The sequence below is a fragment of the Marmota flaviventris genome, chromosome 4, assembly GCF_047511675.1.
Source record: "Marmota flaviventris isolate mMarFla1 chromosome 4, mMarFla1.hap1, whole genome shotgun sequence".
Taxonomy (NCBI): Eukaryota; Metazoa; Chordata; class Mammalia; order Rodentia; family Sciuridae; genus Marmota; species Marmota flaviventris.
In genome coordinates, this window is record NC_092501.1 from 74319695 (window position 1) to 74390838 (window position 71144).

The following is a 71144-nucleotide window of genomic DNA, read 5'->3' on the forward strand; positions in this document are numbered from 1 at the left end:
TTCCCAGAGTCCCCACAGAAATGCCCTTGGCCATGGCTCAGTGTTGCCTTTGCATAAAGACGTAGTGGACCCATCTGTTCTTGGAGGGGGAAGACCAGCTTCCAGCCCCTTCCTCAGAAAGAAGAGGTGTTCCCTCCAGCCAAGTATCTGTCACCTATGATTCTCAAACCCTCACAGTGAATGGTTTAATATCTGACTATACAGAGTGAGTTCCCTTTCCCTATATTCAGAGAACAGCAGCTATGAACTTGGTTCTGTCTGAGCAGTGTGAACAATGCCTGCTGGGGAAAGCCATTCTGAAGGTGGGCGTTACTGTCCACCTGCCACACGAGACCTTTGCGCACGTGGTCTCCATCCCTCAGAGCCTGGCAAGATGGGGAGACTGTTGTTCTCATTTGACAATGGAGGGAATTAAGTCTCTGGGCATTTAAATCACTTGGCCACGTTCAGTGTGGCTGCCTGACCCTACTGTCAGAGAATTTTGTCTGCAGAAAAATCCACTGAGGGGAACTGGAAGAGAACTCAGATCTGGCACTGAGGTCACTGAGTGAGATCAGACAGGTGGCTAGCATTCAGAAGGTAGACTGCAGGTCCCCAGAAACCCTAGGAGTCTTTGGGCTGCGAGTTGCCAAGAGAAACTGGAAGGTAGGCATCAGGGGAAGCCACAGGGATCTACAGACCAGTGGCTTAAGTTTAAATGTTAGAAGCCAGTGGCCAAATCTCCCCCATCATCCAATAGGAGCTCTTCCTCCTAAAACCAGGGTCTCAAGGACTCCTCTCCTTTGGGTTGCTTGTGTTCTCAAATAGCTAAGCAAGGTCAAATGCCTGCCCCACCTTAGCCCACCTGTGGCAACCCAAAGCCAGTTGCAGACAGCTTTCACAGTGGCACAGAGAAGGGACTCTTGTAGTATCCCTGGGTCAGAGTGGATGGAGCGCTTAGAATGACACAGAGCTCACCAGGATTGGGGAGGGGGCTTTTCTAGGAACTCTACAGGAGGGCACAACAGCATAGTAGGGGGTGGGCTCTGCCTGCTCCTTGTACTTTAGATGTTTTACTTTCCCATTCTGCGTCCTCTGCCATTTAGACTTCCAACTAAAAAAATTGATCTGATTTACAGAAGCTGAGAGTAGAATGATGATTCCTAGACATAGAGGAGGGTGGGAGAAGGAAAGAGCAGAGGCGGGTCACCAGGTACAGGGTTATGGTCAGACAGAGGGGTGAGTTCTGGTGTCCTGTTGCACAGGAAGATGACTGGAGTCCATAGCACTGCGTGGTTTACTTCAAATCTAGAAGAGGGGATTTGGAATGTTTGTACCGCAAAGGCGTGATAGGTGCTGGAGGTGTTAGATCTGCTAATTACCCTATTTGATCATCACATAGTGTATACGTGTATTGAAACATCACATTGCATCTCATAGTAAGTACAATTATTATCTGTAACTTAAAGAATTTTAAGGTGCCTCTCACACCTCCTGTACAGTCACAGCCCTGCAGGACAATCGTAACCTCACCTCCCTGTCTGGCTCTCTGTCAGCTGTCCCCTCAGGCCCCAGAGGCCAGAGGAGAGCCTTGTATTGGGCTCCTTCAGAATCCCTGAAGGGGAATCTTCCAAATAAAGAAGCCCAGACACTTAAAGGTATCATGCTTGAGCCATGGAGGTCATTTCTGAAATTAATGTCAATCTGATTTTCTTTTTCTTTTCATCCACCCCCTCTCCTTATCTACCTCCCTTTTTGGTACTGGGGGTTAAACCCAGGGACATTTTACCACTAAGCTACATCCTGTCCTTTTTATTTTTTTTTTTATTTTGAGATAGGGTTTCACTAAGTTGCCAAAGCTGGCCTCAAATTTTTGATCCTCTTGCCTCAGCCTCCCACATTGCTGGGATTATAGGTATGCACTGCCATGCCTGGACAGAATGGTTTGCTTAAAAAAACTCTCTTGAAAACAAACAAAAAAGAGTAAGGTGCAGTGGCACATGCCTATAATCCCAGGAACTCTTTTGAGAGGCTGAGGCAGGAGAATTACGAGTTCAAGGCCAGCCTTGGCAGGTTAGAGAAACCCTATTTCAAAATAAATACAAATTTTAAAAGACTGGGGATGAGCTCAGTAGTAGAGCAACCCCCCTAGGTTCAATCCCCAGTACCACAAAAATATGTTTTTAAATAAAAAGTTTTAAACAAAAGATAAATAATAAAATAATAACAACAATAGAAAAACCTAAAGCAACTCTCTTTGGCCTCCACCTATTGGCACCAATCACACACTGGGCCTGTTTAGTGTGAAGCAGGGGTGAAACAAATAGAAAAAAAAAAACTGCAAAAGGCATGACCTTAGGAAGTGAACCTGTCCTCCACATGTCCACTCTGCCTGCTCAGGGCCACATGGTTTGCTCACTTTGAACCGTCCCTGATGCTGCCTGAAAAGCTGAAGAGTCACAAGTCACAGGGTCAAGGGAGACAAATTTTTTTTCTTTCTGAATAGCTGGATAAGATTTTTTGAATGCAACAGAAGGTTTCTCCCAGGGAGTGAAAGGAGAAATGTGTTTGGGACATAGGTCACTGTATTTTATGAACTTGGGGTGTGGTGTGTGGTGTGTGTGTGTGTGTGTGTGTGTGTGTGTGTGTGTAGAGGGTAGAGCAGGCCTTGCAGGACTGTATGGCTTAATGGAGATGCTGTGAATGCCAAGGTCTGATACTTTAAATCTGAAAACAAAGCCCCCTGTCCCTCCCCCAAAGAAAAGAGGTAATAACCCAGAGCTAGCCTCTGCCTTCATGCTTCATTTGGGTACACTGCATGTAACTGAGTGACTCATTATTTCATTGGGCAGAAACATTACCTGGGCACGCTACGTCCTGCTGGGGAGGGACACATGAGCAGTAAGCTTCTGAGGACTATGGAAGGAAGACCTTGATGGGGATCTCCTACCTCCAGGCCACCTTCAAGCCAGTCTGGTTTCCCTTCCCAGTGCACAGACCAGAGGGCACCTTGATGAATAGTGATGATTCCCATGCATAACGAGGGACCCTTTCTTGCTAACACTGCAGCCTTGTGTGATGCCTCTAGGTGACCTGTGGGTTGGGTCCTGAGGAGAGGGGAGCTACAGAAAGCTGGAGTGAGGGATGGGAGCAGGGATTTGGCAGGGTCTAGCAGCCTCAGAAGGCTGGGCTCAAGGAGCTGAAACCGAGTGGCAGGAGTCAAGGCTGGTGCCCCTGGCTGGGCCTCATGGCTTTTTCCTTTGTTGCCAATGACTTGCCGTCAGCTGGCTGCAGTGAACTGCAGAGGTCTCTCATGTCGGTAAGGCTTGCTCCCACAGCTTTTGCAAACTCTGTAGAAGAGGTTTCCTTGCAGTTGTGAAAACTGGAGATGCAGAAGAGGATGGTCTCAGGCTGAGGGTTGTAGCAGGCACCGTAGCCATTGGGGACCACAGGACCATAGCAGCAAAACATTTCCATGGTTGTGGGCACCTGAAGAAGAGATCAGGTCAGCAGCAGCTTGTTCTGAAATGCAACCTGTGAACCTGCTAGAATGTGGGGCGTTCCAATATCCCGGGGCCTCTGCTGAGTATTTGCGTCCATATTTTCCACTCCTGGGGTTTGACTGAATTAACCAAATCAACTGATTGCTTCAGCATGGGTGGACACAGCCAGAGTCATAAAAACAAATGCATCTAACTGCATGATTTCAGAGGGAGAGGGACCCCAAGCCCACTCCCCAGTGTACAATCTGCTCTACTTGTGGAATTGGAAGCTCCCAGGGTGACCTGGTGCTGGGGCTTGGGCTGAGTCTCTTCTTCACCTGGGGGCCATTTGAGGCACAGTGGCAATCAGGGTAATTTACTAAATGGCACCCTGGTGGCACCCAACTGTTAGATGGCTTCCCACAGGGAGTAATTTATGAACTGGAGGAAATCTGGCCCATCTTCTCTGTTGATTTCCCCCAATCCTTAATTACTGTCAGTATTGCCTGGCTGGTCTGATTTTTCTCTCCACAGCCTGGCCATGCACAATTACCCAGGATCGGGCTTTTAAAAGGTTGCCATCAGCTGGAGTTTTAGTTTTGTGCCTGATATGTTTTAAAGTCAGAGTGCTAAGATTTTGTAATCTGGATCATAAACACAGTAAGTGTGTTTCAGAAGGCATTCAAGTCATGAATGCTACTTTCCAGTGGGAAAAACAACCATCAAAAAACCCACACCCTAATTAATTAATTAAATTAGCTGTCCCTAGGTGTGGGACAGGGTTTGTTTTTAAACCTAACAGGTTTCTGGTGCTGAGTTCTGGTGCTATGTTCTCTGCCCTTCTTTAGTGATACTGGCCATTTTAATGGGGCAGAACAAACCATTAGTCTTACTAATAGAGTCACCGCATTGTCAGATAAATTTGCCGTGCAATAGCCGAAGGCCATAAAGCCATTCCAAAGCACTTTTTGCCCATGGATGGTTTCCTGAAGAATTTATGTTGTTATGTTCTGTCCTCGTTTATTCATGTCGGCAAGCTCACTGCCGTAATGACAAAATCAAATTACTGAGTGGGCTTTTATCCTCAAACACAGCTTTATCAGCCCCTTTTATTGCCCATGTCCAGCCGTTCACAGATGAGGTGGAGTTTTAGTAAATTGACGAGTGTGGGGGTATTCCTCCCCTCGACTGCTGCCTCCCGCTAATGGATTTCATTCTGTCTCTGTGACAGTGGTCCTCCAACAGAAGGGGCCTGTCTGTAGCACGGATTAGAAAATATTGGGCTGGCCATTCACCTTCTGCTATTGGTGGCATGACCCTTTATAATAATGCCTGTGACTTGTGTGGAGGGCCCATTTAAGCCTGTTGGGCTTCAAAGTCTTTGGTCCCCATGGTGGGACACTACCTCTCAGGTTGAAGGCAGTGCCGCATAATGGTTAGAGTACCGGCATGGGTCTGTGTCTACCTTGGCTAAAATGGAGTCTGTGGTTATTCTCATTTAGGAGATGGCAAACCAGTACTCTGAACTTTTAGATTATTTTGCCAAAGGTGACATAACTTGTAAGAAGCAGAGACAGGCAGAGGAGGGAGGGATGGAGAGAATGGTTAATGGGTATGGGGTGAGGGGGTGGTTAGATAGGAGTAATCAGTTCTAATGTTCTATGGCACAGTAGGGTAGATGGTTGACAACAATTAATGAAATATTTCAAAATGGATAGTAAAGAAGGTTTTCAATGTTCCCAACACAAAGAAATGATAAATGTCTGAGGTGATAGATATGTTAATTATCCTGATCTGACCATTACACATTGTATATAAGTACTGCAATATCACACTGTACCCTGTAAATATGCATAACTACTATGTGTCAATTAAAATTTTAAAAAAATTTTGAAAGAGGCAGAGGTAGAGTCAGAACTTGCCTGACTCCAGCCAGTGGGCTCTCAACTACTGAGCCCTCTAGAAAGCTCACTGCTTACACTCTGGGTTCTCTTGAGTCATGACTGTGCATACAGGGGCTGTACCTGGCTAGTGGAGAGGACAAATCGGTTGCTCATCAGATATGTCTCATCTGTAAACATCTCAGGTGGCTCCTTGTACAGATCCCGGGCCAGCTCCCGCAGTGCTAGCAGGTGGTTGTCGATGGCCATTCCTGTTATGGCCTGGGTGGTTGGGGACAAAGAACAAGAGATGGGACATGGGCTCCTCTATGCATCCTTTTCCCTTCCTCTCTACTCCACAACACTAATGGTGACTCCAACAGTCATGGCTCATGCTTACCCAGTGCTTGCTGCAGCCAAAGTATATGAGTGGCCACTTAGTATCACCACTTTACCTCTGCCCCTTGGGCCCGGTGCATTTCTGCAGGTACAGGATGAGTCCAGAGCAGGTTGGACTGTACCCTGAGGATGTCTGAGTTAAAGGTCATCAAGCATCCACTATACACCCACATCCACATGGTGCTCTAATGGAGGAGTGAGGTTAACCTGGCCAACCCAAGTACCAACCTGCTCAGACCTGGGAGGGAGTTTGGGGAGAAGGTTGTGTGCTGGGTCCAGGGACTGCTGAGCCCCATTCAAGCATTGGGAAGGGTGTCTCTGATTGTCGTGGTGGGGGGACTCTCTGATCACAATCAATGCTTCATCCTTTAGCAGGAGACTAAGGAAGGCAGGCCAGAGAGCAAAAGGTCTGTTGCTGAAATCTTCGCCACTTTGTGGGCCCCAGATCAATTCACTTTATCTAGATTCGTAATCTAAGAAATCATTTTGAGTCAGGAGCTAGATAACTTAGCAGAGGCTCTGCTGACATTTTCAAGGGAAAGAGCTACTTGAATAATGAGATATTTTCTCTTTTAAAAAAAAAAAATTACAAAGATAAACTCTTATCAAATCATAGGCTATAGAGCTAGGGCTTCAGAATTTTAATGCAGGAGGGACTCAGAGGGATGGTGTGTCTGGAAGTGGGACCAGGGCACTAGTTCTGGCCTTACTTTATTTGCATACTGTTGTTATTATTATTATTATTATTATTATTATTATTATTATTTATTATTATTACATGTTTATCTGGGGGCAATTGGGGGACTGTGGAGACTTGCAAGGAGGGCTATCCCATCCCTATAGCAGTAAACTTCAGATTAACTTCAGGGTAAATGTAAATTTGGGGGTTTCATAGTTCATAAATTGGCCATTTCCTGCTATAGCCTGTCACAGGGGGAAAACTTCCTTCCCTGTAAACTTTGCTTAGGTTTACAAAGCACGTTTTTGGGATTTGACAGCTGTTCTCTTTCAGTTGAGAATGAATGCATAAAGATGATGCATAAGGTCTTTTGCTAAATCTTGGCCACTTTGTGGGCTCCAGATCAATTCACTTAATCTAGATTCATAATCTTCAGAGGCCCAAGGCTCTCTAAAGGCACCTAGTTAACAGTCTGAAAAGACAAGGTATACAACCAGCTCACTTTATATGTTTTATTTATTTATTTATTTACTTGTTTGTTTGTTTTGCAGTGCTGGGGATTAAACCCAGGACCTCATGCATGCTAGGCAAGCACTCTACCACTGAGCGACACCCCCATTCCCCCATCTCACCTTAGATGTGCTCCATTAGGACAGACAGGAAGAGCTATGAGCCTGTCCATAAAGGAGATGGCTCTTTTCATTTCTCAGGCTACCTCTATTTAAGCTCTGATTTGTGTTGGTCCAAAAAAGCAGCCGCTTTCTAGAGCAGCTGATCCACCTCTGTTTCACCAACTCTGTATCAACTGCAGCAAGAGCTGAGTTAACAGGATGTTTAGATTAGAGCCATGAATAGTTATGACTAAAACGACTCATTTAGGGAAACTTTCAGTGCCCACCATATGCCTGGTACTGCGAGGTACTGAGCAACAATGGAGAACAGAGGAGTCAAAGTCGGAGCCCTCATAGAGCTTATGGTGTAGTGGGGGTTGGGGGACAGGGAGCCACCAACCAACAAAAAACATATCATCATAAATGAGGAAAGAGATGGGAAGGAAAAGTATAAGGTGATAAAAGAGTTCATGAGAGGGCACCTAAACCACATTGTCTCTGTTATCCAGTCTCAGGTATTCAGTTATAGCAGTTAACACTAACAAATCAACAGCCCTCTTCTTTTCAACCCCCATATCCACCCTGTTTTGGTGAGTGTCCACAATGCCTGAGACACCCCAAGGCTCTGCAGTGCAGTTAATTGGGGACCCTGGCTTCTCTTGCTGTTTGCTAAGTCAGTTGCTAGCTATTCTATTTCTAGCTTGGACACTATGATGTCACCTTCTTTCCCATTCTCTTTGCCCTACTGTATTTATGGGTCAAAAAATTCCTGTCTTTTTAGAGAGTTTCAGAGTGAGTGCCTTAAACCCTTGTGTTCAGTTTGGCATGTTAAATCAAAAGTTTGCGTGGTCTTCTTTAACCCCTCCCCACGTTGCCCAATGGAAGCCCTTAATCAATTCTCCTTCGGTGTCATAGAGCTTCCTAATCAGCATTTCTGCTGGTTGGCACACCACCTACCAATCCCACTGGTCCTTTGTATACTCCATACTGGGGTAAGCTTTTAACAGGAAATCCAGCATCTCCTGCTCCTCTGTCCTTTGTCAGCTGTACACACAGAGCTGCTTTTAATCAAATGTATCTTATTCTCTCAAGACTCTTTGCCTTTGCACCTGATGTTCCCTTCTTGGGTTATCCTCTCCTCTCTTCATCCTTCAAGTCTCATGTGAAGCGCCACTTCTTCTGGAAAGTCTTTTTTGGATTTTCCAAGCAGAGGAAAGAGCTTCCTTCTCCATGTTTGCTATTTCCTCCTGAGTGCTCTTTTCACAAGGGATTGGACTTGACTTTGAACAGCCTCTCCTCCAACTATATACTAAGCTCCCCAAGGATAGGGTTTATAGGCTTCAGTTTTGTTTTGTTTTTTTAGTACCTAACACTTCTCCTGGCCTATAGCAGGAAAATACAACAACAACAAAATATCCACTGAATACAGAATATAAACTTGCTGTAATTTGAATCTGAAATGTCTCTCAAAGGCTTGTGTTAAAGGCTTAGTCCATAGGTTGGCACTATTGGATGGTGGAAATTTTAAGAGGTGGGCTTCATGGGAGGTCTTCTGGTCACTGAGGAAGGGGTGTGTGCCCTTACCAGGGATAGTGAGAACCCAACCCCTCCTCCTCCTCCTCTTTCTCTTTTGCATTCCACCATGAGGTGAATGGCTTTGCCCCACTATGGGCTCCCATCATGATGTGCTGTCACCAAAGGCCTGAAAGTCATGGGGCCAACTGACCATGGACTGAAACCTCTGAAACTGTGAGCCTAAGCAAATATTTTCTCTTCCTATGTTTATAATCTTGGGCATTTTGTTATAATAATGGAAAGCTGACTAGCAGAGTATTTAATTTTTCCCCTACAGAACAAACATAACTCTTCAGATAAAAGGGACATAGCAACTGAGAAGAAGTTGCTAAAAATCCAGAGCCAGGTACGGTGGTACACACCTGTAATCCCAGTGACTCAGGAGGCTGAGGCAGGAGGATCACAAGTTCAAAGCCAGCCTCAGCAAAAGCGAAGTGCTAAGCAACTCAGTGAGACCCTGTCTCTAAATAAAATACAAAATAGGGCTGGGGATATAGCTCAATGGTCAAGTGCCCCTGCATTCAATCCCCAGTACACCCCCCCCAAAAAAAAACCCCTCAGAAATGTATTATAGTTGCTTTCAAATATATAGAGTAAAATTTGATCAAAACTTTTCATATTATCCTTCAAAGACTGTATTGGAATGATTTTCTATCAATATATTGATTATCAGCCCAAGCAGATGCTTATTCTCTATTGTTTGCATGCAAGTGATGTCTTTGCAGTGCCAGAAAATAAATTATTTCCCTAAACCAGGGAAAAGGCCCCCTTACAGTTTTTTTTAATATTAATTTTTTAGTTATAGGTGGACAAAATATCTTTATTTTATTTTTATGTGGTGCTGAGGATTGAACCCAGTGCCTCATGCATGGTAGGCGAGCACTTTACCTCTGAGCCACAACCCCCACCCTTCCCTTACAGTTGGAATTCATGATTAATTTTCAGTGCGGGTAGCATAAATAAACACATGGAAATTAAAAGCAAAAATCAAACCTAGGTGGGAATAAATACTGCCTCCCTCGCAAATGCAAGTACAATTGTGAAAGGTACACAAGCTGCTTCCATTTGTCAGCCCAGAACCCCGTTCCCTCACATTTGACCTCTTTTGTATAAACTGTAAAGTTCTATGTATATTATATGTTATTATTAACATTACGGTTGTTTCAAAGGACTCCTAATACTCTTATAAAATCTGAGGAAAATAAGGAACAGGGTGCTCTCTATGTTCTAAAAACAAGAAAAGAAGACTCTGAGAGGGAGGTGGCCAAACCACTGGCAGTTGGAGATGCTGTTCTCACCCAGGGTCTTGTGCCACAGCCCCAATCCTGGCAAGCTCTGGCTCTGGGCACAGACTGTGGTCACGAGGAGGCACAACATCACTCACCATGACTGTGTACTCAGTCTGGGCTCGAATGGCATCCTTTAAAAGCAGCAGTTTCTCGGAAGCCTGTCAACAGAGCAGAGGGTCAGCACACAAGGCTTTAAGGAGCTGATGTCCAGGAGCCCAGCGGATGGACAGCTCACAGTGGCCTCAATGTCTCCTTGTATCTCCTTAGGATGGTATGGGACTTACTGGAATGGCAGCCTTGTGGTCAGTCATGGCTCTCACAAAAGTCAATGCCTGTGGGGTGGCAGATCTGATGTTGTCCACTCGCCCCTCCCGGAATCGGCGAATGGATGCACTCTCATAAGTGGGCACCAGTCTCTGGTGGAGCCTGCAGAAGATAAAGGATGAATGGCAAATGGTAATTTATTCTCAAGGAATCATAAACACTGAAAGAAAAATAGCCTTGGCAGGCTTTATTTTTACAGTCCTGACTTGACTTGGCATAGTATTTCATTTTAATGTTAATAGAATTCTAGAGGAGAATTCCCGAAGATGAATGCTAGGGGGTCTCTAATAGGAAGAGCTGTGTACATTTTTATACATTGGAAATGCTGTGTTGATATAAAATAAGAGATGACTGGTTGCTTTTAAAAGAATTCCCAATCTGTTGGAAAACCTGGAATTTCTAGTGAGACCTGATGAGTGAGTGATTAATAGCACAGAATGGAATAATTGCACCATTAATCATTTACACCCAGGAGGGAATCCTATTTTATTTAAAACAATTCAGCCATGGCCTCTGCATTAAGGCAGGGAGGGGTTTTAGTGATGTTGAGTGTAAACTGCTGCCCAGGTCACCCTTTCATGGCTGTGCCTCTCCTTTCTTCACAAAGCAGACCTGAAAGAGGTCGTTCACTTGACCCGCGTAGGAAGGTGTGTCTGGCATCTGTATGGATTATTTTGACAACCTGGTTATCCCAGCAGAGCTCATGATAGTGGCCAGAATAACAGTAGCTACTCCCCACGACAATCAAGGGACCCTTCTTTCCTTGTGTGTGAGAACCAGGTAAGGATCCTCAGGTTTGCAGCTTGGCTGGCACACCCCCTTTCCTACCAGTCAATAAAATCCTTAGTGTTGAGGGTGAGAGAGCAAAAAAGATACAGAGCTCAGAAAGGGATAGGGATCACCCAGAGTCACACAGCAAGTCATGCCCCTGTATCTTAGCCCTCCTGCACTGGGTGGACTTTTGAGGGGACAATGAGGTATGACAGAACTGGGTGGCAAGGGAGAGCCCAAGGTGGCTACTTCAGGTAAGAGAGTCCAGACAGACCTCTGAGGGCTGACACTTGGGCTGGAGGTGACTGGGGTGGGAGGGCAGAGGCATAGGCAGGGCAAAGTTCTAGAACTAGAAGAGAGCTTGCAGGAGGGTCTGAAGCATGGTGGGAAGCCACCAGGAAGTTTCAAGGGGGTAAGGGATGAAGTCTGGTTTGCAGATTTCATAGTTCATATTTCATGAAGCGGGGGTTACAGGGGACAAGAGGGGGAACAGAGAGCCCTAGGGAGTGTGCTGCAGTGGGTTAAGCCAGGGATAAAATTAGCTTGGGAGGGGCTGATGGCAGTGGCAGTGGAGGGCAGAGAATGGGCTTGAGAGACATTTGGAGAACTGACATGGAGAAGTGGCAGGGTGGGGGGTGGGGGTGAGAGAAAAGGTAGAATCAAGAATTAGTTCCAAATCCTTGACAGGACCAACTAGGGGACTGTTGGTCCCATTTCTTTATCAAGGTTGGGGAACTGGGGAGGAGCAGATTGCCCCCACAGGAACTCAGGTGGGCTGGGTAAAGTTGAGATGCAGAGCAGCATCCATAACTTTGTGGTCCTCCTCACCTGCCTGGCTCTCCTTAGCTCTGCATGCCAGGCCCTTTGAGCTCTGTGCCATGGCTCAGGCAGTTCCCCGACTGAGACACCCTTCTTTTTCTTTCTTGAGGTTGGATTTTTACTCAAAACCCAGTTCAGTGGCACTTCTTCTATGCAGCTTGCTTTGGTCATCCCCAGCCCACTGGGCCCCCAGAAATCCAGCTCTCCCTCTAGACTCCAGAAGCACCTTGTCCATCAACTCACTCGGACTCAGGTCCATCTCATCTTTGCTCACCTGTAGAAGGCCAGCTGTAGGGCCACCTGGATGAAGGCATCAGGGCTGCATTTCTGCTTCTTAATGAATGTTTTCCCATAGTTGTCAAACTTATAGACAACGAAGTCAAGATTCTTTACTATTCTGTAGGAAAGAAAAGATACTTTTATTGCATGTTAAAATAAAATGCATATACCACAGAGCCCACCCAAGTTTCTCACTCCTGGCTCACATCTTAGTCCTCCAGAAGATGAGGACACAGTCCCTGTCCACCAGGAATATGCTGGGGTGTCAGAGACATGCCTTGACCTATATAAGTGTGCAGGACCAGGGCTGTCCTGGGCAGATGAGCTCAGCTGGACAGGGGGTGGTTCTGCTCTGGCAGGGACATGGTCCTAGCTGCATAACAAGGCAGGGAGAAGCATGGGGAATTAGCGATATTTGCATAGGCAGGGCCAGCACTGCCCACAAACCAAATCCTAGCAGCCTGCTGCCCACAAAGTAGGCCTACAGAGGCCATTCATTTGACCCAAGTAAGAAGGTGTGGCTAACATCACTGTGGACTCATCTCTGGCTACCCTAGCAGAGCTCATTTCTTAACTGGCTGCCAGCAGCGTGACCTCACCAAGACTCATCCTCAGTGTCCTGTAGGGAAGAAGGTCCTGCAGCCTGCCTGACTGCTTGTCACAGTCACCTTAGTAAGGGTTACTCATCTGGAGCTTTAACAGTGGCTGAAAACCTGGTTTATCCATGATATGCCCGGATCTTTATCAGAGTAATAGGAAACTTCCCTAAGTCTACATGAGAATCTTAAGCTCCAGCCACCCTTAAATAAACCAGTCTCCTCTTTCAGACTGCCCAAAGGAGCAAGGTCCACACCTTCTACCCCTATTCTTGCCTGAGCACAAAGTGCTGGGAATGCCGCTCAACCCCTGCTCAAACCCTCCCTTGGGCCTTAGTGTGCTCTCTTGGGCCTCCTTGAATTATCCCTGCCTCACAGGAGCTCAGCTCTCAAGGGGCTCCATCAGGTGCTGGGGACACAAACAGACTTAGAGGGGACCCAGTTTCCTCAGTATTTGCCCCTCAGCCTGGCCTTTGACAAACTCTTTGGACAGACTGAGCTCTGTCACCATAGCCACTTGGAAACCTCCTCCCCAGGGCTCTGCCCATTCAAACCTCATCCCCCTTCCAGGGGCTGCTCAGGACCCCCAGGGATCCTCCTGATTCCCCACCCACAGACCTTACCTTGGTCTCCAGAAAGAGGAGCCAGGGGCCTTGCGAGCACATGGGCCTGCTTGGGGACCTGAAAGTGAGCAGGCTCCTTCTTCCCCCAGGACTCATAGGCCCACCAACTTATTCCTCTGGCAGCCCACTTATCCCCCGAAACCACCCTGTGAAATTGAGATGTCAGGATCATTCTATAGAAATCCTGAGACCTCTGCTCTGCCCTGCTAAAGCTAAGCAGCCTCCACAGCAGCTCTCAGTAAAACAATCATCTCCATCTTTGGGCCTCCCAGCCTGACCACACCCTGTCCTTATCATCTGTGCTATCCCCACAGTCTCCTTCCTGGCTCCTGCAAGTTTCTCCACACAAGTTCCTCCAGGGGCTTATCACCTCCAGCAGGGCAAGCTCCAGAGCCCATAATATGAGGACAGTGCAGTTCTCCACAGTATGGCCCCACTTTCCCTTCTGTGCCCTAATTCTGGCCATTCTGCCTTTGCTGATCTCCAGACCAGCCTGGATATTTAAGAACTGGTACAAGCTTGAACAGTCTTCCTTTCTACCTCTTCCCCATCTACCTGCCCCTGGAACTCCTATTCATCCTTGAAGGCCCACTTCTGCAAAGCCCTTGCTCACTGTCCAGGCACCGTTCAATTTCTATCTCTCTGTGGGTTCAGGTCTATATGCCTCTCTTTCATCTGGGCACTTATCTTCCTACTTCACACATTTGGTCCTGGAATCTGCTTCCTCCACTAAAATTATGGAGGATAGGCTTCATGGCACATTAATTTCTGTGTTCCCAGAGCATTGCCACAGTTCTGGCTCAAACTAGAGCTTTGCACATGTTTGATGAATAAGTGAGTTGATGAATGAATTCCTACATTCATACTCACTTACTGAATGAAGAAATGAACAACTACAGTTGTCCAGATATGGTTGCCAGTCCCCAGCTCCCACCACACATTACAACTGTCCTTGGCCAAAGCCCACCCAGAAGGGCTCACAGCTGTCCCTGGCCCTCCTTCTTGGCTCCCTCCTGCCTGGGTCCCGTTAGGGCCTGAACCACCCTCTCCCCTCAGGGAGAAAGGCCCCCCTTGTCAAGTTGCAGTGTAAACTCAAGCAAATTGAATAGCTTGGATTCAAATGACCTATTCAAACCAGTTGTTTATTACTCTCCCAAAGCAGGGGATGATTTCCTGGCCTTGACTCTGCTCAGTCAGGTGAAACCTGCAGAAAAAAATAGCTCCACGTTTGCATTTTATGGAAATGACAGATACTTCAGCAAGGTTATTTCCTGAGAGTTATAACTCCCTTTTAGTTTGACTACATTTCCATGAGGGGTGGGGGTGGGGTGGGCCCTGGAGGGGAGGCCGAGTTGCTGGGGTCTTTGGAAACTTCCAGGGTGCATCAGCAGCTGGGGGAGGGGCAACTCCAGGCAGCCCCTGGAGGATGACCCTGGAGGAGACTTTGAGTTTCTCTTACCGTTGAAGTTTTTCAGCCGAGGAGGCTAGGTGGCCTTGAATTTCTGGAGAACATTTCCACCTCAGCCTCCTGGGAGCTGGGAGCTCACTGACAGAGTCTGCTCGGACCAGCTTCTTGCTGTTCTTCATCCTGTGAGCACAAAGGGACCACTTCCTGAGGCTTGGAGGGCTGCAGGACAGCATTGTTCCTCTGCCACTGCAATCATCTTAACTATTGGTTGGTGCAGCCTTGGAGTTTCAGAGGGTATAAGCTGCCCCGAACTGATAGGTAACAGATAGCTATGAGTGGTGGGAGCTTGAAGTTAAGGGGATAATCTAATAAACTGGGCCTACTGTGCTGACCCCCATATGCTTTCTGTTAAAAACCAATTTACCTGCAGCCTGCCAGTCTTAAGTCAGAAGCATGTTACATTCCCCAGCAAACAACCTGTTATCTGCAAAAGAAATGCAGGCCCAAAAAGCCAATAAGAGGAACACAAGTTATCTTAGAGGGGGGAATTTTGTGACCCTTAAATAGGGAACTCAGGGAGATAAGGATAATTCTCCCAACCATAAAATCTATAAGAACAAGTTCTAATTAGAACCAGTCAACGTGGACCAAAGCAACCTAGAGTTGCCCTGGACTGTTAACCATGCTCAGTGGGGACTTGGAAGTTTGAGGCAATCCTGCTGTCAGTCAAAAGTCAAGGGATAGACCTGGGTAGGACTTTCTAGAAACATCTCTGGGACCCCCATTAAAACTGAAGGGCAAGAGTGGGTATGAACTTCCTTCTCATCTCTGAGAGGACCCACTCTTTCCCTTGAGAGTGTCCCCTTTTCTTTTTTCCTAATCTTTCTAATAAACTCATGTCTACTACATTAAGTGTCATGTCTGAAATTTTTCTGGTATGATTGCAACAATTCATGAGAGAAGACTGCTATGGCTGCCTTGGCTCCTTGGTTCTGTGGCAGGTCCTCGCTCTGTAACAAACAGATGAATAAACTGAGGCTCAGAGAGACCACCAAAATTTGTAAGAGGCAGAGCATGATTCTATTCAGTTCTGCCTGACTACAAAACACATTATTTTTATTTTTTTCCTGTCGGTCATGTTATACCAATAAGATTTACATAAGACTTGGAGAGAAATATAGGAGCAAGCTGTTGTTCTATTTTCAAGGATTGGTTTGGGTTTTAGTGATCCCAAAGAGTTCTGTGAAAGAGATTGAGAATTTAGAACCAGGGAGAAGGTGCTAGAAGAAAATGATCAAAACTAAAAGGAAGAAAAAATGCAGTGTGTTGAAGGAATAGAGAAGCAGAGTTCAGAGGCTGGGGAAGACCCAGGCTGGGGAGGGAATAGTTGTCACTCAGAGACCTCCCTCTGTGTGGGTCAGTAGTTGGCCCAGTCCTGACTCAGGACAAACAGCAGGTATTGGTCTGAGCTTCCTGGACTAAAGCAGATGTTCCTGACAATTCTTTGCCCACCTCTCCCTGCTGGCCCTACATCTCTTGTCCAGTTTACAACTTCCATCTGGCCCACATTTAAGCTGCTTTCCCCCCCAAACATCTTTTACTAAGCCATTTTCCAGATGGACACAGAGCCCCTCTCTGGTGCCACCCCAGTTTTTCCTGGCCTGGTGTGGCAGCTCTGGGTGATCTTCCTGTGTTCTGCCCCTGGACTCACATGTGTTTGAGCAGATGCTCTGTGCACTGCACCAGAACGATGCCATCAAATGGGGAGTGTTCACACACCACGCCACAGGTGCCATCTCGGCCCACCACAAACTGCAACAGGGAAGAGAGAGGTGAGCCTCTGGGAGTCAGCCTTTCACACCAGCCCCTTGGCTCCAGGTCAGGTTCCCCTGGCGTCTTGGGGTGCCTCTCCTCCAAGGTACTTTATTTCCTAAAGAGAATGTTGCATGTGATTGCAGTGGCCTGAGCCACTGCATGTGAGTCTCAGACAGCTCTACACTGGGCGACCTCTTTACCATAAAAGCTAAGTGCAAAGGAGACCCCCATGTTCCCTGAATGAGGCAGTCCAGGGGTTCCTAGTGAGCACACGTGGAGCTCCTTCTCTGCCTCGTTTCCCCTTCGTTGCACACGTCACAGACACCATCTTTACTGTGATCATTTGCCTGATGAACCCTGTTTGTTTTGGCCACCACTGATTTTATTCCCAGGATCTAGACCCGTGTTCACTCCAGAATAGGTGCTGGATTATTGCAATGAACAAATGAATGAAGATGATGATCTGATCTGGATAGTAAGCAAATTCCTAGGGAGAAATAAAATACCCCTTGACAGGGGTGAAGGCAAGGTATACTGAGGATGCTCTGCTCCTCGCTGCCAGGAACCCGGTTCTCAGTTCTGCTGCTGCCAGGGGAGTGGGGAGAGCTTCAGCAAGATGCTTTGGATCTTTGGACTTCAGATTGCTTCACTTAATATAGGCCCAGCTCAGCCCAGCTCGGCTCAGCTCCCAGGATTAAGATGAGATTAGAGAAAAGGAGTAGGATCCATAGACACCATAAAGATTACTTGACTTTTTTTTAATGACTTTACAAAACTATATTTATCTTACTTGTGAAAGGACCATAATCAGTGCAAAAGGTATAGGAGGAGATGATAAGAGAGATAAAATTTGGTTCTTAAAATTTAACTCAAAGTGGGTCTGGCATGTGGTTCATCACACCGAGGAGACACAAGTCCTTCATCCTTAATGGAACAAACAAACAAATAAAAGCTCACTGGGTGCCAAAGTGCACACCTATAATCTCAGCAGCTCAGAAAGCTGAAGCAGGAGGACTGCAAATTCAAAGCCAGCCTCAGCAACTTCGTGAGATCCTTTCTCAAAATTAAATACATAAAAAGGGCTGGGGTATGTGGTTCAGTGGTTAAATGCCTGGGTTCAATCCCTGTTACAGGAAGGAAGGAAGGAAGGAAGGAAGGAAGGAAGGAAGGAAGGAAGGAAGGGAGGGAGGGAGGGAGGAAGGAAAGAAGGAAGGAAGGAAGGAAGGAAGGAAGGAAGGAAGGAAGGAAGGAAAGAAGAAAGGAAGGAAGGAAGGAAGCCAACAAGCTCTTGAAATCTCTTTCAGGGAACCAGAACATATCACACACACCCCAGGGCTTCTTTCCAGTCTTTCCTATTGAATGCCACATACTGGAATCTTTACTACTATTCTACAAATGAAAAGAAAATTAACTAACTTCCCACAGAACTTCTCTCAAAAGACATCCCTTGCTGACTTTTCTCTTTCTTTCTCCTACCACTCCCTGCCTTTCTGTGCCGAGACTCATCCTTCATCTTCTCAAATTCAGATTGATGGAGCTTCTCTGGACTTCCTGGCTCATCTGATAAGCTGTCCTGCCTATGAAAGCCACCTGGAGGCCAGCACAGACTCTCCACATTAATGCCTTCTGTCCCTGCCACTCAAAGGAAGGGAGGAAAACAGTATCTTTTAAAAACTGCTCATTGCTGGGTGAGGTGGAACATGCCTGCAATGCTCAAGAGGATTATGAGTTCGAGACCAGCCTCAGCAAGATAGCGAGATTCTATCTCAAAATAAAAAAGGGCTGGGGATGTAGCTCAGCGGTAAAATGCCCCTGCTGGGTTCAATCCCCAGAACTGAAACAAAACAAAACAAAAAAGATGCTCCCAAGGCTTATTATGTTCCTCATCCTGGGCATCCATTATATCATTTCATTCTACAGCTGCTCCATGAAAGATCACAAGCAGTTAGCTACACTGTGACAGCTAAAACAGCCAGCACACTGGCAGGAGAACCCATCAGAAACAACAGAATTGACAACGCAAACCAACAAAAAGGATAACACAGGGACAGAGATTGAAAAATGAGGTGTTCCTAAGAAGTGCTCACCAAATTGAGCCATGCCAAGCCGAAGAGGAGCCATGGTTTGCCTGCTTTTTAAAATGGTTTACTGAGTATAGTAGCTTTAAAACTGCACATGAGCAGATCTGGGAATGGTAAGTTGAGGGAAGAAAAGATGGAGAACAGGAATGAATGGCCTAAGTTCCACTTCTTCCTCACCTGCCTGGGGGTTTTCCTCTAGGTGGAAGTACATATTGTGTTCTAGGATGATGTCATGTGAATGAGAAAACATGAATTATTTGGTTTCATTTGAGGACTTTTCTTCTGCATGGATGCTAGGCTGCCCCATTTCTCAAGGATTAAGGAAGGTATGTTGAAACCAGGTGGTAGCCATTAGGAAAAGCTGACATGATTCTCGATCAATGTGCTGGGGATTTATTTGGTAGAAATGTGGCAGTCTCCCATCGCTTTTATGTTCCCACCTTACAGTGTATGATGGGGGTGGGGGATGAGACCCAGGTGTGACCCAGATCTTCCTGGCACAAGCTGCAGGAGGCTGGGATTTTCAGCTGGGCTCAGTTACTTACTCCTGGAGAGCTCCGGCCAATCCAGAGGTGACAGCAATAGCACATCTCAGGACCCTTCAGCTGCCCCACCCCCACCAAATCCAGCACCCTGGGTACAGAAGCCAGTGGATGCATGTGCTGGCTGACAGTGCTGGACTTGGCTCTGCAGAAGGGGACACTTACCTGCAGGGACTTGTCATACCAGCGGTTTGCCCCATTCTTGCTGCAGCCTCCTCCATGAAGGAGCTGGAGTGCCCTGTTGGTGTCACTGAGTTCCCCACCACCTGGGGCATCCAGGCACACCAGGCAGATGCAGCGCTCGATCATGTCCAGCGAGTCCCGGTTGGTGGAGTCTGTAGGACAGGCAAACATGGCCTCAGCACCTGCCCCAGGCCTGGGGTCCCCCTTCCAGAGCCCACACACTGAGGGCAGCCTTGAAAACCTTAGGAGGGCAGTGAAGTCAGCTAGACTGTCCTGAACCTTTATCCTACCCTAGTGGTCTCTGCAAGAGTCCTGGCCTTCAGCTGTGGCCAGTTCTACCTCCAGTGTGTGCACCATTGGTCCTCCCTATTAGGGTAAAAAGAGATATACTTGGACCCTCAGTTCAGCCCCCGTTGCAGAGGGACCCTAATTCATCCTCCACTTGGGCACCCTTGAGCCATACCTATGCATAGGCATGTTTATTTGTCTTGAAATATGATTTTCAAACATTTAAATTAGTGGTTGAAGTTTTAAAATTAGGCAATAATTTCATGCAAAAATCTGAAGGAAAGGTTCTGCTTGCCCCTCTCTCCAGTTCATGGTTTGGAGTCAGAATCATAGACAGAAGGGCCAGGCTGCCCCTGAACCTGCATCTGGATGATCATCTGGGGCCATTTCAGGCATGTGGAACTAACTCATCAAGACAAATAAACTAAAAGCCACTAGGTGTGCAGGAAACATGTCACTTGGGAGCCCCAAGCCTGGCCTACAGCTTGCTTTAAAAAATTATCAGGCTGCTGGGCATTATCCTACAAGAAGGGCTTTTTGAAAGCCATGCAGGCCCCCAAATAGTACTCCCCCCCACCACCACAGTGGCACTGGAGGAACTTAGACAAGGATGGCTCCTCTGGAGGGGGAGTTAAGCACTGGGGTCTTGACTTCTCCACAGAGGATACTGAGCACAAGGTTATTCCTGGAAAGTGGAGTCAGGCCAGCCAGAGGGGCTACCCTGTGATTCTTCCACCAAACATAGGTTTTTTTGTTGTTGTTGTTTTGTTTTGTTTTTTTAAATCTCCTGATGGGGCCTGATTACAGATGCCAGTGGCTGCTGCTGCTGGAAGTGTTTGCCCTTCTTCCAAACTGAAGTCTCTTTTGTGTTGGTGCCGTGCTTTCTCCACCATCCCATACTGAGTGAGTGTGGGAACAGACAACCTATCTTTTGGTTGAAAGTCCACCAAAATTTTTAAAGTCCACTAAAATCAAAGTTTAATATTAAGTTCAAAATTCTAAGGAGCCACATCAAGACCCACAGGACAGGGCTGCACATCTCCCAAGATCCTGAGCTTGGGGCTAGATATAGTGATAAGATCTGGTGCAGGGAAACTAGCCTCCCTCAGCCCCAGGGAAGGGCTGGGAGTGCTCTATGCATGGGAAGACAAAGTGCATGGTATTGGGAAACAAATGGCCATTGTGTGGCAGAGATTCCTAGCTGCATGCCAGGCCTCCTTTCTCCCCTTATTCATAGGACCCCTGGTACTTAGCTTGGCACAGAAATTACCAGTTAAAGCTACATTTCCCAGTCTCCTTTACAACTAGGAGCTACCAAGTGTCTAAATTCTGCCAACAAGATCTAGAAATACAATATTACAGCTTCTAGGAAATCTCCTTAAAGGTAACTAGCCCACACTCTCTGCCCTTCTCCCTACTTTCCTCCCTCCTGCTGCTTGGAACGCACATGTAGTGGCTGGAGCTGTCACCTCCATTTTACCTTCTTCAAGCATGTGGTGTACACCTCCCCTCAACCCCCAATGTGGTTGCTCGATCCTAATTTCTTGTGATGGGTCTTCTCAATAGCTGCTGGATATGTGGCCACCTGTGCTGGTTCCTGCTCTGCCCAGGTGATTTCTTCAGGTTCATGAGAGGTGTCCACAGATGTCCTTGAATGAAAGGTGTCACCAGTCCCCACTTATTCCTTTACTCTATTTGCAAATCTTTGGGGAATGAGATGTACCCCACAGCAGGCCTTCCACTTTGGGGAGCCAACCCATCTTTGGGACATCCATTCCTGCTTCCTGTCTCCCTTGTCCCATTATACTCCTGCATTGACCTCATGGTCAACCACCTGTACCCCCTGGTCACCTGTGTACATTCCATTTCCTCACCAGGGCCCTTCTCCTATTCTGCCTATCAAATCCTGCTGGTTAATCTCTTTTGAGCTCCCTGATCCCCTAGCAGTGCTGGCCCTATCCTCAAGGACTCCTGACACCCAGAATACAACTGGCTCTGCAGCCAGCTCAGTACAGACATGAAGGCCTCACTTTACCAGCCAGGATGGACTCCCACAGTACCTGAGTCCAGGGCTGGACCAGCTCTCTCTATGCCCACTGCCTCCTACTGTATGGCATGTGACCCTGCCAGACCCACAGCCCCACACTTCAGGCAGTCACTGCTGTCCAGCACATGCAGCCCCCTGAGCACTGATCTGATGCCGTTCCCATGTCTGTGAGCTCACCAAGGACAAGACCTGGACCTCTATACAAGGTTGGCACAGGAAAGTGTCCATGGTTCGTAATGGACTTCAGTGTGCTTCTGTTGGTCTGGCCTGGGTGGGGCTGAGATGTGTGAACTCAGCACAGAGAAGGGCCTGGAGGAGCTCTGCTAGCTAATGAGAAAGGTCCATGGTTCTTCAAGAACAGGAAAACACTATATTTGGGGCATCAAACATCAGGGATGGTGGGGGAGTGCAGGCTGGGGGTGAGGCTGAAAACAAGGTAGGGATTCCCTTTCCTCTGCAAAGTTCCTCTGCCCCCTGCCCCCTCCCCTCCAGTAGGCATCTCTGCAGATGGCCATGGTGCTCAGTCAGTCCTGCACCAAGCTCTGTGCCGGGCATCCCCTTGGGCTTGCAGACTAGCCTGTGCCTTCACAGTATGGTAAGGTCTTGGACAGGCCTCAGTCAGATTCAGATATGCAGAGAGGAAGACAGTGATGTGTCAAGAAGGAGAAAACAGTATGGGGAAAGGCTTGGGGGACTGGGAGCAGACCCTTGGCTTGCAGGTAGAGCTTGGCCTCCAGCTTATGGATGGAGGCTGGAGGATTTAGAGGTGACTGGAAAAACAATGATGTGAGGCTATTAGCCAACCTGTTTGAGCACCTATGATGTGTCAGTACCAACCTAAGCATGCATGTTGGTGAATATGCAGTAGACATCATTGTCATGTCTCATCTGCAAGTGAGAAACAGAGAAACCAAATATCTTGACCTTAGGCAATTTCCAAGGCCTCACTTGTAAATGGGGGATGATAATAATCATCCAGTAAGAGGGAGGAGTAGGTTTGATCCCAGGCATTGAACTCCAATGCTTGTGTTGGGAGCAGATCATCAAGGGCTATGAATGTTAGGCTCAGCAACAACAGGGAGTCACCAAAGAAGATTGGACCAAGGTTAAAATGGTCAGAGTAGAGTCAAAAATGCCTGGCAGCATAGGAAGGGTGTGGACCTGGAGGCCAGGCAGGGACCATGGGCAACTCAAAAGCTGCACACCTTAGCCCTGTTGGCTATGCCTTGCTGAGCTCCAAGAGCCTGCTGGGTATCTGGCCTCACCAAGATTTCTTGGAAACAGCCCTAAGATCAGTGTGGGGTGGACAAGCTGCAGCTTCCTAGAAAGCCCACAGCAAGCCTGACCTGCTAGGAGGCTGGAGGAACCTGATACAACCCTGGAAAGGAAAGGAAAGACTTTCTGGGCATCACAAGGCTGGCAGCAAGAAAGGACTGTCCTCTGGGCATCAGTGCCCCAGCCTCCTCCAGGCAGGAGAAAAGGATGCCTGAGGAGTGGCTGAGGTCTTGCCATCTCCTGCAGGCTGTGCAGGGCCCAGCAGCTCAGTGCTGCTCAACAGAAGCCAGGTCCTGGCTCATTAGACAGAGTGAAATGGGAGCAGGACAGAGCTGAGAAACCAGGTGGCCTTGCAAATGAACTCCCTGCATACAAGTGCTGATCGTTCAAATGCTGACAAGTTTATCGTGTAAGGCAGAAAATGAACTACACCCAAACCCATCCACCATGACTCTGGCCCAAATGTAATGGAAACACAGGGCGGTGGGATGAAGGCACACGGCAGGAGCTGTTTGTCTTGTGGCATCCTCATGGAGCATATCGGGGCTCACTTAATGTGGTAAATCAATCTTCTTCAAGGAGGCCCTGCTTAATAGTGAGGTATGTGAGTTGAGTAAAAAGAGGAGCTTGCCCTGACACCCATACTCAGGGCATTGACAGCTTCGATGGTGCGGAAATTCCAGAGACTAAAAGGCCTTGGGAACCCCTGAGGCTTCTGTTAGAGGTCGAAAGCTTTAAGACTGACTCAGGTGAGCAAAGATAACAGGCACATCTAGTATCTCTGTCTTTGGAGGGCTGCATGACTCTGTGTTGCTGCTCTTTAACATGCACATCTGTGCATGAGCACATAAGGACATACATAGTCCTCTCTAGGACACTTGTCATCCTTGATCTGTTACCAGGGAAATGGGCACAGTTCAGATTTCTACTATGCTGACTGTCCGCCATCACACAGGGAGATGGAGGTACTGACATCCTCTTCAAAAGCATAAAGCTTCTAATCCCTTGGCAACTCCATCTGAACAGCTTTCTTCCCCTGGTGAAGGAATTGTATCACCTTTGGGGAAGTAAATCTACCATCACAAGTCCCATATTCTTCCCTGCTCCATGGCCTGGAGGGTGATTTTTATGTTCCCAATAATCCCCAGAGACTGAGAGTCCAACAAAATTATTTCTTGCTCATTGCAAATGGTTCTTGCAAATTAGAACTGCATTGACTTAAGTTACAAAAGCACCCTTTAAAAAGTTCAAGGCAGCAGGTCTTTGGCTTCCAGGAAGATGGAGTAGGCTTTTCTCTATTCCTCCCACTGTAAACCCTGGATGTTACACTTTTTAAAAAATATTTTTTTAGTTGTAGTTGGATACAATACCTTTATTTTATGTATTTTTATATGGTGCTGATGATTGAACCCAGCATCTCACATGTGCTAGGTGAGAGTACTCTACCGCTGAGCCACAACCCCAGCCCCCCCTGGATGTTACATTTAAAACAAACATGAATCTGGAAGTCAGAGGAAGGAAAACAGACCAGCCTGGGACCTCAGGACCAAAACAATATGGAGACAGTTCTGTGGGTGTAATGGACTGAATTGTGTCTTCTGCAAATTCATATATTGAATCCCAGACCTCTAATGTGAGTGCATTTTGAGGTAGGACCTTTACAGTGGTAATTCAAGTTAAATGAGATCATAAGGGTGGAGCTCTAATCCACTAGGACTGGTGTCTATAAGAAGAAGGAAAGACCAAAGATGTGTGCACAGAGAAGGGCCATGTGAAGAGATTGAGAGAAGACAGCAAGCTAAGGACAGAGGCCTCAGGAGACTCCACCACTGCCAATACCTTGATCTTCAACCTCCAACCTCTAGAACTATAAGAAATGCATCTTTATTGTTGTTTAAACCACCCAGCCTATGGCATTTTTGTGATGGCAACCTGAGCACACAAATATATAGGGTATTTTTCCCACTAAAATACCCCACACTTGGAAGAGGAAAAGCCAGCAACATAAACTCTCAAGTAGGCATAGAAAACAAAATGGAAAAAAAAAATCTCAACAAAAGCCTGTTCTCTATGTCCAGGGAACAGGGGGTTGGGTGTGATGGGAGGCAACCTGGAAAGATATAGACTTATAGATAATAGCTATTCTTGTTCAGTTAAATATCACAGGAAAGACTGTCATTCTACACAAACACACACACACACACACACACACACACACACACACACCTCAAATCCCAACCCTCCACCATTTACTGCCAGCAAAAGCCAGCGGGTAGCCTAGACTTTGTACCATCACTGGTCCATAATGAGGCATCTCAACCTCTGGGGCTATCAGAGAAGGCATGATATCATATGGAAACTTAGACTTCATCTCTACTGGATGGTAATTAGTCCCCTGGACCCTGTCCGACCAGTATTAATAGAGACCACATAGGGAGCAGGAATCCCCACTCAGCAGCAATAAGAACTACCTGTCCTAGAGTATTGATAGAGCCCAAGTGAAGACCCTGGATTTCTGTTTTTATCTGCTGCAGCAGTGTCAGAGTAAGCGAGCTTAAAAAGAGTAGGTTTCAATAAGCTCTAGAGTCCCAGAACATCATACATCCAAGTTTCAACTCAAGAGAGATGACAGATATGTTGGACTATGTGACAGATATGTTAGGACTATGTGACAGATAATTCTAAACCAATAAATATAAAAAAATATGTCAAACAATTCTGAAGAAATTTGAAACATATGAAAAAAACCATAAAGTCTCGGCAAAGCATTATAAATCTCAGCAGAGGGTGGGAGAGGAGATATAAAGAGTCAAATAGAAATTTTAGAAATGAAAGATATGATAACCAATGTAAGAAGCTCAGTGGATAGACTCAAGAGCAGAATTTAGGGGGTGGAGAAGAAAATAGGGAGGTTGAAGCTAGAACAATGTAAATTACCCAATCTGAACAACAAAGGAAATAGATTAGAAAAATAAAATATAAATAAATAAACAAATAAGCCTAAGAAAACTGCGGCACACAAGATCTAGCATCCATGTCATCAAATTCCCAGAAAGAGAGGAGAAAGAGCAGAGTGGAAAAGTACACAGAGAAACAATGGCAAAAAATGTCCCCAAATTTGTCAAAAGACATCATAAACCTAAAGATTCGAGAAACTGACAAAACCTGAAACAGGATATGTTGAAAGATGTACATATTAATAAATATCATAGTCAAACTTCTGAAAACCAAAGACAAAGAAAAATTTTGAAAGCAGTGAGAGAAAAATGATACTCTGTCGACAGGAGAAAGCAATTGGAATGACAACAGATTTCTTAGTAGAGGATAGAAGGATGTGGCACACATTTTTCAAGTTCTGAAAGAAAATAACTGTCAACACAGAATTCTAAATCCAGGTAAAAATATCTTTTGGAAATATCTTCCTTAGAAGGCTGGGCTCAGTGGTGCATGCCTGTAATCCCAGCAGCTTAGGAGGCTGAGGCAGGAGGATCATGAATTCAAACCTAGCTTTAGCAACTTAGTGAGGCCATGGGCAACTCAGCAAGACCCTGTCTCTAAATAAAATATTTTTAAAAAAGAAAAGAGAAAACAAAAATTAAACACAAAACAAAAACAGAAATTTAAATGCCAGAGTTTAGCTCTCACATATAAACTATTGCATTAAGTGTAAATTATCTAAATATACCAATTAGAAAACAAATATTGGTAGATTATATTAAAACATTACCCAGATCTGTGCTGTTAATAAGAAACTCCCATCAAATATGATGATATAGGTTTGTTGTGAGTAAAAAGAAAGAAAAAGATCTATCATGCAAACATCATGAAGAAAGCAGGAATCACTATATTAATGGCAGATAAAGTAAAATTCAGAATAAAGAAATGAATCAGTCATAAGGGGAAAATAATTTTTAAAAAAAGGGTAAGTCCATAAAGCAATCATAAATTCATGTGTACCAAAAATATCACAAATGTGTGAAGCAAAAACTAACAGAATTAAAAGAAGGAATAGATAAATCCACTATTGTAGTTGGAGACTTCAACACCTCTCTGTTGACAACTAATAGAACAACTAGACAGAAATTTAGTAAGGACATAGAACTCAGCGCCATCAATTGACAGGATCTAGTTGACACTTATGGAACATTTGTTCAGTGACAGCAGAATGCATTTTTTTTAAGCATCCATGAAACATAGGTTGAGATACTACCTCCAGGGATAAAACAACCTCATAAAATTGAAAATAATTTAAATAATACAAAATGTGTTTGTTTCTGATCATAGTGGAAGCAAAGTGGAAATTTAAAAAAAAACTGAAAAATAACATGAAAAATGTTTAACATTTAGAAACAGAACAACACACTTCAATAATCTGTGAAGGGAGATTTTAGGGAAATTTTAAAAATACACTGAAATAAATTAAAATTAAAATATACATGTCATGTCAACATTTGTGAGATGAAGCTAAAATATTAAGATAAAGGAAATTTATAGTATTAAATGCTCCCTTAGAAAAGAGGAAAAGTCTCAAATCAACAATGTAAGTTCTCACCACAAAAACCTAGAAAAGGGGCTGGGGTTGTGGTAGGGCGCTAACCTGGCAAGTGTAAGGCACTGGGTTCAATCCTTAGTACAACATAAAAATAAATAATTAATTAAAATAAAGGTACTGTGTCTATCTATAACTAAAAAAACATTTTTAAAAAAGAACTAGAAAAAGAAAAGTAGGAGGAAAGAAATCATGGAAAAGAGGGGGAAAAAGAAAGAAAGAAAATCAATAAAAAGAAAATAAACTTGGTTCTTTTAGAGGATCAATCAAATTATTAGCAAGACCAATGAGAGAGACAAGAGGGAGAAGAGGAGGAGGCGGGGTCAGGGGGAGGGAGAGAATGCATTACCTATATCAGGAACAAGATGGAGGATATCACTTTAGGTCCTATAGATACCAAAAGTGAATAAGAGAATACTTTGAACAATTCTGCACATAAAAATCTGATAATTAAGATTAACTTTAAACTTCTACCATGCACTAAATATAAAACAGATAATTCATGTATGTGTGTGTGTGTATGTGGTGCTGGGGATTGAACCTAGGGCTCTATGCATATTGGCAAGCACTCTACCACTGAGATACCCTTCTGGAACTCTATAGCTATCAAGGAATTGAATTTGTCAGTTTAAACCTCTCCAAAAATGTATCTCCAGGCCCAAATGATTTTCACCAAAAAAACTCTACCAAACATTTAAAGAAAAATTAACACCATATCTGCACACTCTTTTCTAGAAAATATTACAGGAGGGAAAACTTCCAATTGATTTTATGAACTTGCTATTACCCTAATGCCAAAACGAAACTAACATAGTACAAAAACAAAGCAACTATAGACCAATGTCCCTCGTAACCATAGGTGCAAAAGTACTGAATAATACATTAGCAAATAGAACTAAGCAAATATAAAAATAATTATACATGATGTTCAAGTGGTGTTTGACTCAGGGATGCAAGGCTGTTTTAATACTTTTTAAAAAATCGATGTAGTTCATCATATTAACAGATTAAAAATGAAAAATCACATGAATATAAACTGTCATAGAAAAAAACATTTAGCAAAATTCAACATCCATTTATGATAAAATCTCTTAAGAAACAAAGAATAGAAGGGAACTTCCTCAATTTCATAAAGAGCATCTGCAAAAAAAAAAAAAAAATCTATGGCTAACATCATATTCAAAGGCAAAAGAAGGTATCCTTCCCCTAAAGATCAGGAATAAGACCAAAATATCTACTCCCACCACTGGTACCCAACATAGTACTAGAAGTTCTGGCCAGTGCAATAAGGCATACACACACACACAAAAAGGTGGGGTGGGGAGGAAAAGACTTACATATTAGAAAGGAAAAAATAAAATTGCCACTACTTTCATGTAACACAATTTGTTACATAGAAATTCCTAAAGAAGCTACAAAAGCAAACAAACAACAACAACAACCAAAAAACCCACCTAGAATTAATAAAAGAATTCAGCAAGGTCACAAGATACAAGATCAACATATAAAAATCAATTATACTTCTATCATTGACAAACACAGAGACATTAAATTAAAAAATACAGTGCCAATTCTAATCATTCAAAAGAAATTAAGTTTTTTTAGTGTAAATCTTGAAAAACAACATATAGAACTTGTATACCAAAACAAAACACAAACCAAAAAGAAAACACAGAAGATATAAGTAAATGGAGAAATACACCATGCTCGCACTTCGAAAGAGTCAACATAGTCAAGATTTTAGTTCTCCTCAAATTAACATACAAGTTTAGCAGTTTCCATCAAAATTTCAGTAGGATTTTTTTTGTAGATACAGATGATGTTGTTCTAAAATCTATGTGAAAAAGTGAAGAAGCTAGAATAGCTAAGCCAATTTTGAAAAAGAATAAAGTTAGAGGAATCAGTATATCTAATTTCAAGACTAATTATATTAAACTATTTTATCAAGCATGAGTGATACCGGCAGAGGGATAAACACATATCTCAGTGGAAGAGAACAGAGAATCCAAATATAGACCCACAAAAACATGCCCCATTGATATTGATTAAGGTACAAAGATCATTCAATGGAGGAAGGATGGCATTTCAATAAATGGCACTGGACCAACTGGACATTCATGGGCAAAGAAAAGAAAAACCTTGACATAAAACACATACCTTATATAAAGAATAAATTTAAATGGATTGTTGGCTTAAACATACAATATAATACTATATAACTTTCAGAAAAATATGAAAGAAAAGCTTTGGCTTTTGGTGAAGAATTCTTTTGGCAAAGAACCTTAGATAAAACCAAAAACATGATCTATAAAAAGAAAAAAACGATAAATTGGACCATAACAAAATAAAAAATTTTTACTTATTGAAACACTGTTAAGAAAATGGAAAGATGGACTGGGAATGTATCTTAGTAGTAGAGCACTTGCCTAGCATATGTGAGGCCCTTGGTTCCATCCCCAGCACTGAAAATAAAAGAAAAAGATGGAAAGACAAGCTACAGAAAAGGATAAAATATTTGCAAAATACATATTCAATAAAGGACTGGTACCTAGAATATATAAATAACTCTTAGAACTAAAAACAAAAAAATTCCAAACAACCCAATTAAAAAATGGGCAAAAGAATATGAAAAGACATTCAATGTTATTAGTCATTAGGGAAATAGAAATTAAAACCACAATAAGATATTACATCACTTCTCAGAATGGCTAAACAAAAATAGTGACCACACTAAATACTGGCAAGGATGCAGAAAAACTGGATTGCACCCACATTGCTGATGGGAACACAAAATGGTACAGTCACTCTGGAAAACATCAGTTTCTTAAAAAACTGAACATGTAACTATCATGTGACCTACCAATTTCATTCCTAGGTATTCTTCCCGGAGTGAAAACTTATGTTCCCATAAAACCCTGTACATAAATGTCCACAGTTGCTTTATTTGTAAATAAACATAGCCTCAAACTGAAAACAACCCAGGCATCCTTGGATGGGTAAGTGGTGGAGGAAACTGGTATGTCATACCATAGAATACTACTCAGCAATAAGAAGAATGAACTATTGACAAATGTAACAACTTGAATGAATCTCCAGAGAATTATGTTGAATAAAGAAAATCAATCCCAATAATCATACATAACGTGTAGTTAAAATGTTCTTTTTTTTTTTTTTTTTTCAGTACAGCCATTCTCTCTGTTCTGCCTATAGGTCAGGCTGCTGTCTCCATGCCACAGAGCATTCACCACTGAGCATCCTCGGCCTCTATTTTATTTTATTTCTGATACAAGGTCTGATTCAGTTGCCCAGGCTGGCCTTGAACTTCCATCCTCCAGCTTTAGCTTCCTGAGATGTTAGGATTGCAGGCCTGCATCACCATACTATGTTTTCGTAATATTCTTCAAACAATAAAATTATAAAAGTGAAGAACAGATCTGGTTGCCAGGAACTAAAGAGGGGTTGAGTGGGAGAAAAGTAGGTGTGGCTTAAAAGGGCAACTTGGGGCATCCTTATGGTGATGAAAACGCTATAAATCTTGACTCTGTCTATGTCAATATCCTGGTTGTGATATTGTCCCGTAGTTTTGCAAGACGTTATCATTTGGAGAAATTGGGAACACGAACAATCTCTATTATTTCTTACAATTGCATGCCTATTGACAGTTGTCCCAAAATAAATTTAACTTAATTAAAAAAAAAGAACTCAAGAATCAAGATGTTCTTTTTTCTTTTCTTTTGCTTCTAACTACCCTTCCCATAAATACAGAGGATATGAAGATCTTTCACTCTTCCAGAACTTGGGAGAAGGGTGGTAGGTGATAATAAAAAAAAAGCACTTCTCAGATGTCTTGTGCCCCAGGTATTATTGCACTGCACCAAAAAAAAAAAAAAAAAAAAAATGGGAGAAAAAGGCCACAGTGATGGTGACCAGGGAAAAATTAAAGAAAACAGGTATCTGGTATGTGGGCATACAGAGCATGTGATATGTGAAGAGTAGGGGAAGTAAAATTCACCCTAGAGATAATGAGGTTGATTAAGGCTAGGACTGCATGCAAGGATCAATGACCCTCTACACCCAAGGCCCAGGGTCACTGTCTTTGACCACATAGGTATTGCCCATTCAACAGGTTCCAATTTTCAAGTTTGCCAGATTTTTTCAGAGAGGTTGAGGGCATTGGGCAAAGTATCCCCAGAGTATCTCCCTAAATATATTAAGAACTCTCATTTAGTGAACATTCTTGGTGTGCCAGGCACCAGGCCATCTGCTTAGCAGCCATTCCCTCTGTTCTGTCTATAGGTCAGGCTGCTGTCTCCATGTCACAGGCCAGGAAGCCTGGGCTGCGGGAGACAGCAACAGGGGCAGGTCAGGACAAGCCCTTTTGCCCTGGACCACTCACCCCTCCCTGTCTGAATGCTCTTATCCATGAAGACCTCAGTGCTTCTACTGTGGGGGTGAGGAGGAAGCATGGCCCCAGACCCCCCACCCCCAGAGAAAGAAAATCACATTGCCTAGAGAGTGCAGCAGGTATTTCTAGGCCAATTAAATCAGAGAGGCTGTTATTGCTAATGTGTAATTGGTTTTAAAATCAGCAGACTTGCCTAGCTCTGGATGACAATATTTAAACAGCAAAATGCCCCCATCCTGAGTAGTTCTTGTAAACTATGACCATGGCCTTCTGCAGCTGCAGCTGCCTTCTGTCAGTTCCCTCCTTGAAAGCAGTGGTTCAGCTCTAATTGGCTGCTGGGGATAAATATTTACGGCACTGTGTAAACGAAGAGCATCTGCCTGTGAGGTCTGTTCACAGGATCTCCACGCAGCATCCAGGAAAACCAGCGGGCTCGGGGGGCCTCTCCAAGCTGGCCATCCTTTTCCTACAAATTGACAAGTGCTGCAGTCTTCCAGACTCAAGGCCGAATGTCTAATTAAATTTCCAGACCAGGATAACGGTGTTAACTCCTCCTGGGTTCAAGAAGGCCACAGCTTCATGGCTCAGTGAGGAGGGAGGTCCTAAGAGGATGTGCAGGCCCCCCCCCCCCAGGCCCCTAGCTCATCTTCAGAATCCCATCACCACCTGCTGGGCGTGCAGACTTCAGGTGGGGAGGTGGATGTCCTGGCCCTACCATCAACTCTAAAGGTGGGGAACTGCTCGCCCCATGGGAGATGTAGCTGTCTATGCTATTCAGAGGGAGGAAATCTCCACCTCCCAGAAGACTTGTGACAATACTGAACAGAAAACACTGGGAACAGAATCACGCACAAAGGAAGGGCTTGAAGCGCAGCCGCTGCTAGTATCTGAGTAAGTGGGTCCCAACCTGGGCTGTACATGAAGTCATCAGGGTTCTTTAAAAATAGATTCCTTGGCCCCACTTTTGTCCCACTGGAAAATCACTGAGCCCAGGAATCTATCTTGTTTTTAATGGAATGCTCTAGATGATTTTGATGTCATCAGCCAACCCCAGTCTGCAGCTAGGGCTGAGTCACGCTGACCTCAGCCCACCTGGGCTAGGCCTCAAGTTCCACTTCCTCCTGGGCTAGGACAGGCCAGAAATGTGGCCTCCACAGCCCTTCGGGACTCTGTCTGAAGTGCCCTTTGGTATTAGCCTGGTACCCTGGGCATATGACCCTGTAGGAGGGCACTTGTCATGGTTTGTGGATGCTGGAGCTGCTGACCGTAGTAACCACAACGTGCATACTTCTGTGCGGTGTTAGTGAGCTCTTCATGAGAAGCTCAGCAAGGGCTGTGTGGGTTGAGGTGGGGAAAGGTGCAAGTATCCTGGCTCTCCTGCATGCGCTGTGTCACCCTGGTGGTCCCTCAACCTCTGTGAGCTTCACATACTCAATGTCAGGGCAGAATGTCTGATGGGGTAACCTGGGGACTCATGGTGGGGGGCCTGTCCTGGTTGGAGGTGGGGCTGAGGAGCAGAGACTGTGCCTCAAAGGAGAAAGGATTGATGCAATGAAGACTGTGGGTGGACAAGCCCCTGCCCTGTCTGGTCTCGGTTGACCGGATGAGAACTCAGGGACACTCTTTGTCTGAGCATAGTCACCATGATTCAGCCCTCTGTCAGGATGAGAAGAACCTGGTTGATGGGCCCTCCTGCTGGACAGCACCTGCCTGATCCCTGTGCCCAGATCTCAGGGAATGAGGAGGGGACCTCAGGGCTTCAACTGAAAGAGCTGGGATGTGTGATGCTCTGAAATGTTTTTACTCATCCCAGGGCATTAATGCAGATGCTGTTGTGGGCCTCAAAGACCCTGGGGCCTAACAACCATTTCCAGACTGGGAGAACACAACTTCCCAGAGGTTAAGGATTGGGGAACATTGTTGGCAATGATGATCTCCAATCCCTGGGTACTGGCACTCCCATCCCCCAGCTCCACGTACCCAGCCTCCTCTCCTGTCCTCCTTTCTGAGCCTTCGTGCCTCTGGCCTTGTGACGGACCGGTTCCCAGCATGGCTGACCTCCTCTGTGAGTATTCTGTTCACCTTCTGCTTTAACCGAGTGTGGAGGGACCCAACCCGGCAGTCCTCTCACTGGACCCTGCTGTTTTCCTTCACACTCATGTACCTCAGGGCCAAGCCAGGTATATGGCTCCCTTATCCTTGTTCTCACTTCTAAACAATTCCTCCTGCTGCACCCACTTTCCCTTTGGAGCTGGACCTCTTAGATTCTTACCACCATTGGCATCAATTTCTCTGTTGCTGTGTTGTGCTCAACACAAAGATCTGGACTCCCGGTTCTCCTTCATCTTCCCTATAGTCAATGGAATCCTCATTCTTGCTCACTTCAACAGTCATGAAGATGACCCAGCCCACATCCTCTTCTCTCAATTCATTTTTCCACCCACCTTGGACGGTGCCAACTCCAGCACCCACTACCAGGAGCACTTCTGGGAACTTCTCACTACCAGAAACCCAGTGCCTCTGAAGTCTAGCACGCACTAATGTATCCTGACTTCCTGGTTCACGTACTGTCAGCTACTGAATAACCAAACCTCACCAGGACCTCCCAAACCCATTGGCCTCTTACCTACTCTCACCATCCATGGGATACTGTCCTTCACTTGTCTCTTGTTATAGGCTGATGGTGTCCTCCCCAAATACATATGCTAACCTCTAGCACCATTCAATCAGAACATGTATTTGGAGATTGGGGGGGGGCTTTAAACAGCTAATTAAGTTAAATGGTGTCACTAGGGTGGGCCCTAATCCAACACAACTGGTGTTAGGCCCCAGGGAGACAAGAACACAGGCTCACACAGAGGGAAGACCACGCGAAGACAGAGGGAGAAGCTGCCATCCATCGACAAGCCAAGGAGACAGGCCTCAGGAGAAACCAACCCAGCTGATGCTTGGATTCTGATTTCCTGCCTCCAGAACTGTGAGACAAGAAATTTCTGTTGTTTACTACTGAGTCTGTGGAACTTTGTTGTGGCAGCCTGAGCTGACTAGCACAATCCCAACTCAGCTCAGATTCCAACATTACAACCATTCTCTTGCTGTACCTCTCTCCCTCAGTTGTATTCACCAACTCTGGCTGAACCAGAGTAACCCATCTACTTCTTGCTGAACCCAAGAAGCTGAGCAAGGTATGTGTGTATGTTGGGATGGGGTCCTATAGCAACTCTAATTAATGTGCTAAAATTTATGACCCCAAACCCACCTATATGGCCCAACACAGCTCATAAATCTCAATCAAATTTCCTGAGCAAGTTTACTTTCCTTTCTACATTTCAAGAGGCTCTAACGTGTTTTTTTTTTTTTTTAATGGCTTGAGAATCCCACCCCACATCTCAGCTCCTTCTGTGACTCTGCAGATCTGGGACCAGGCGGTACCAGTTGAGAGCCTCCTCACACTCTACTTCCATCACAGGTATAGTCCTGCAGGTCATGGGTTCAAATTTTCTGTTTCCCCTGTAAAACAAATGTCTCTCCAGCTCCTTTTGGTCCTTCATTGGTCTCCTCATCCACCTCCTTTTACTGGATTCCTTCCTTGTATTTGTCTACGTACAACCATGAATTTGCCTTTCCTTTTAGAAACACTTCCCTTGACTGTCATCCTCTTCCAGAAATTCCCTTATTTTTCTGCTTCTTTTAATACCAACTCTCTGATCAGAGTCACCCGCGCTTGCTGGTTCTACTCACTGCTCCATCAACAATCTTTTTCTGCCAATGAACCATTCCCATCCACATTCAACCAGTCTTTCTTCCTACTACTCCAGCCTGATCCTTGTCAGGTTCACTGACAATGTCAAGGCTGCCAAGCTTAATATCTCCCCTCTTCCTTGAGCTCTCTACAGAATCTATATGGCTGGCCAGTCTCAGCTTCCCTCTTGAATCTGTGACTCATCTCCTGTTTCTACAGGCTGCTGTTTCTCACTCCCTTTGCATCTTTCTCTATTTGACCCCCTGTCCCTGTTCTCCTGTTTCTAGATGATCTCATCCAGGTCGGGGACTTTAAATATCATTTAGGTGCTGATGGCTCTTGAATTTATATCTCTGTGCTGACCTCTCCCTTGAGCTCCAGACACATAGATCTAACTTGACATCTCCATTTAGATGACTCAAAGCATCTCAAATCCAACATGCTCTGACAGGATCTTTATGCCCATTCCCCACCTTGTTCCCCATCTCAGGAAATGGTGCCATCATCCACTTAGTGTATATTAAGACATACAAACAAACAAACAAACACAGGAATCTCTCTCACTGCCCTTTTCCTTCCCAGTGTATCTGATTTGAGACACACAGACCTACGCACATCTTTCCATCTTCACTCTCAACCCTCATCCATACTATTATCCTCTTTCATTTTGAAATGGAAACTGTTTCCTAAATGGTCTCCCTGCCCCTTTGTGGGCAGGGGCTGCTCCCAGAAGGAGGGCTCTGGGGAGGATTGGTTTCCTGCCTTGCCCATGACACAGTTGATGGTGCTAATTCAATTAATCCGTTTGCCCAAGAGGCGGTGCCTGTGTTCCCTCCTTTCTGTTCAACTTGCTTCAGAAGCAGCACTTCCATTCACAAAGCCAGATCAAGTGCCATTAACAAATTAATTCTGATTAGCGCAGCCCAAGCACTCAGACCTCAAGGCAATCCTGGTCAGTCGTCTGGGGCCTGGCCTGCTAATAAAGTGGAAACCGTGCTGGAAGCAGAGGCGATTATTTTGATGCCTGTCTATGTCCCTGGAGGGGAGAAGAGTGGGATGTGATTTCACTACAGTCTCTAGAGGGAATTAACTCACTTTCAAATGATAAGTTATTAATTCCCCAATGTGGTGGTCAGCTCTGTGAGAACAGAGTCGGCGCAGCACACCTCCCTGTAGCCCCTGAAGCTTCTATTTAGGAATAAGTATTCATCAGGTGCCCAATAACTGGGAGAGAAAAATAATTGGTAAGTGAGAAATAAATCTAGGGCCTGGTATCATTAGTAACACTACATTCTTTTATTTAACAAATGCAACTGGGCTGCTACTCTGATTGGCACAGCAGATTCAGAACCAGTTGGTTCTATTTAGACAGTGCCCTGTCCTCTTGGACCACACAGACTGTGGGAGGAAGGCAGAGAATTGGCATTAGCCAAACAAATGCAAAGCTGCCCTCAGAGATCTGGCTAGCAATGCAATCAAGACAGGAAAAGTGGTGTAGGTGCCAGAGTGCTGATGTGAGGGAAGGATGCTCTGGGAGAGCCTAAGGCCCTGACCTAGGCTGGCTCTGCAAGAAGCCAGGAGCCAGCTCTGGAGAAAGAACCTTCTAGAGAGGGACCATAAAAATGTAAATGCCTGTTTTTTAGAGAGCTAGGTGCATCCAGCATAGCCATCTTTGCCAGCCAGCTGTTCTCCTTGTGGTCCCCAGGGCAGGAGACACATATCCTGCTGAAAGGCTGACTTTGTCCACACTCATTCCACCTGCGTGGATGTCATCCCTCCATCCTTCCTGCCCCTCTCACTCATGGCACAGGGCTTTGCTCCATACCTACCTTGTCCAACAAAGCCTTTCAATATTCTAACTGTAAGGACTCCTTGCCCTCTCTCAAGTCCTGGAGCACTTGCTTGGCACCTGCTGTCTCCGTTTCTCTGCAATTGGGCCTCCTCTCCTATGCTCTCTCTTGCCCTGTTCCTATCACTGGGTGGCTCAAGGGTAAGGGGCTTCATCCCCTCTATCTCTCATACTCCCAGGCTAGTCACAGATTCCTCAGTTGTTGACACACAGGGAGTCTGAATAGATTGCTTGGTCCAATGCAATCCCTAACTGAATGAAGACTCCTAGAAGTCTTGCTTCTAGAATGCCTAATGTGGACAAGAAAGGAAGGCACTCCATAGAATTAAGGCTGCTTTGGTTGGAAAGTAGTTTCCAAAAGGACGATTAAAATTTTTTTGAGACTCCAATAATATTAGCTTTCTAATAATAATATTTGGATTCCAATAATATTAGCTTTATTATGGGAATGCTTGGAAGCTCTTATAAGAATCAATCCAGCCAGAGGGATAATGATTGGCTTGAAAAAGACCCAGGGCTAAGAAATCAGGTGAAGAAAGAGGCCAACTACCCTCCCGGAGCCCAATCTGACCATCTCCCTAAGTTCAGAACTCACCATAGCCAAGCCCATCAGTAAAACACAAACTTCTTCCCATTCAAAACCTCCCCTCTCCCAGTATTCCCAGAAGCCCCACAATTCCAGTACTCCTTAGTGTCACCCAAAAAGCTAGAATATCATCCAACAAAACACGAAGGTACAACAGGGTCTTCAGCTTCAAGACACCTTGCCATCCCATCTTGAGTTGAAAGGCGTCCTGAGCACCCAGTGCTATGGCTAATGGGGATGAGGCCATGGTGCCCAACCCTGGAAGAGGGAAATCCAGTGGGCATGAGGATGAGATGAACGTGGAGATGTGCTGGGCACTGCTGCTAACCTTTCACGAGGACCGTCCTGGCCTCAGCCCACTCGCTCCTCCCGTCTGACGTCAGCAGGCCGATTGGAGGTAAGCGTTCATCCTCGTTGGAAGCCATTTTGACTATCTTTTTCAACTGAGTGAACAGATCCCCCTCACTGAGACGGCGGAAATTAATGACAACATCCAAGACAAAGAACTGTGGGGGAAACAGGTCAAACATGTCACTCATGGCAGCTGGCCCAACGTGCCAGGCCTTCACTGAGACTTCACTGGTGAGCTAAGGTTCGGGACTACTCAGGCCCAAGGTTCCCAAGGTATTTGGTAATACTGAACTGTCCCAGTTTGGGGAATGACCCAATATTATTGACTGTGTTGGACTTCGATGGTGTCTCCTGCCACCACCGAAGAAAGCCAGATTAAATTTAGCCAAAACAAAACTGGCTTTTGTGGTTTCTAGTTCATGTAAAACCATTATGTCTTGGAAGAATGGTTCAACCCCACTATGGGAGGGCAGTGTCTATCAAGACTAACATATACATACCTATGACTCAGCAATTGCTTTTATAAGTACATATTGTTTAGCCTACGACTTGGAGAAACGTGTATCAGGGAGAATGTGTGCATATCAGCCTTTTTGCATTGGCAAGACAGTAGAAAGAGCATCATTTTTCTCCAGGAAGGGAATGGATAAGTAAAATACAGTGTTCTTATATAGTGCAGAATTAACTAGAATGAACTAGTTAGAGTTATGGGGATAGATCTCAAACACACTGGTGAGTGAAGAAAAATAAGCAAGCCAGCAGATAATATGCAGAGGAAGATTAAAGTAGAAAACCAATACACAAAACACTCTCTGCAACCAAGTGCACATGCCAGTATGTCTGCATGTACTCTGTATGGTGCTGTCATTCTGTCACTTTGAAGGTCAGAGCCTTCATAAAGGGCTTCATAAAGGGCCAATTCCCAGGTTGAGACATCATTTTCAGCTAATTGACATGCACATCTAGCCCCTTCCCTGAGCAGTGTCTACATGGCCTGGTCTAGAGAAAGGGTCCGAGAGATTGTTTCTGGAAGGGGTGAATACTGTGCCATATGGGGGCTAGGAAATCCTGGGTTTGACTTGTGAGTGAAGATGGAAAACGGCTTTTGTTTTATGGCTGGCTGACCAGGTGCCAGGTGGGCTTCATAGCCTCTTGCTGGCCTTCAAACCTGGGAACAGAGGTCTCAACCATCTCAGATGGCAGACTTTCACTGGGCTCCCCTCTTATTAAAAATGTGAGATGAGCCCAAGAAGGAAACACTGTGGAACAAATACAGGGGGCTGAAGATCCATGGTATGGTTGTCAAACTAAGGTTTACCATTTAAAAAGCAAAAACAAGAAAATAATCCCCCAGCTCCTTTTTTTTCAGGTGAAATACTTTTGTGAATCCTCAATATATAAAATATATTTTATATATATATATATATATATATATATATATATATATATATATATATATATATATACACACTAAGAAGGGGTCAGGAACTCATCTTGGCCTGTTTCCCAGAGCTCCATGGAGCCCTTACTAGCTCCTCCATGGAACACTGTCTGAAGACCTGAGCTGCAGGGCATAGAACATTGGCCAGACCTATGGGGTCCTTTCTTCTCTTGGACAAACCACTTTCCTGAATCGCACTTTCTTATCTGTCAAAAAAAGATTCAAAGATCCCTTCTGGAGGTTCATTTTGAGGACTAAATGGAAAGAATGAGCGTTAAGAGCTAGACCCATGATTTAGCATAGGGTGTCCCATCCGACAGTCCTTTACAGAGTTCACCTCTCTGGGGGGTAGTCTCCAGGGAGGCCACAGCCTGGGTAACTACATGGAAATAAACAGATATGCAGGTGGCAGCACCAAGGCCATGCTGGGTTTCACTCATGATCCTCATTCTTTCTGTCACTCAGGAGCTTGGCATGAGAGCCCAGGGAGGGCATTCCCTATCTGATGACTCTCCTTGCTAACTGGTGAACAGAAATAGGATTGACTGGAAGTAGGAGAGCCCACTTTGCGGAACTGTTCCCCAGTTCACTGTGTGACTCAGGGAAGTGGGCTGAGCACCCTTGGAGAAGCAAGAATGGATGAGCACACTTGGCCACTGTGTACCTTATTCCCTCCCCCAAGTTGGAGAGGCTGCAGAGGTGACAAGGGGTCATTTACCTGGTTGCAACAGGCCACAATGACATGTTCAGGCTCAGGCATGATGCTGCTTTTTTGGGCCACCAGTGTGTCCTGGGTGTGACCAGGGAGCCGGTAGGAAGAGAAGAGCCCATAGTACTGCTTCATACAGAGGGGCTGCCCTGAAAGCTGGCCCCTGGCACTGTCCGTGGGGATGGAGTGGCTGGAAGAGGAAAGCAAGAGAGAATCAGGCAGCCATGAAAGAATGGACAAGGGGGAGAGAGGAAATTTGAATAAGTTCTATTGTTCCTCTGTGAATGTGTGTGGTGTTGGGGATTAGACCCAGGGCATTGTGTATGCTAGGCAAGCACTCTACCACTGCTACACCGCCAGACCTCTATTGCAACTTGATTAGGAAAGATGGGGTACCAAGCCCAGAAGTGAATTTTTATGTCAATTTCAAAACTCACTTCTCTACTTTTTTTTTGGGGGGGGGTGGGCAGTACTGGGGATTGAACTCAGGGGTTCTCAACTACTGGGGCACATCCCCAGCCCTATTTTGTATTTTATTGAGACATTGTCTCACTGAGTTGCTTAGTGCCTCGCTTTTGCTGAGGCTGGCTTTGAACTTGGGATCCTCCTGCCTCAGCCTCCGGAGCCACTGGGACCACAGGTGTGCACCACTGAATCCAGCACTTCTCCACTTTTTAAAATAGTAGAGTGACCCATTTCTGTGGCCCAGAGAGACCCTCAGAGTTTTCTCAAATCTCCCCTAACCCACCCCATCTCATGCATTGCTTATGTGCCCTCTGTGCCTTTGCTTATGCTGATCATTGATTAACACAGTTTTGTTCTTACCCCTGTATTCTGCAGTTCTATTTAGAAAACTCTGTCCTCTTCTCCAAAAGCCTCCTGCTTATCACCTCTTCTAGAAGCCTTTTTTGATTTCCAAGCATAAAATTTTCTTCTATGGTCTCTGCATGACTGTGTCTATCATTCCTCCCACCCACCTGCCACCCATGTATCCATCCATCCATCCATCCATCCATCCATCCATCCATCCTTTCATGCTTTCAGCCAACAAATAGTTGCTATGCCAGGCACCATTCTAGGGTCTGGAATATAGCAGCAAATAATCCTACTACGATGGGGTATGAGTCCTAGGATATGTTGGTGAGGGGACAGATCACATATAGCAAATTGGTAAACAGGATAACATCAGGTAGTAAGAACAAATGACTGGCAAGAGCAGGAGGATGTAGCCAGTCGGAGTGGGGAGGCAGTCTCACTGAGGCCCCAGTTCACTGAGCTGCTACCATGTAGGCAGGCAAGGTGGAGTGTCCCACCACCCTGGCACCAAAGGTGCAACATTTGTAGCGACATTATGGAAATTTAAAATCTCGAATTCCATGATAAAACACATTTTGTCCTTGGTGACATTTTTCTAGTAATTCATTGTGGTTGTGTTTTATAAATTTTTTTTAAAAAAGTCCTCCTTAGAAATAGTTTGAGAAGCAACTGTGGAATGCTGAAGGCAGAAAGGAAACCAGTAGGGTTGAAGTTGAGGGAAAAGAAGAAAGGTAGGAAAGGCCAGGTCCTGTGGTTGGTTTTTTTTTTTTTTTTTTTTGGTGCTGGGAGTGGAACCCAGAGCCTCACCCATGCTAAGCATATTCTATACCACTGAGCCACACCCCAGCACTGTTTTGCTTTTGTAATGAGCTGAGTGGGAAAAAGGAGACCCAGGAAGAACAAGGAAGAGAGCTATAGCTGAGATGGAAAAGTGGGCTGTGGGCTGTGAGGGGAGGGAGAGGGAGAAGAGTAGCTGGGGCAGCTCTGAGGGAAAGTGACCACACCAGAACACAGTGAATAGATGTGGGTGAGGAAGAAAGAGGGACTTCATAGTTCCTAGACTTACCAACTGGGGATGTGCTGGTGCACTTACTGAGACAGCGAGACAATGCGAGAAGCAAGGTGGGCGGAGGAGGGGCATCAGAGTTCATAGAGGCTCTTCTGTAATGACTAGGAGATGCCTGGGGGGATGCCTGGGGTTCAGCGGAAGAACAGAGCTGGACAGCTGTATTTTGTGTCTATGTTTCTGTCTTGCCCAGTATCTGAGAATCTTTTGAGGACAGGGATGAGGCTTTATTTCTCATCAGTATGTTGCAAAGTGAATTAGTTAATTAATTAAGGGTCCAAAACAGGCACTCAGGCAAATGTTCCAACCTTATGGCATTCACAAACATTGTGCAGATAGGCATGGATGTGTGGTGTGTGTGTGTGTGTGTGTGTGTGTGTGTGTGTGAGAGAGAGAGAGAGAGAGAGTTTGCACACACAGAGACACATACACCCCTAAGAGTTCATGTTCAGGACTGTCCATGATAAATGTCTTCAAAGTCCCTAGGCCTAGTGGGCAGGGTCAGTGCCCTTTCTCCACTATGTGGCTGGGTTGCTGTAAGTGATGAGGTGCTCTGAAGACAGAGATGGGGCTGTGAGCTAGAGGACTAAGTTCTGGGAGGAGACAGAGTATTGCCAGTGAGGAGGGAGATGGCCGAAGAAACACCTGAGGGGATAGAAGTTCTGGAGATCCAGTATGGGAAGGTACAGTGACCACCACATTAGAGAAGAGTGAGAAGAGTGTCACAGCGAGCATGGTTGGGTGCACACTGGGGAGGCTGCTGTGTGCCTAGCTTAAGGCTGAGAGATTTTAGGCCTCAGAGGACAGTCATGGTAGCCCACTGGAGAGGCTACTGTTAATATTTCCATTTGACAGGCAGGGGACAACAGCTAGAAGCTGTCAGACTCTGAGGTCCACACTTGCCTTTTGTGGCAATCTGAATTCAGATTCAGGTTGATGACCCCAGGGCCTGACCTCTGAGCCTTTCTACCCTTTGTTTTCTGAGAGTCCTGCCTCCTCCTCTCTAGAAGGTATGTGGGTCTGATGAGCCTCAAGGCTGGGTAAAGCCTGAGTTGGATCCAGTTGAACAAAGAATACAGGTTGGTCTTTGTTCCCTCCTTACCCTGTCACCTTCTGGCTGTGTGAACACAGGCAAATTACTTAATCTCTCTGAGCTTTGGTTTTCTTAATTGTGCAAAGGACACTACTTTGGGTTCCTCTCTCTTTCTAGCACCTGATGCCCTTATATACTATGCCTCTGCAGACCTGGGTCTTCAAGACATCCTCACTCTCCCTGCTGTTCCTAGGAGCCTTGGGGCTTGGCCAGGAGAGGCACTTTCCTTCTAAAATCACAGATAACCTACTGTGCTTGTACAACTCTTTCCATCTGTGGGAGCATCCCCATGTCCACTGAGTTTGGTGGGATTGAAGAAAGAAGCTCAGAGCAGGGAGACCACTCCCACCGTGTAGCACAGCTAAGTCTAACAACTCTTCTTTCTCCACCCTCCACATGTTATGTAGACTCCTGACAAATTCACACTGTGTGAACATCTAAGTTTTGGAGGGAGGGAGGCATTTTAAACAGACCAAGGAAAGATGGTGCTTATTCTGGGAAGAAGAATGTTCAGTGGTCAGGTCAGCTGGTTAAAGGTCCTCCTGATGCCAAGGAGTGGACAGGAAAACACTGGCTCTGTGACTAGGGTCAGGAATCCAGATGAGGAAAAAGACAAGATCCCTGCCCTCTGGAGCTCTCTGTCTAGCGTGGCAGGGGGATCGATGCATGAACAGGCCGTGTCAGAGCAGAATACTACCCATCCGGGGCTGGGCCCAGTCCTACCTGTCCAGCAGAGTCTTGTAGCTGAGCACACCCGAAATGAGGCTGGCTGCAAACCTGCAGAGAGAAGAGAGGCTGAGTTTGCCTGCTTCTCTCCCTCCCTCCCCTCTGCCTCCTTTCCTCCTCCTTTTTCTCTTCCCTTCCTTCTTCCTCCTCCCTACCTTTGTCTCTGCTCTTCCTGCCCGCTCCTTCTGTTCCAAACTCAACCATCAACCCACCATATGCCAAGTCTGTGTGTGCACTAATCAGATGTGGCTCCTGCTGTCCCTCCCCCAATGCTGTCAGCCCATCACGAGCCTTGCATTAAAAATGGTCCCTGGGGATGAAGCAGTTCTTGGGGAATGGAGAGGAGAGGAAACTGGAATCTCCTTGAGGATGAGAAGGAGAAGGAGGAAGAGGGGGCCAGGAGAGGCTCCAGAGTCAGCAGGAAAGGGCTACATGGTGAGGGGTGGAGTTCTCCCTGGGAAAGGCCACTATGGGGGTTGGGACCCTCAGAGTTCTGGAAAATTCAGTCTACTGGGAGAAGACCATAATTTCATTCTTTTAGTGGCTAATGAAAAGGAAAGTGAGTAGTGAGTTGAGGGAGGGATGCCCCAGAGAACTGTGCCAGGGGACCATGTCATCTTAATTGTCCATGGATGATGAGGCAGGGCTTAATTGCATAGGGGGGGAAAGTGCCCCCTCAGATGCAATTTGGAGAAGTGTTTTCAGAAATTCATCCATCCACACTCTTGCTTCTGCCCCAGTGAAGTTCTGGCTGCAGGGGAAGAGAAGGTTACCCCCATCACTACAGTCAGTGGAGCTGGCCTTATGGAGAGGATGAGGGTTGTGGTGAGGGACTTCCCAGCATGGCTGAGCCCTGCCCAGAGACTTAGGGGCCCTGTCTTTTCTCCTCAGGCCACTTTGGCCTGCCTTCTCTCTGCATTGTCCCCATTCAGGTCTTGAGAGCAGAAACTGAGACTCTAGCAGGGGGATCCTTCTACCCCCTCCCCCTACCCTCACCAGTCATCGTCATCAGTGGGCCCAGAGGCCCTTCCAGCGGCTCAGTGAGCTCTGAAATTGCAGCAGATGGCAGAGACTCTGGCAGCAGCGGCTGGCAGGGAGCTATGTTTCCACCCCTCTGGAGTCTCAGTTTGGAACCTGGGCTCTGGAGCAGCAGGAGCTTCACCCTCAGGCAGTCTGGGGCAGTGTGTCCCAGCCAGGAGTACTGGTGAGTGGCAGAACACATGCCTCCTCCCAGGGACTCAGCCAGGTCAAGACTGCTGTGGGGATCCCCAGGGCCCATGGCCTCCATTTAGAAGACTGTGTGTTTATTACCTGAGTGCAGCTATGCCTAAACTCCTTTCAACCCAATGCTTTGGATAGCCACTGTCTTGAGGCATTTGGCTCCAGAAAGCTCAACCAATACACAAGCTGTGACCTTCCTTGTGCTGGGGCCAGACTCCATACCTTGGGCAGGTACCCAAGCTGAAAATTCAGGAGCACAGTAGCCTCACCTTAGCTGGTCGTTGGTGTCTTGAAAGTGCTGCCGAGCAAAGATCACAGCTGGGCTGGAGTTGACGGGCAGAGCCAGGCGGTTATTGAGATACATGTCATTGAGCCAGAACTCAGACACCTGCCAGGAAGCACAGGGAAGAGGAGCCATTCTGGATGTTTGGTGATATCCCTCTGTTGGCCACACAGACCCCTCCCAAAACAGGGCCCCTTGCCAGTAGAGATTACCAATTCTATTCTTGTGGTCCCAGGAGAAAACTGGGGCACCTCATTGGATTATTCACTTCATTCATAACTGAGCCCCAGTTATGTTCTGGGGCCCAGGTGCTCCCCAGTCCACCAGGCCCACCCTTCATCTTTGTCCCATTAGGGATGGTTAGTAATACACCCCTGTGCCCTGCCTGTGGGTCTCATTTCTGCTTTTCACTCTGCTCTGCTTCTCTGACTTCATTTCTATCTCCATTTCCCCAAGACTTGTCCCCATCTTTGTATCTTGTCTCAATCCCCCGTCTCTATTCCTATCTTTCCCTTATTTCTATCCCCCACCTGTCGTATCCCCATCTCTCCTCTTCTTTCTCCATCCTTTTTTCTCATCTTGCCTGCCTCTCACTCTTGCCTTTTGCGGTCCCCCAACCCATGTTACCTATCTGTTCCTGTCTACCCCCATCCCTGTCTCTCCCTGTGTCTCTGCATCGGCTTCCTGCCCCTTCCTCATGGGACCCTTGTCAGCCTGTCCCAGCAACATTTACCCAATTGGCTGTCTTCTCCTGTCGCTCCAAGAGTTTCTGTTGCAGGGTCTCACCAAGGCCACCAGGGGCCCCAAATCTCTGCACGATGGCCTGGCTGTTTCTGAACTGCTCCTCAGGGACCAGATGTTGCATGCACTGCAGGTAGGTGGCCAGCGTCTGCTGCAATGGGGGCACTGGCAATTTGGGCAGCTCCTGGAAGAGGGGGTTCACAGGCACTCAGTGTGCATGTCCTTATTTTTAGCCCATGACTGTCCCTGAGATGATCCATAGCATGTGTCTCATTCTGTCCTCTTTGTTCCCTATTCTGGGACCTGTCTGTTTCTAGGATCTGGCTCAACAGAATTATAAATTAAGGATACTTCTGTTTCCTTTTCCTGTCTTTCACTATGCTTGGGTCCCAGAAGGTCACAAAACACAGAGGAAAATACCTTGATGTTGGTATCAGCGAGACCTTGACCCTCTGGCTGATAGTGGTATGACCTTGGGCAAGTTCTTTTCCCTCCGTCAGTATCCGTTTCTTTCCATATAAAATGATCCTCTTATAGGATGAAAGGGATAATGCATATGAAAGTACTTACAAAACATAAAGGGTAGGTCTAAGGTGAAAATTACTGACATTGTCGGATGGGAAGGGTGCTACTCTTGTAGAGATTTGGATGGGTCAAATATTGCTTTGGGTGGGAGACATGGTTCAGTGCTGCCTAGATGACCAGAGTCATTAGTGCTGGGAATGTGCTGACAGCCACACTTCAAAATCCCCAGGTCCCCAGCAAGATGTCTCATGCCCTGAGCTCCTTGTTATATCCCTCCCGGTTATGAAACCTAGGAGGAAGATTTTGTTCCATGTGGGGATGAGGGGTGGGAAGGTACAATGGAAGCTCAACCAATACAAAAATCTCTCCAAGTCTTGGCTTATCATCCATAGGACATAAATAACAACTCTTATCTGAGAGGGTCACACAGAGAATTAAATGAGAAAAATGAGTGTCTACAAATAGGCCCATTTGGGATATTACCAACCTTATCCCTCCAAAAGAAATTCTAAGAGGAAAACTGTAATCTTGGGGTGCTCCAAAGTGTGGCTAGAGTCAGGAGAGCATCCCAACTGCTGAGAAACCCCACCACTGAGAACCCAATCATGGTCCTTACATGGGCACTGTACTTCCTATTTGCCCAGTTGCATTTCATTTAGGGGTGTCATGTCTGTCTTCAACTTTGTCACCTTGCCAGGCCACAGTTTTTCATCCCATTTGCAGAAGAAAAAACTGAGGCCCAAAGAGTGGAGAAACTAGTCCAAGGTCACAAAACAATTTGATGGCAGAGCCTGAACTGAAACCAATCTGTACCCAACATCCGGGGATTTGCTTCTTTCTCTCCAGTTGTTCTCTCTCTGTCTCCCTTTTCCACTCCTTCCGTCCCTGCTTAGTCTCTGACAATAGGAAAGCTGGACTATTGATAATACCTAATTTGTAAAGTTGGCAGACAGTGGGCTGCCTTCCTTGGAGGAATTTCTCCTCTGGAGGGTGGAGAGCTTCCATGAGGCAGCCAAGGGTTCACCCCATCATAGCTGGTTGAGAGCGAAGAGGCCCCTGGAAAGCATTTCCTGCTCTGTTCCTGCTCCTGCACCCTGGGCAGAGCAGAGTGCTGATGGATGAACATAGTTCCCTACCTGTCTGATCCTGTCTCTAGAGTTCATTGCTTCAGCAGGGTGTTGGGGTTTGGTGCCAACTATGGGCTGCTGCTGCCCTGGGGACATGTGAGAACGGGTTTGGGCAGTAGCTGGGTTGTTCAGCCCACTCCCAGAAAACCAAGTCTGGTTCCCTACCCAGCTGCTCTGGTCTTACTTCTCTTGCATTTGGTGGGGGTGGTCTCTTAGTGGTCAATAGGTGAGCAAGCAACTACAGAAAGCTCAGCCCAGGTGGTGACCTGGCCAAGAGTGCTGGCAAGTCTGACAGGAGCCACTGCTAGAAATGGCTACCCTTCTTCCAGGCACTCATTGTGGGCTAGGGCTCAGCCTGGGTAACAGGAATCAGAGATGGGTAAAAAGAAATGAAGCAGGAAATTTCAGCTCAGGCATCTCAGGTCCAGAAGGGCCTTTTTCCAGGCACTTCTAGACTTCTGAACTGAACCAACAAAGGACTTTGGTACCTGGAGTCTCTCTCAGGTCCATACATGTTCTAGGGAGTTCACAAAAGCCAGGCTCTGGATTGGACTCAGAGATGATGGAGAGACAAGAGCCTGCTTTCCAGGAAACCACAGTCTAGGGGAATGGGGGCCTCAGCATAAACTAGAGGTAACAGTAGAGGAGTTGATCAACTGCAGAGGTTGGGGCAACATTAATGAGCAACTTCAAGATCAGAAGTCAGAAAATTCTGATTAGGGTTTCAAATGAAGGCACAGGAAGGAAGAAGAGTAGTGGCAAAAAGATGTGTATGGAAGAGGAACCGGCACAAGCAACAACCTGAAATTAGATATCTTGTTCTATCACTTGAAGGATGCCTACCCAGGGAGAGTGGCATTGTCGCAAAGCAGTGGAGAACGTGGTGCTTGATGTTCTAGGGCTGAACCATGACAGCAGCTGGTGCTGGGCTGTGGCAGGGTCAGCCTCACCCTAAACAAAAACACACTGGGCTCAAAGTCATCTGAAATAGAATTTGGTCTGGGGAGGTGGCAGGGGGAGTAGTAGTGTGTGTCGGAGTTCAAGGGTTTTCCTTGATCTGGTGATTAGGAAGTGTGGCTGTCAGCATTCCCCAGCACTTCTGAGCCACACCCAGCCCCTCCAGGGCCTCTGGGCTCCTCTGCTGGTCTGGGGCAGCACTGCAATCTGGGCCTCATGCCCAGGAGAGTGCAGCATTGGGGAACAGGAAAATGCTGGGTGTCAGTCCCACTTAGGACTATTCTAGGGCATGTGAGTGAGGAGGGTACAAGTAAGATAGAGGGCTCTAAAATGACTCACAGTTTCCTCCTCACTGTTTGAAGTTTTTTCAGGCATCTTATGGGTTTTTTTTTCCAGGATAGGCATCTTGGTGACTCCTGGTCTCAAGTAGCAGAGGTGTAGATCTGGGGACAAAGAAGGAGAGTCATTAATACAAGGAACCCTCCACTGCCCACAGCCTGACTTCTGCCCCATGCAGAGGTTAGAATTTGAAAACAGTATCTAGGGGTCACATTGAAGACATGGCTCTAATCTTTGATCTCATGCCTATTCCTGTGAGCACAATGACCTCCCTGAGCCCCCAAGTTGTAAAGAGTGGGTTCTGAAGTGAGCCTCCAACTAGGACTTACTCTATCAAGGTTGCAGCTACCAAAGGCCAAGTGATCACCCCAGGGCAGCATTGGAGGAAGCAGGGCTGGGTTTGCCTATTTCCAATCCATGAGAGGTCACTACTGAATTCTAGCTTTGCTCCTGCCTGGAATCCAATTGGTATGTGCTGTGTTAATTGAAATCTCTTTTTCTCATTAGATTTTGAGCTTCTCAAGAGCAAGACTATATCTGCTGTGCCCAGTGCTTCATCCTTGGTGCTTGGCCTGGGGTGTGGCATGGAGTAGGGGGAATGCTAGTCAGCTGAAGAAAAGAAATGCTTGTGTGAATTAACATGAGCATGAATGACTCCAAGGTCCTCTACGGCCTTTTGCTCTAGAAGGCATTCTGGGATGCTTGGGAGTGGCCTATGGCCAAGGCAGGAGGGACCTTAGGGCCTGCTGGAAAGGTTATGACTTAGGCTATCACTGGTCAGCAGGCTCCAAGGGTAGGTACCATAGGAATGTGGATGGAGATGATTTAGGAAACTGGATGACTAGGGTCCTTAAGAGCCACCTGACAACCTGGGGGTACACATTAATTTTGAAAGTAAAGTAGAAGTGGAGCCAGCTCAAGAGGGGCAAAGGCCAGTTTTTAAAGCTGTGGGGGTACAGTCTCTACCCCCTGCAATCCACTTAAACCTAATCTACAGAGGTATACAACCAGGATTTCCATTAAACCATCATCTATTTTTTTCCCAAGAGCCTGAGGCATATGTTTAACCCATTCTACTGCTTCTACCCCTAATCAGAGGCAAGCACAGACCTGGTGCTTGCATGTGGGTCAGTTGACCTTTGGAACACAGCATCCAGAAAGATGGATGCACTAAAGTCCAAGGTTGGAGGATCCTGGAACTGAATGGCCCTGCTGGCAGAAAGATGTAAAGTATTTGCAGGCAAGTGTAGGGCACTCCCAAACTAAGCCCAGAGATTGCAAAGACTGCCTAAGACTGTATGGCCAAAGTGGCAGTGTTCAGGTGAGAGTCCACCCTAGCACTATGCTGTTTTGAGGAGGCCATGAGGGCAAGGTCAAGTTTATAAAGTCCCTGCAGAAGGTGCAGCCAACGCTTTCTTCTTCCTTTGGTTCCCCAGAGGTGCCACATGGGTAACACTAGTCAGGCCTCATATTAGGAGCACAGACCTCAGCCATTGATTTCCTGGTGGTTTCCACCTGCCAGCTCTTCTTCTTCATGGGGCCAGCACCTACATATATATGAATATATGTCTTTCTATCTTTTTTGGTGCCCTCCCATCTGTATTCCTGCTGACCTGGTCGTGAAAGCCAGGGAAGGGATCTCTCCTCTGCTCTGTTGGTCCCACCCTACTCTGGTCGGGCATCACAGCGTCTCTGAGCTGCGACCCAGGTCAGAATTGCCACCTGCTGTCCCTCCTTTCACTTTTCTGCAAGGGTTTGAAGTCAGCTGGGTGCTCCCAGTACTTCAGGAAGCTCAGGTTGGGTCACGCGGACCCTCCCAGAGGCCACCGAAAGTATAGTCCTCTGCGGTTCTAGGTGAGATGAGAACACACTCGCGGAGTCCGGAGCCCTGATGGTGAAGCCCTTCCAAGCCCAGGCACCCAAGCTGCGTAATGCCGCAGCCTCCTGTGTGTTCCCCGACGGCTGTTCCTATCATGGGTAGACCTCCGAGGGTCCTGGAGCCTCTGGGCCCCGATGCCGTCGCTCCTTGGATAGTTCCTCCGAAGGGACAGCACCTCTGTACCCTGCCCTCCGCTTCCCCGGCTCCGCTTCCTGTGCCGCCCTCTGCCCGACCGGCCCAGCCCTTCTCACCTGCTCTCCTGGACTCTGTAGCCTCCGCTGCCGCAGCACCACCAAGCAGGACTGGGGGCGGAAACGTGAGCCAGAGGGATGGGGCTGGGGGAAGGCGCGTCAGCAGCGTAGAGGTGGGGGCTGCCACCTAAGCGGGTAGTGGAGCCTCCGACGTCGCCGGGTCCCCGCGGCAGCCCGACTGGCGGCTAGCGAGCCGCCGCGCCTCTCCTCTCCTTCCAGTTCCTCCTCCCTCCCCTTTCTCCTTTTCTCTCCCTCCCCTGGCCCCTCCCCCCGTCTCTCTTCCTCTCGGTCCTCTGGCTTCTGCAACCCATCCCCCGCGATCCCACCTCCCAGTCCCGGAACCTGCCTGGACGGCTTCCCTGATGATGTCTCGGACCAGCTGCGGGATTCAGACACAAGAACTGGGTGAAGAACGCTGGCCTGCCGGCGCCGGTCGCCCCCAAGCCCAGTCTTTCCCAATCTCCGCAATCCCCCAAGCCCCCCATCACTCACTGCTGTGTTTGCATAAGCAGAATTCGGTGTGTCGATCTGAAGGAAATGACTGTCCCCCTCCCCAGTGGCTAGGCCAGGCTCAAACCCTACATTATACCCCCTTTCAAAATAATAATAATGAATCAGCTTGTGGATCCCTGCAGGACATTCTTCCATTTGCCATCCCATCCTTTCTGGCACTTTGGGGTGGGAGGTGGAGTTGAGGAAATGCAGATTTGGGCCACCCTGGATGGCAGACCTGAGCTGCTTAGGACATTTGGCAAGAGGCACACATTCCTCCCAGACAACCCCTTTCCCATATAGATGCTCTCAGAAGAGTATATATAGAGTCACCACAAAGACAAACCCTGCTCACACCCACCTTGCCAGACTCAAAGACCAAGGCAGACATGCGCACACCAGCAGTACAAACACCCCCCCCCCACACACACACACACACATAGATGACCCTAACCCAACTGCCTTTTCTCTCTGGAATGGAAGGACTTGCAGCAGTGGTTGTGGGTTCCGTGACAGGGAGAATCCGGCACACTTGACCCTGGGGCTCCCAGTATCAGGACTCAACAATGGGAAACTTCTCTTCCAGCTCCCGCACTCCCATCTTTTCCCTTCAGGACCCAAACCTGCTCTGCAGGGACACAGCAGAGGTGCTGACAACTGACAACTCCTTGTAGGATACAGTCTGCCTCTCTAACATACACATACTCCCTGAAAGATGGGGCCCATTTTCCTCCCTCTCTCCACAATAGCTCTATTCCTACTCCTTTCTGCAAGCCTGGATGGATCGGAATACTGGTAGGAAGGGAAGCCCAGCCTAGGATCCTAGGAGCTCTGGCCTGTTCCAGGAGTTGTCCTCAAGGGCTGGGTGGGGTACCCAGGCTTCCGCTGGTGCCCCCGGGGCCATCTGCTGAACTTGAATAGGAAGGGCTATCTCTGGCTGAGATGAATGTGTGCTCTACTGTGTATGTGGAGAAAAGTCCATGATGGGTTTGCTTCCTTTGTATCCCCTTTCCCAGGTAATAAAAGAACCACAGATTCTCACGCGGCTACCAAACTCAGGGCTGAACCTGGGGTTTGGAGTCCCAGATCACCCACCCTTCTCCCGGGCTTTGTGCCAATCTGCCCACCCTCACCAGTAAACAGACTCGGCCTCCTCGGACAGACATGGTTTATTAATTCGGCCGGAGGTGCCGCGGGGCAGCAGGCCAAGTTTGGCACTGGGAAAAACCAAAGGGAGTACAGACAAACGTTCTGCTCTACGCTAGGGAGCGCTGAGGTGGCCGCTCACACACCTCCATCTCTGCCAGGAGTGCAATCTCTTCTCATACCTTGGTGCTCCAGTCCCCATTGGATAAGAGAAAGGGGAATAGGGAATGGGTAGCGGAAAGGGGATTAGGACAAGGAAAGAAAAGACTGGAATGGAGCTGGGGAACTCGCTGGAGGAGGCGGGCCCCGAGCCCGAGTTGGCCAGTGTGCTCGCAGGGCACCTTGACTCAAAGGGGGTAGGCTGGGTGGCTTGGAAGAGGAGCGGGGCTGCTAGCTGTGTGTGTAGTAGTAGTTGTAGTCATCCTCGCACCGGTCAAAAGGGCCAGGCGGGCTGCAAGGCTCGCCATCCGGGCCCGGCACAGAACGCTCGCGTAGGCGCACCGCGTCGTACAGACCCTGCGGCGGCTCGTCGAGCAGCACATCCCGTTCCGACCGGGAGCGCGTCAGGAGGCCCACGTTACGCAGGAGCAACAGGACCGGCGCATAGAGCAGGTTGGCCAGGCCCATGCCAAGGCTGAGCTGCTCAAAGCCAAGCGAGTGTACAATATGGCCAGCTACTATGGGCCCGAGCGCGTAGGCCACGGAATAGGAGATGTCAGCGATGGCATAGACGCTGCCGTAGACTGAGACGTGGCGCACGTCCACGAGAAAGGCTAACGTGGGCAGCAGCGCGGTGTCCACTAGTGCAATGCCGAAGCAGAGGCCACAGAGGGAGACCACTAGCGGCGCGAAGGAGCGGCAGGCTGGCACAATGCACGAGCTGGCACCAATCACTGCCAGCCCCAGCGCACCATACAGCCACTGCAGGTGTGGATAGCGCGCTGCCAGGCGTACGGTGAGGTAGACACCTAGCACGTGGGGCACAAAGGCCGGCAACCAGGCCATTCCCATCTCCCACTCCGACGCCGCCATCGTGTTCTTCATCCACGTGGCGATAGTGGGCTCGAGGAAGGCTAGGGGAATGTTGCAAGTGGTCAGCGCGCCGGCTACCACAGCGATGTAAGGGTCCAGCATGAGGCGATGGATGGGCGTGCCCACTGGCAGGTTGGCTCGAGCGCGTGCAGCTGCAGAGAAGGGCTTGGCCACCGCCAACAGCAACAGCGCGTCGAAGAGTGACACGGCAGCAAGCACCAGAAAGGGCACGCGCTTTCCTGCGAACTCATAGAGGATGCCCCCGAAGGGCGGCGCCACTAGGCTTCCAAAACTGATGAACGCCAGCGCCACGCCCAGCGCTCGACTGCGCTCGGGCTCCTCAGGATACTTGTCCGCGATCATGGCAATGCCGGACGTGTCGGCGAAGGCTGAACCCAGGCCCTGCAGGCTGCGTGCTGCGAACAGCGTGGCGTAGTCCTCAGCGAAGGCGAACATAACTGTGGAGGCAAACATAACGCCCAAGCCAATAAGCAGCGGCACATCGTAGCTCATGCGGTCAATGAAGGGCCCGCTCAAGGGATTCACCAGCAACTGCAGTATGGCCTTGGAGGCAAACAGAACCCCAATTTTCACATCTTCACTTTCCGTGGGGTAGCGAGGCCGCAAGATCGATCGGGCAGGCCCGGCAGCCGTCGGGGACGAGGTGTTGGCAGTGTAGGCGCTAGCATTAGCCAGAGTGGGCGGCGGCAGGGTGGGCTCCCACCCCTCGGAGGTCAGGGTGGGGCTCTCGCTGCCCCCGCGCATGTGAGCGATGTAGTCGGGCACGATGGGTACGATGACCATGTACAGCATGTTGTCCAGTAACAGCGCCACGCACACGATGACCAGCACCAGGCGCCGCTGCCTCTGGGGCTCTTGCAGTGCCGCATCCACCGCTTCCGACAGCTTGGTGGCCGCTGCCCGGGCCTGGCCGGCCGGTGCCGCAGGTTCCATGCCCCCACCTAGCTGCTCCTCCGAGGACGCCTCCACCAGAGTTGGGCACCAGCGTCCCGCAGTGCAGAGACCAGGGCGCGGGACTTCGGGGGCGCGGTCCTCGCCGCGCAGCGCCCCCTGTGCCTCAGGTGGCTGTGGGGCTCATGCCCCCGGGTCCAGGGAAATGCAAAGACTCCGTCCGGCAAGGAGCCGCCTCCGCTTTGAGCAGATCCTGGGACCCGCCGCCAGTGGGCTCAGGTGCGGCTGCGAAGGCGGGTGCGCAGAGGGGTTGGGGCAGAGACTGGGAGTGCTACGCCTGGGGAGCGCAGCAAGCACTCCCTGCCGTGCCGAGGCCGCTCGCGCGGGCCGAGGGGCATGCTTCTGCCGCCCGCCGGTTCACTCGCCCTGCCGCCGCGTTCCCCTCCCTTCGCGTCGGCTCTTGCCTCCTCCTCCGCCTCCTCCTCTTTTTTTCCTTTCCACTCGGGGCTGTGACGCGGCGAGTCCCGGCCCCCGAGTGGTGCCCCGGCCACTTGCGTCGCTCATGCTAATGCAACGTCGGCGGGGCGGGGGCCAGGGGCGGGGCGCGGCCGGGCAGGGGTCTTCTCCCTCGGTGCGCCGGGGCTACAAGCCCCTGGAAGGGGTCTTAGTGCAGAATGGTCCTGCACAAACCCCTAGAGATGTGCGCACCCTGAGAGGAACGGGCCCTCTGTCTCTTCCAGTTCTAGGACCTACGGGGTCAGCCCCCGCTCTTCTCATGGGAAGAGGGGCGCGGCCGCCAGTTCCCCGCAGCCCAACGGGAGACGGGGCAACCCGGGGCTTGAGATCGCCACCTCAGAAGGATTTCGGCGCACAGCGGGCTGGGAGCCCCCGAGGTGAGCCGTGCTGCGTCCATCTGTTCTCGCAGCTGGAATGTGGAGCCGCTACCCGAGGGGCGCTGGGCACTGACCCCCAAGCCCTTTCTCTGGCCCCGCCCCCTGGCTCCTTCCACCCCCGCGGAAAGGGAGGGGGAGGCTCAGAGACTGCTGGGCCTGCTGTGGACTGACCAGCCCTTCTTCAGAATGTCACCGCAGCTAATTCCCGGCTATGAAACAAGTGGGGATTGAGGGGGAAAGTCGATCGCCCCCAGGCAGGGTTCGCTAATACAACCCTGTTCCTTGCAGTCTCCCGCACTGCCTTGGCACCCTCCTCCCTCCCGCTTGCCTGGACTCTCCCTTCTGCTCTCTCAGTGCGGGTCCCCCAGCTCCGCCTCTTCTCCCTTCTGTTCTCCTCACCCCCTCCCCACTCTTAACTCCTCCCAGGCCCTCGCCGCACCAGACCAAGCCCTCCCTCAGCTCCTGCGAGTCTCCGCCCACTTTTCTACATACCCTGATTCGGCTTCCCCCAATTCCAGAGCCGCTTCCCAGCCCCGGGTGGGCTCGTCAGTTATGTCGTCCTCTCTTGGAGCTGTAAGAAACTCCGCCTGGGAGCTGCGCCCACTCACTACGCAAGGCCCAGCAGCCTTGATGTCTTGAGAGATTCAAGGGAGGCTCACCTTTAGAGAGAGTTGCACACGCCCAGGTGCCCCATTCTCAGCTGATAGGCTGAGCTGTCTAGGAGTGTATGCGTCCCCAGAAGAGCTTTGACCCTGGATGGCACGTAGAGCCTGTGTTCCCCTCCTCAGATTGGCAGGAGAGAAGCTCGAAGGCAGCTGAGGTTGGGAGATTGGTGTTGTTGAGATTACAATTTGTCTCTCTTCCAGAGTCTCCAACCTCATTCTTCTGGCCTCAAAAGCAAACTAGCATTTTATTAGATCCAGCTTCTCCCACTGTGACTCCCACCTTGCAGGAGGCATCGTGATGCAGTACAAAGAACGTGGTCTTTAGAGGCAGACAACTTAGGATGGCCAGATCTGCCACTTACTAGATAAGGGGACCTAGGAGGAATTATTTTGCCTCTGTCTGTTGGTTACTTTTTCTGTAAAATGGAACAATGGATTACCTACTGCTTAGTGTTCCTGGCTTAGTAAGAGCAATGTAAGTACTTGCTATTGTGATTATCATTGTAAAATGTGCTGTTTTATCCTCATGTCACAGTTGAGGGACATGTGAAGAGCAGATAAGACATGGAGGCACCCTGGCTAACTGGATGGGCCCTCTGGTTAGGTGGGCATTGTGATTTCAGGCTCTGTCTGGGCTGGTGGAGGGTGCAAAGGGAACTGGGAAGTTGGCTTCTGTCCCTGAGCTCTCTGTGAGATGAGGCAATGGAGACCAGAGTGTCAGTGTGAGAGGCAACAGCTTTGCCATCTATTGCCCAATCTTCCCAGGCATCCCAGGGAAGGAGGAGAAACTGCTTTACTTGTGGCATTGCTGGCACATGCTCTACAGAGAACCTCCCTTTTGTCTGGGGGAGGGAAAGAACCCTATTGTGGGGACAGCTCAGCTTTGACTTTCCTTGGGTGATTCATAATCCCTATCTGGGACTTAGCCTTGGCCTCTGTCTAGTAAGGGTTTAGGTGGGAGTCCACTCCTGCAGCCATCAAATGGAAATGTATGTTGTAGAAGGGCTCTTTTAGGGTAAGAGAATTATTTTAAATTTTATTTGAGAGTCTTTATTCATTACGTATAATTCTCCAGCGCATCCTAGTCTCACCCTTAGCTGACTTTTCACATTTTTGTCACTTGCCTGGGTCTAATCATTTAAGACTTCTGAGCTCTTTGGACACTCCCATTGAGGCTTTTAAAGGGGGCTGTCTTCCAACATGCAGTGATTGTTTATGCATATGTTACTTGCCCTGTGTGATTAAAAACAGGAGGCAGGAAAGAATTTGAGGCTTAAGTTTTCTGTCTTGTGGCTAAAAAACAATGGAATATTAGAGAAAATTTCCCAGTAACTTCAAGGTGAAGACCGTTTCTCCCAGCTCCCTAGCCCACATAATTCATAGCTATTTCTAAGCATGAAGCCAAGTTGTCTCTGGGATCATGCTTAACTCTCAGTCCTCCATTCCTATATGGCAAGAATTAGGCTCACTTATTAAGCACTTGTTCTGTGTCAGAGGCATTGTGTGTTCAGTTTTACTTCGTTCTTTCTCAATCCTGGTGCAGTATAAATGCTATCCCCCTTGTCTTACTGGTTGAGGAAACTGGGCATAGAAGACCTGGATCTTAGCTCAAGATCCGTGTAACAGATCCTGGCTTTAAACCCAGACTGTGGAACCTGCCTTGTGGTCCTAATGCTGAGTCTTGTTATGCTGCAGCTGCTTTACCCACACCTGGTGACTTAAGCAGATGAAGACCCAGGAGAAAAGGAAGGTAATGGGCAGGTTCCTTCAGCAGGCCCCAGGGACACTAAACTTCATTCCTCAACTTCCAGATCTGAAATCACCCCATCCCTTCTTCAATTAGCACCAAGGACTGGGTACAGGGGTTAGAGGTAGGCAATGGCCTTCTTCAGCAAAAGGTCTTAGGGAGAAGGATCCCCTGATCTGGGACCAGCTGTGAGAACAATCCTCTTTCCCTGCTGAGGATGTCTGGAGCTGTCCATGGTGCTGGCCCTAGCGCTGTCACTTGCTAAACAGTCTCCAAGGGCCCAACTATCTTCCTGTGCCTGTGACTTCCCTTCCTTGAACTCTTGGTAAGTTTTTTCCCCAAGATTCCTCTTTCTAAGCATAACTTATAGGTGAAAGGAAGCTTCCCATCCAATCCTGGGAAAATGGAAGCTTTTTTTTTTTTTTTAACCACATATAGCCATTGTTACTGCAGGGTACATCTGGAGCACTAAGTTTCAGTTGAATGAGTAAAGGAAGAAATTAATTTATTAAACACATAGAAGTACTTATGATGTGCCAGGCACTATTAAAAGCATTTTACAAATATTAACTCATTTAATGCTCTCACCAACATTTGTATTACCTTTTTATGGTCAAGGACACTGAGGTGAAGTAATTTATCCACAGAGAACTCACAAGCAGTGGGGACTTATTCAAATACAAGGGATCTAGCTTCAGTGTCCATCTTCTAGTCACCATGATATTCTGATGCAAGACAGCTGAGAATGAGAGGACTTACTTGACAAGATATACCCAAATGCTTGAATCTTAGTAGGAACTTTATTATTCTTTGTGGCTAGAGATAGTTTGGTGATTTGGGCTTGACAACATTCTTTTCATTTTATCCAGTGGACACAGCTGTGGCCTCAGCCTGATAGAACAAAGTCTGTCTCCTGCTGTACTAGTGCCATGGGGAGCTGATTGGGGACTGGGGATTCCTGGTGTATGGGAATTTGGGGAGGGAGGGAAGGACAGCCATCCTGCACCATGCCTGGGTGAGGTCTGCTATGTATATGGGGGGCTCTCGAGTGGGTTGCAAGGTTGTGGTAGCTTTAATGGAGCGAGCTACCAGTCCAGCCTGGCCTCATTTCTGAGGAGGACATAGGGACACATCAATTCTGGGATTTTTGTCATTTATTACCTCACTAAGACATGGGTCCCTGAGAAGTGAAATGACTGTGTTTTCATGAGGAAGCAGGCTGGTGTGGTGGTGGCAGCATGTGGGCGGGGTGCCTGCTCCTGATTTATTATTTCTTTGTCTCCCTGGAAGCACTTAAGTACAGGCTTAGTTCCAATGAAGCTCATGAGCCTCTTTGGATTCCGGCACAGGGGTGAGGGGTATAGTTTGCCCAGGCCTAGCTACATCTCCCCTATATGCTGCCTTGGGAGGGCCCCAGGGCTTCAACATCACCTAATTAATTTAGGCTTCCACAGCCATGTATTTTCAGATTCAAAGGAACATAGTGGCCTGTGTCAGCTGTTCCCGGAAAACTGTGAGTCGGGTGGCTGGAAGCCAGAGCGCTACGTGCCTGCCTGGCTGCCCTTGGCTAGTCCATCCCAGGGCCCAGAAGTGCCTTGTGCACAACATAGAAAGGGACTGTGGCTTCTGCAATGTAGGTGAACCTCAAAGCCTACCTGCTTTCCTTCTGACTCTCAGATAGTTCACATGAACCATTGATTCAAAGCAAAGCCTCAAAAATCCCTCTGGTTTCTGCTCCCACACTTATTTCCATTCCAATCCAATGAGTCTTTCAGATTGATCTCTCTCCTCCATTGAGGCAGACTCCTGCCTGCTGTCAGCTCAGACTCTACATCTCCTCTTAACACTATATACCTCCCTACACTATACCTCCCTACACCCCTGCCTCCTCACTCAGTCAACCCACTCCTGCATGGACACCAACTGTTTCTCTGTAAAGTTCTAGGCAAGCTTCCAGGCTCACAGACCCTGCATAGCCCCCTTGCTTCCTGGGACTGCTGCCCAGCTTCTTCCCTGAGCATTGTAGCCTTCCAAAATGCCTCTTTCCTCCCATCTTCCCTAATTAATCCCAGAGCTCTTACCTGTGCACCATTGAACCAATGTTCTTACGGCTCCTGCTTGTTTTCCTCTCCTTGGTTCCTGAAATAGTGTAAACAGCTCCCCCCAAGCCCCAAATTCCATCAAATTTCCTGCTCCTCTGGAATCTATCCCACATAACATTGAAGCTATTCTCCCAAACCAGGCTTGAAGATAGGTACTGTGGCTTGCTTGTGACAGCACCAGCTGTAGCACCTTGCATGGGAACTGATGGGTCAGTGGTGTTTGAATCCACTTCTACATTTATTAAAATGAAAATTAATCAAATAAGTAATACAGAAAAATATTCTTCTTATAGAAACTAGAGCATGATAAATATTTGGTCTCCTCTGCCACAATTATTCTTTTTTCCTTCTATTTTTTTATTTATAATTTTTAAATTAGTTCATTATAGATTCACTGACTTTTTGTTAGTGCATAATAGTTACACATAATATTGGGATTCATTTGGACATAATTATACAAGCATGGAATATAATTTGTTCCAATTCAATCCACAGTTCTTCCCATTTCTCTCTCCTCCCTCCCACTGTTCCTTTTTTTTTTTTTTTTACTTTTTTTTCCTCAGTCCCAGAAACTGTATTTACTAACCCAGTACAAACACCATTTCAAAATTATGTTAATTACATTTATGCCAGCTGATTCCTCTTGATGTCAATTCCTTTAACATCAGTGATAATCCACTGACTGAGTTTCTTAGGACAAATATGACCTAACTCTGCATACACAAAATTACCAGAAACTTATAAACCTGCAGTAACAGTCCAGGAGACACAATTACTCTTTTCAAAGTATATTTTTTCAACCATTTTCTTAACTCTTTCCATATATATATATGAGCTCATATAAAATTTAACAAACATTTTGCTCACATAAACATATTTAAGATTTTTTTTTTTTTTTTTTTGGTGGTGGTGGGGTTTGAACTCCAGGGCTTGTGCATGCAAGGCAAGCACCCTACCAACCGAGTTATATCCTCAGCACTATTTAAGAATATTTAACATGAATTTTGTTATATATGTCTCCTCTGCTCTCATTTTTCATTCAACACTCTATCCACTTTAGTCTCTAATTAAAATAGCTCTATTTTCTTAAGCTGCTGAATAGCTTTTGTGTCATTTTTGTTCTTATGAGTAAACCAGTGCTTTTTAACGTTTCCCTATCAATGGACATTTAGATTATTTCTGATTTATAGATGTTACAGTGTGACAATGAGTCTTCTTGTGCTAGTGTGGAGATGCTTAATGATGCACTAGTAACTGGGATTGCTGAAACCCCAACAATCTCTACCCATTTTACATTTTAAAAGAAATTTCCAAATTGCCCTCCAGAGTGGTCGCATAAATGTATCACTCTTCGAGCAATGTGTGGGGGGTACAAGTCCCCCATGCCCATGCCCGCATTCACTCTTTACCAGTATTTTCCCCTTTCATCAGTCTGATGGGAAAAAAGTGGTATTCAATATCATTATAATCATTTAACTTTTTAGTTGGCCAAAAAACTTTTTGTATATTTATTAGCCATTTGTTTTTCCTTTTTCTCTCTTTGCTTTTCTATTAGGTTGTTTGTCTTTTTTTCACCTGAGTTGTAAGTAATCTCAATATTTAAAACTGGAATATCTTTGTCCCAGACATGTACATTACAGATTAAAATTATTGATACTTCTTCATTACTAGATTTGATATTTTTATTTATTGGGCAGGATAAATGAGAGTGGATATGACATTGCTGCATCAGTTAAAACCCTTCAGAGACTCTTCATCAGCAATGGGAGAGAGTCCAAGTTCTTTAATTTAACATAAAAGGTCCTCTATTATTCATCCATCTCTACAGTCTCAATGTGGTGCCCATATTTGATCCTGATTTCATCACCTTCAATCTCTGTCTGTCTCTTTAACTTGGAGCAAGTTGACTTAAATTCTCTGGGTCTAGGATCTGTCATTTAAAAAAACCTACAGAGTTGTCCCTCCTTTACAAGTTTCTAACTCTGATCTTGTGCAAGTTACCTAACCTCTCTGAAACATACCTACCCATCTATAAAATGGGTGCATTTACAGTACCTTATAGGGTTCAATATAGATAGAATGAGATTACTTGTAAATTTTGATGCTATTGTTCATTATACCACCTCTTGTTTGCCTAGAGGACTTCTACTCAATTTTTATGATCAAATCAATCTCCACCCCAAATAGAATTATTTTTTCCTCCCTTGTGTCATGACCACATACTTCTTGCTGTACATATCACAGTATTTTACAATGATGTGCTGTGCTTCCTCTAATGAAGTGTGTACCCTTGACAGTTGGGTCTGAGACAGACAGGTCTCACTCCCTGACTGGTACAGAACACCCTGAATAGTTAACCATGGAATGGAAGAATGCACCTGTTTATCATTTTAAAAGAATTAGGGCTTTCTCATTGTGCCAAAGTTCTGTTACCCTGGAATGTACTGGGAAATCCTTAATGGGAGGATGAGATTTTCCTGAAAAATACTCTCAGATATACCCTGAGGAAACCAGGAAATGGTTCCCCTGATTGAATAGTTGAGTAGGCAAAAAGATATTAAAGGAAAATTGCATTTTGCTATCAGAGCTGCCTCTGCTGCGAAAACCAAGAGTATAGATGAAGGCCACCAGTCATCTTTCCAGATTCTGAGGCTTGTCGGAGCTCAGTCCAAGCAACCAGAGTCACTTCCATTTTTAGACTTGACAAGCATGGGTTTGGGGTAAGGACAAGCTAGTTCTGAGGACAGAGTCATAGACAGGGGACCTGTGTGGGAGGATGCATCTGTGTCTCCCTGGCACCCAGCACACTGTGGTACATGGAAGGGCTTTGTGAGAATCTAAAGGAGATACTCATCACGGAGCCAGTCATTCTGAATGGGTAAATAGTGGCCATCTACTCTATGTGCCTGGCTAATGTGATCACAGCTTCAAGATTATCTGTCTTGAAGTCTCTGAAAACAGGCTCCCAGGTGTGGACATGGATGGTAGAGATGCAAGAAGAAGGCCCCATCTAGTGGGAAGATTGGGCTTTGAAGAGCCTGTGTACTGTGCCCACAACCTCACTACAGAGGGGCTGAGTTTTGTACAGGGGTTTCAAGAGGGGCAGTCGTGCTTGTAGTCAGCCCTGTGTCAATGACTTGTGTCTGTCTGAGTGGCTGGAAGTCGGGTCTTTCCAGCCTGGCAGCTGGTGCCTTGTCCAGACAAATCCGTGATGTGAGAGAGGTCAAGAGCAGCCGCAGTACCAGCTGCAGCACCATGCCAGCCACGGTGGAAGGCTTTTATCATTATTAGTTTTCAATCTCATAACACCCTGTGAGGTAATTCCTCTTCTGGACTCTTTTAGCTGAAGATTGGCAGGGCGGGAAGATGGAGTAAAGTACCAAGGTCACAAGCTGTCTGACTCACTGTTTGGTCATGTGGCTTTAGTGCTTTGGGGGCCTGTGGTATTCTTCCACGGCCTTCAAAGCCCTGTTTTTTCCACAGCACCTCCACTTCCACAGGATCGATGCCGCCGTACTCCCCCGAGTGCTGGTCCAACCCCAGGTACCTAGGAGCAGGTACCCTTTATTTCCTTCATCGTCAGACAGATTGACCTCTGTCCTTGTGAGCTCTTGCTGGGGCTATTGCAACAGCCTCTTGGGAGGTCCCCCGACTCTAGTATTGATACCAGTTCTTGATCCCCCAAACTGCTCTAAGAGTCAACTTTTAAAATAGAAATCTTCCCCACAGTAGGTACACAATGGAGAGTTGTTAAAGTAATCAGCCTCCTGCTTCAAATTCCCATTGCCTGGGGTCGGCCACCCACTCATCATGGTTTCCAGGCCTCCTATCTGTGGTCTCCAATCTCCCCAATGCTGCTCTTCTTAGCACTCTCTGCCACTTACAGCCTCGACTGCCCAGGATGACCGGGTCCTGCTGGGCCAGCCCCACTGTTGACTATGTCCTCTTTCCCAGAAGAATGGGTTACTCCCTGCAGGGAGCACATGCCCACACGTGGATCTCCACCCTGACATCACGGGGAGGGATTCTGGGCCATGTTCAACCCATCTCACATCTCCCAAGCCCACCATGAGGCCCCAGACTGAAAAACACCTGGAATGGTTCTCCACATGCATACATGTCTGTATGGATCCCTCTGAAGTGAGGCACATTCTTTTTATCTTTATTTTCACGTTAAATGTTGGTCACAACTCACCAAATTGGTTCTATAATCAACAAAAGGCTGTTGACCTGTACCTCCTTACCACATCTTCGTCATGTCAGTACTGTCACTCCTTCCCATTTTATTTGAGATGAAACTGAGATGCAGAGAAGTGAAGTAACTTACTCCAGCCCACACCACTAAGAAGATAACAGAGCTGGGGCTGGAACCCTGGCAGGTGGCCCCCAGCCTGCTCCCTACCACCCTGAACAAATGTGGTTTTGATGACAATTACAAGCCTCAGGGCTAGGTGATGCATGGGACACAAGGCCACACTAAGCTTCCTCAGAGATGTCCTGAAGCTCCTGTCCACCCTTGGGAATTGGCAGAAGAAAAGAATGAGCTGGAGCTACCACCCTTCCCTCTGGGTCCAGCAGTAGCTGCAGGTGATCCTGCCCAGAGCCCTGATCTTGCCCTTGTGGGGAGTTAGGGACAGTCAGCTTGGACTGAAGCCATTGGTATCCAACCCTTTCCTCATCTGCTATTTATGCTCAGGGACAGAACTGGGCCTAGGGTGAGAGGTGAGGCAAATCCCCAGTGAGCAGGATAGGTACCAGAGCAGTTCTGGGAGTGCTGGGCATCTAACAGTGGAATACTGGACCATGACACCCCCATCACTACCCAAGACTACATGCCCATGATGGTTACTGTTTCAAGTACATGATCTGTGATCCTCTTAAGATCTGTCATGACTGTGTTCCCAGCACCTGGCACATGTGAAATGAACACATAAAATGTTGCTCACCTTGGAGACTCTCAAAGAGAAGAAAGTGTCCAGAGTTCTGATCCTCTCTTGTTGAGGTTCAAAGATGTTAAACATATCTCAATAATCTTAAGAGATCTTTACTGTGTCCACATGGTACAACGAGGCCCCAGGGGAGATCTCTACGAGATCAAAAGCTCTGGGCTGATAAATTGAGAGCCTAAGGGGATCTGACCCCTGAATTCCCAATGATGTTTAGGGTGGGGATAGAGAAAAATCTCTATATTTATGTTGAAATAATTAGCCCCTTGGGGTATGGAGAAGTGGTGCAGGACATCCCTGACAACCCTGACTGTGACCTGTCCATATTGGTCAAGTTCTTTGGCAAACCCTGATTCATTGTTCTCTGAGCAGGGGAGGGAAAGTCTCTTGAATGGCCTTGAAGGGTAATGTGAACAGGAACTCTGAGACTTCGCAGGTAGAGATGGGAATATGGATGTGGCCTCCATCCTTCCACAGCTGTGAGGAGACAAGGCAGCATGGGTTGATGGCTGTGGGGAAGGTCACCCAGGCACTCTGATTTAGTTGAAAACATGATCTACTTTGAGTGTCAAGAAAAATAACCAGAGCATTGTTTCCCAGCTAAGATGTAATTGATTAAACTGCATTTAAAGTTAGTGTCAAACTAAAGCTTGATGACAAACATATGGCAGGCATCGCTTACAAAGGAGGGTGCTGCCTCCCTCGGGTTGTGCAGTCCCACTACATGAGTCAGACCACTGGTGGGCTTCATGCCCCACCATACTGGCTCAGAGTGGACTGCCTGTAACTGATAGATGCCATTTCTTCACTTAAATTCCTTTGATATCATCTAGTAGCACACAACATGGCCCAGAGTGTTTTCATTTGAGCCCAGATGTTGTGTGAATTTCAGACTCCCTTGTGCAGTGTTCAGTCTGCATGGTGGTTGATTGGTTCAGAATGCCTCTGTCCTGCCCCTGTGGTTGGAGAGAGGAGAACAACAGGCCCTTGACTAGCCCTTCTCAGCTGTCCCTAGTGAGAGGTAGGATCACTGAGAACACCACAGGGCTCAGGAGGGGCCAGCCTATCCAAAAAAGGGTTTCTACTCATGGTGGGAGCAAGGGGCTGACCTGAGCTGTCCTCCCTCTTCTATGAGACCTCCATGAGAGGGATGCGGAGAGGCCTCTGGCCCAGGACTGAGGCTATATATGAAAGGGGGAGAAGAGGACTTTTCTGTGCAAGAGTGGAGAAAGGCTGCTCTGCCTGAGGGCAGGAAAGAACAGCACACCCTGACATGGTGGAAGAAGACTGAGGTCACACTAAGGTAAGTGCTCCTGGTGGTCACGGGCAAGGGTGTTGATGGAGTGCAAACTCCCAAGGGCTGGAGGGGCAGTGTACCCAGTCTTGGTGAGCCACAGGGTTTCCATGGCTAAGCAAAGGGACGAATACAGAATTCCCACAGTTGGAAATCTTCTTAAGCATGCAGTTCTAGATACAGGATGTTCTTTCCAAAAGGTAGGACCATTTTTATATCTCTTCATAGATAAAGCCAACAGTCTCTAAAAGCCTGATGCTGAATTCCACTGCATCTATTGTGAAAGGTGACTTTTTAAGGTTATTGCCTTAAAGTTATTTTGAGGGGAGGGTACCAGGGATTGAACTCAGGGGCACTTAACCACTGAGCCACATCCCCAGCCCTATTTTGTATTTTATTTAGAGACAGGGTCTCACTGAATCGTTTAGTGCCTTGCTGTTGTTGAGGCTAGCTTTGAACTGGCGATCTTCCTGCCTCAGCCTCCTGAGCTTCTGGGTTTACAGGTGTGTGCCACTGGCCTGGCTACCTTAAGGTTATTACCTTAGAGGAACCAAAGAGCTAACAGGAGATCCTTGCCATCTTGTTTAATAACTGCTCTTTGATGATTAGGGATGTGGGTGTCATGCCCTTCCAGGCCCTCTGATCTAGACTCCACCTTTGCCTCAACTCAGCATACCCTTATCTACTGCCTTGGGTCTTTTGTGTGACCTCCTGCCCACCCACCCCCAAAGGCATTCATTTGCCAGTCTCATTCCCTGCTGTCTGTTCTCGACAGTGAACCTTCCCAAACTTCCTTATTTAAAACTCTACCCCAGCACTTTTTGTCTTCCTCAGTTGCTGACACATGACATGGTTCATGGATTATGTGTACTGTCTGTCTCCCTCCTTAGAAGGCATGCTCCATGAGAGTGGGGTGGATGGTGGGGAGGTAAAGAGTTGAACGTCAGCTAGAAAAGGGAGAATCTGACCACCCATGGCCCAAGGAGAGCTATAGAAGAGTTGGAAGCTTCTAAATTCCTGTCTAAATTTGGGTGCTAGTCCAGTCCATGGCATGTAGTCAAGGCTGAACACCTGGTCCCCTCTGATGTGAGTCCTGGGAGTGGCAGCTGCTGGCATGCAGAGACCCCTTGAGGAGCTGCTGAATTAACTCAGAGTGGAGGTGGTAAAGAGATGGTGTCCTACCAGAAAGCCAGGATTCAGGAAAGCCCCAAGGTTGGGGGCATGTTCAAGGAAGGTGGGCTTAGGGAGGAGTTAGCTGCCTGTAGAAGCAGGTTTGGTAGGAAGGGGAAGCTGAGCTGATCATAAGGGACTTTGAGAAGACATAACAGAGAGAAAGGGAGGGGGTTCATAGAGGCAAATCTGCCCACTCCTGGGATTGTGAATGCATCAAAGCACAACCCAGATGATCTCAGCCTTGATGACAGTCTGGAGAGACTGAACTCTGATCTCATAGTCACTGACCTTCCCCATCTTGCTTTAGCTTGTTCACATTCTCAATAGAACTACCACTGTGGTGGTCCCCATAGCCCCTCGGCCTGGGAGATCTGTGTTCTTTCCTGGGGCCATCTCAGGAGAGGGCAGACCACAGCCCTCCTGGAAGGGGCCTGGTCCCAAGGGAATTGTAATCTGCCAGTTGTGAACCTCCTTATGGGTGAAAATCATAGACTAAACCTTGCAGGTACAGACCACCACCCATGAAGCTGGAGACTTTCTAGAAGGGAGATATTCTGTCCAGCTTCCCTCCTTGGCAGGACTGTGCCCTCCAACAGCCATGCATAGAAGGGAAGGAGGCATAGATGGTCTCTAATGGCTTATTCAGGATCCTGTAGATCCCAGTAGAAGGAGGCAATCAGGAGCTGCCTGGTAGTCTCATGCTTCTCTGCCTCTGCCTGCCGGGTTTCTGTTCTCGCGACTAAAAGGCTCAGAGGTCATTCCAGTTGAACTGGGCTAACTGGGCTGCACGAAATAACCACACAAGAGAGACAAATACTTTTTTCTTTGGGGTTGCTGTGACGGCTCCTCTGACCTTAAGGGTCCGCAGAAAGAGAGAGAGCGAGAGCACGCGCTGACCCCTTTTATTGAGGAGAAGCTATTCAAATGAGGCAAGGGGTCAGGTTTCAGGGGGCTGAGTCTATCTTCTTGATGTCCACTGTCAGCAGGTTGACTGACACTTGGGTAGGCCACACCTAAGGGCAAAGTAAGAGGAGGGGACACACACAAGGCACTTACATGGAAGATTCTATCCTAAACAGGGCAAGGGGTTATATTACAAAGGAACAGGTGAGCATAGCTTCACCCATGGGGCTGTAGCAAGACACACCCATTTCTGTGACTGAGCGCCTCAGCACCCAGCTGGGGAGTGTAACTCAGTCACCCGTAAGGTTGGCCTCCCACATCTGCCCCCAACCCTAATAACTCAGATATTGGTTCTGAAGAAGAACTAAATGATCAGGCTGGCACCAGCTGAAGGACCCACCAAATCCCCATCTTTCAGTGTCAGGAATAGGGTGTGGACGGTGGGAAGGGGAAGGAGAAAGGGCAGGGGCAGGCCAGGCCAGGCTCAGGGCTCATGGATATAAAGGATGCCATCTGGTGCCTCCTGGGGTGGGGAGGGCCAGAACTGTCCTCTGAGGGGAGCCCACCCCATGGGGACAGTGCAGTACTGGTGATGCTCAGAAGAGGTCTCAAGGGACAGGAAGGAGCTCTGGGAAGGAGAGAATGGTACTCATTATGAGAAGCCATATGCCTAATGGCTGGTAGTTTTGAGTTTTTGCCATGTGCCTCTACATGGAACATCACAAGTAATTCCCCAACCACCTGTGAGCCAAAGATCTGCAAATCCTTATCTGAGACCCTGGAGCCTTATGGATCTTGGAATTGAGAATCTTTTTATTTTTATTTTTTTAGTTGTAGTTGGACACAATACCTTTATTTTATTTGTTTATTTTTATGTGGTGCTGAGGATCGAACCCAGGGCTTCCTCAGTCGTGCTAGGCTAGTGCTCTTCTGCTGAGCCACAACCCCAGCCCTGGAATTGAGAATCTTAAACATTTTAGGGCAATAATATGGTTCACGTACTGTCTGTTACTGTACATTTTATAACTACTCCCAGGATCTGGGGAGCGGCCTATAACCAAAGGCATGTGTATTTGTTTCAGAGACATGTACAAATATTCATATTTTGCAGGGTTGATGAAGATCATAAATAGACTCATGTCTCTTCCGGTTAGATTTTGTTACCCAATGAGCCCTGAGAATCACAAGAAATCTGGCTTTTAGTGCTTTTTAAAATTTGAAATTGCAGCCAAAGGACTGTGGATTTGTACTCCTCTCCAAACTGAGGCTTTGCGAACTTAAGTGATGAGCCAAGGTCACTGTTATGGTTTAGGTGTGGTGGCCCCCAAAATCTCATGTGTAAGAAAATGCAAGAAGGTTTGGAGGAGAAATTATTGGGTTATAGCTTTAACCTAATCAATGAATTAATCCCATGATAGGGATTAACAGTGGTAACTGAAGTGGTAGGGTATGGCTGCAGGAAGTGGGAATTGGAGTGTGGTTTTGGGGTATATATTTGTATCTGGCAAGTGGAGATCTCTCTCTCTGCTTCCTAATCATCATGTGAGCGGCTTCTCTCGGTCACATTCTTCCTCCATGATGTTCAGCCTACCTTATGCCCTGAGGAATGGAGCCATCTCTCTATGGATTGAGACCGCTGAAACCGTGAGCCCCTAAATAAAACTTTCCTCCTCTACAGTTGTTCTGGTCAGGTCCTTTGGTCACAGCAGCAAAAAGAACTGGCTAATACAGTCACAGAGCTAGGAAGTGGTAGAGCTGGGCTCAGATGCAAGCTTTATAGCCTAGCAAAGGTCTTCCTAGCCCCAACATTGCTGGAGGGGTGCTATTGTGATTAGTATACCACCATGATTTGTGGGACCATGGAAAACATGGTGCTGAGAAATCTTGTTTTTTAAAATCATAGATGGTCAGAGACTAGGCTATTTGGAATCGTGACTGAGAAGGGGACATCCCAGTTATCTCTGGAGGATCTGTGCCATGGGGTAGCTGAGCTTGATCAACAGTCCCCATTTCCAACCGAGGTGCAGTAGTTTCAGAAACAGCATTCCATATTGGTCTTAAAGTTGCTAGAAATTCACCCTCTTATGAAAATTGCCCTGTACAAAGTACTAACACAATGTTTTTAGAAAAGATTAAGCAAAGGGAGATAAGATGTTTTTAAAAACCTATAAAATAGGTTACATTTCAAACATTATCTATTGATCAGATAGAGGAGACAATGCCAATCTAGAGACTCAC

General features: G+C 47.2%; 2 protein-coding genes across 3 annotated transcripts; both read right to left on the reverse strand.

Moving 5' to 3' along the window:
- Window positions 1-3198: 3198 nt before the first annotated feature.
- Chat (choline O-acetyltransferase) lies at window positions 3199-51648 on the reverse strand. Of its 2 annotated transcripts, XM_027947905.2 has the most exons (15): window positions 51602-51648; window positions 49472-49575; window positions 46516-46704; window positions 45769-45887; window positions 44276-44329; window positions 40587-40767; window positions 38405-38582; window positions 19318-19487; window positions 16426-16526; window positions 14766-14894; window positions 12083-12205; window positions 10179-10320; window positions 9990-10052; window positions 5486-5623; window positions 3199-3468 (listed from the first exon to the last, which is right to left on the reverse strand). In XM_027947905.2, the coding sequence occupies exons 2-15, from the start codon at window positions 49535-49537 to the stop codon at window positions 3199-3201; spliced, it is 1923 nt and encodes a 640-aa protein (XP_027803706.1). In that variant the 5' UTR covers window positions 49538-49575; window positions 51602-51648. The 2 variants fall into 2 exon arrangements, with proteins under 2 accessions (XP_027803706.1, XP_027803705.1); XM_027947904.2 differs by lacking the exon at window positions 51602-51648 and having other exon boundaries at window positions 46516-46707; window positions 49472-49537.
- Window positions 51649-53629: 1981 nt separating this feature from the next.
- Slc18a3 (solute carrier family 18 member A3) lies at window positions 53630-55225 on the reverse strand. The gene has a single exon (XM_027947945.2). The coding sequence runs from the start codon at window positions 55223-55225 to the stop codon at window positions 53630-53632; it is 1596 nt and encodes a 531-aa protein (XP_027803746.1).
- Between the last annotated feature and the right edge of the window lie 15919 nt (window positions 55226-71144).

What these genes read in the sequence shown, in the direction of transcription:
- Chat (XM_027947904.2), bottom strand. Translation starts at nt 49,537, where the DNA reads ATGCCTATCCTGGAAAAAAAAACCCATAAGATGCCTGAAAAAACTTCA. An exon ending in GACACCAACGACCAGCTAAG is followed by an intron (nt 44,330 to 45,768) that starts GTGAGGCTACTG and finishes TTCTCTCTGCAG; the next exon opens with GTTTGCAGCCAGCCTCATTT. An exon ending in CAGGACGGTCCTCGTGAAAG is followed by an intron (nt 19,488 to 38,404) that starts GTTAGCAGCAGT and finishes CCTGTCCTACAG; the next exon opens with ACTCCACCAACCGGGACTCG.
- Slc18a3 (XM_027947945.2), bottom strand. Translation starts at nt 55,225, where the DNA reads ATGGAACCTGCGGCACCGGCCGGCCAGGCCCGGGCAGCGGCCACCAAG.